This window comes from Dasypus novemcinctus, chromosome X (genome assembly GCF_030445035.2).
Source record: "Dasypus novemcinctus isolate mDasNov1 chromosome X, mDasNov1.1.hap2, whole genome shotgun sequence".
NCBI lineage: Eukaryota > Metazoa > Chordata > Mammalia > Cingulata > Dasypodidae > Dasypus > Dasypus novemcinctus.
Window position 1 is genome coordinate 149183614 of NC_080704.1, and position 72089 is coordinate 149255702.

Genomic DNA, 72089 nt, shown 5'->3' on the forward strand with positions numbered 1-72089 from the left:
ATAAAAAACGCCAATAGAAGGGTTGAAATAAAGTACTAGATTTAGAGGAAACAGGAAAAGCTTCCTAGAGGAGGTAGTATTTGAGATGGGCCTTGAAAGGTGCAAAGGACTACAGTAAGTGGAAGATGGGAAAGCACATTCAAAGTGAAAAGAATGGATTGAGCAAAGGGACAGAGAAGGCAGGTATAATTTGGATTAAATGATAGAAGCTTCTCCCCCCCTTGTTTACTAGGTATCAGGCATCATGCTAAACACTCTAGATTCATTACCTCATTTAATCCTTATAACAGCCTTATGAGGTGGGATTCCATTATTATCCCTATTTTACAGATGACTAACTGAGGCCACAGAGTCTATATAACTTGTCCAATGTCACTCACATATGAAGTGGCAGAGCTGAGTTTCTAATTCAGATTTCATATATGCAATGAATCCATAAAATATTTTATAATTCATGGGGAGGAGTAAAAACATAATGTTGCTGGAGCACAGACTATGTGGAAATGAAGAATGGGAGAGGAAGTTAGGAAGGTAGTTGTAGCCAAACTGGAGAATCTTTCCTGGCAGCCTATGGAATGGGTGTTAGATCCTGTAAACAATAGAAAGCCATTGGAAGAGTATGGGCCATGATGTGAACCAATGTATATGAGGTGCAGAGGTGCCCAAAGATGTACTTACCAAATCCAATGGATGTGTCATGATGATGGGAACGAGTGTTGTTGGGGGGGGGGAGAGGGGGGGTGGGGGGGTGGGGTTGAATGGGACCTCACATATATATTTTTAATGTAATATTATTACAAAGTCAATAAAAAATAAAAAAATTAATAAAAAAAAAAAAAAAAAAAAAGAAAGCCATTGGAAGTTTGAAAGTAGAGGAGTGGCCATCAAAGTTGTAATTTAAGAAGATTAATTTGTCAGTGTTTCATATGGTGGATGTGAGAGAGAAGTGACCGAGGGTAGTAAAGAAACTATTGTAATATAATAGTTTAAGAATAAGATAGTGTATTAAGCACTTGGCCTAAGAAAGCCAGAGCCAGAATGGACAGAGGAGAGACACTGTGAAGAGAAAAAAAAAATAGAAATCTGTGACTAAATGGATGTGGGGTGTATATGTGTGTGTGTGTGGGGGGGTAGTAAGTAAATAAGGGTCACTGAGTTTTAGAGTCTTTTGAACAGAAGATAGTGATGCTAGTGAAGGTCTTGTGGAACTGCTACCTTGGAGAGAAGTTTGCACTCAAGATAGAAGCTTAATTGATTCCTCCATTGAGTTGGCATGACAAGAAGGAATAGTAAATAATGGTGATAGGTAAGAAATATCAAAGAAAGAGGGGGAGAACCTGGAATTTGTGAGATATTTATTTCAAAAAGTTTGAATAATAAATATTGCAAATGTGCTAGAGGGGTCAGAGAAAAGTGAGGATGAGAAAATAATACTGATTTTGGTGACTGAAAGATCTTTAGTAATGTGCAAAATCTGACACAGAGCCAAATTTCAGGGGGTGAAGAAGGGAGACATTAGGGGTGACAAACTGGAGACATTGAATGCAGAGAAGATTTGTGGTAAAATTAAAGGGTCAATAGAGATTTAAAGTGTGTTAGGACTGTTGAAAGATCTTTGAATAGGGATGACCTTAGCACATTTTGTTAACTGAAGGAAAAACTAGAGATTCATATGTTAAATATGTTGGGTGAGGGCAGAGGTCAGAGTGGCTGGAAAAATGGCTTGATGAAGGAAGGAAGGGGTAGGATCAGAAGCTGGATGGAATGTTTGTTTTGGCAAATGTGGGGAGTGTCTTTCTTGGAAAATGAAAAGAAGGAAAAGAGGTGGACAGAAATTACAGAAACATTTGGAAGTGGAGAACAATGTATGAAACAAGAAACATTCTGAATTTTCAAGGAAGGAAGTTTGTGGGCCATGCACCAACTTCATTTTTTTTTGTTACCAGTAGATTTTCTGCAGAAGGGATGAAGAATGAATAGTCATGATACTGAGAGATTTATGTATAATACCTTGCACTGGGGAAGTGCTCAGTAAATATTTGTTGAATAAATAAGTGAATAAGTGGACATGATTTAGTACAGCCACTGTAAGACTTGAGTTTCTATAATGTCATAGAAAGTGAATACAAAGATGACAGAAAAACACCCACAAGAATAGCCAAGCTAAGAAAGATAATTAATATCAGAATTGGTGAGTATGTGGAGCACCTAAATTGCTGACTCATACACTGCTAGTTGGAGTGTAAATTGGTACAACCACTTTGGCAAACTGTTTGGCACGCAGTATCTACTGAAGCTATTCCTCATAACACAGCTATTCCACTCCTAGGTATAAATCCAATATATGTGATTGCACTAGGTCACCAAAAGACATAAGAATGCCCATAGCAGATTTATTTATAATAGTTTCAGACTGGAAGCAAATTTTATGCCAACAACTATAGAATAATTTTTTAAAAATTGTGTGGCATGTTTATATAATGAAATACTCTACAGCAATGCGAATGAGCAAAATAAAACTACATATAGCAATATCAGTGGAGCTCACAAACACAATGTTACATGAAAGAAGCCAGACTCAAAAGAGCACATAAACTTTAAAAAAAATATAAAGTACAAAAACAAGCAAAACTAATCTATGCTGTTAGAGGTTAATGCAGTGGTTGAATTTGGCAGTTAGTGGAGGTGGGGGATATGAAGAGTATTTCTGGGGTGCTGGTAATATTCTGTTTCTTCAAATGGCTTCTCGTTACAACTGTGAGTTCAGTTTTCAAAAGTTCATTAAGTGGTGTATTTTTAAATTGTACATTTTTTCTCTATGTAATGTTATACATCATTAATTTTTAAATGCAGGGCATTGGTGAAGCCCTGTTCAGGTGAGAGCCTATACACAGTCCATAGATAAGTGCTGTCTGCTAAGAAGAATGTTGTATTATTCAAACTGAGTTTGGCTACTTACTAGATATGTAATTCATATAAGTCATTAAACTGTGAATTTATCCCCTCATCTTCAAAATGGAAATAATAGCAACTACATCTTACACAGCACTGGCTATGTAAGTCTTATATATGTAACTATATGCCAAACACTCTTCTAAATACTTTACATGTATTAACGTGCTTTTTTATTATAACAACCTATGAATTAAGTACTATTCTAGTTATCCTCATTCTTTAGGTGAGGAGACTGAGGTACAAAGATGCTTCAAAATTGTTGTCTGACTGTAAAATCTGTGTATTTACCCACTATAGTTTTTATTTAATTATCTTTTTTTAAAAGATACATAGATCACACAAAATGCTACATTAAAAAATATGAGATGTTCCCATATACTCCATTCCCCACACCCCCTCCCCTCCACTCCTCCCACTATAGGATTTGTGAGGAAGAGTGACATAATGTATGGGGGAGGACTTTGCAAATTGCAAAATGCTATGCAAATATCTGATTATAAATCTGCAGTATACAGTCTGAATCATTTCATTTCTTACTTTGTTAGTGCCTAGCTATGTGAAAACCACAAAGGGAAATTAAGTGTTGGGCTGGGGGCTTGATAGGCTACATGGACACAATGGAGTTTCAAGGGAGAGCCATAGGGCTGGAGGTAAATAAATGGGGACTGTAAGCTGGCAGAATAGGAATGCTTGAAGGCCAGGTTCAGCATATGTGAGGGAGCAGAAGCAGCCTCTATTTCCTCACCTGTACAATGGAGATAATATTAATATTCTACGCCATAGGGTTAGTATGAAGGTTAAACAAAAAAAAATCTATGGAAATGTTTAGCACAGTTCCTATCATTGTTTAAGTGCTCAGTGAACGCTGTTACCATTTTCTTCATGATAGTTCTGGAAGATATTATCATTAATATCATCATCACTTTGTGTATGAGGAATCCAAATTTCAATGTGGTAGGCAAAATTCTAAAAATGCTCCTTCCCTAAGATTCCACTCTCTAATTCCATGAATCTCTTATTGTGATGAGCTATCACTCCTCTGATTGTTGTACAGTAAGAATTCATTTTACTCAACATGTGCAAATTCAGATGTATGCTATTGGCAGTCAAAAATATAAAGACAGACAGAAGAGAATTAAAAATTTAAAAATATTTCTGATTAAATTTGTTTACTTATTGTTACTAGAGTGTTCATCTTATTTGTTAAAAATGTGTGATTGTACATATAAGAAATACTTGTTAGAATATAGTGTTGCATGGGAAAAATACAATTAATGTAACTTATGAACTACAGTTAAGAGCAATATTGTAATATTCTTGCATCAGTGTCAAAGAAGATACTATACCAACACAAAAGGCCAATAATAGGGGAATATGGGAGTTTTTCTTTAAGACTTAGGAAAACATTTAAAAAATTCATGGAAACGATGACGGCTAAATTCTGATGAAAATGAGAGCCACTGTGTACACTTTGAATAGATTGTGCAAGGCATGGACTGTATAACACAGTGAATCATGTGGTGGAAGATGGACCATGTTTAGCAGTACAAATTTGAGGGGGTTCGCTCATGATGTATAACAAATGTACAATACTAATATATGTTGGTAATAATATGGAAAAAACAGACCAAGTATGCACTATGGATCCTCATTAGCGATAGTAGTCTGACTATGTTCTTTCATAATCTGTAACAAATATTCCACAATAATGTAAGGTTTTGGTGGAAGGGTGACATATTAGAATTCTGCACATTATGATTGCTTTGTAAGCTCACAACCTCCCTAATAAAAACATGTTTTAACAAAAGAAATACTTGTTAAATAATATGGTTCCCTATTATGTGCAATTTTCAACTTACACAAAGGGTCTTGGAATGTATTGGTCAGGTAAAATGAGGTATTACTGTTTTGCTCAGTTGTCCTTGAGATAGCGAGATTATCTCTGTAGACCTGATATAATCACATGAGCCTTTAAAAGTGAAGAACTTTCTCTGGCTCATAACACAAGATAAAATCAGAGAATTGTGAAGTGTGTTGGAGGGGGGCATGTAAGAAGGCATGTGGATGGTTTTTAAGAGCTAAAAGCAGTTACTGGCTGACAGTCACTGATGAAGTAGCAATGTTGGAACTAAAATTGCAAGGTATTGGATTCTGCTTCAGTGTAATTGTAGGTGGATTCTTCCCGGAGCATCCAGGCAAAAGGTCTTGCTGATAACTTGACTTCAACCTTGTGAGACCCTAAGCAGAGAATTCAGTCACACCCACTGGGATTTCTGACCTATGGAAATGTGAAATAATATATGGACATTGTTTGTGGGTAATTTGTCACACAGCAATAGAAAATCAATACACTCATAGAAGTTAAATGGCCTTCTTAAGGCCATTTGTGTCATAATTGGTAGAGCTTGGAGTGGAACTCAGGGCTTTCTCACTGAGTTCAAGTCTCATGCATTTGCCTCTAAACCACATTGCTTCACAAAGCCATTGAATACTATATATTATATCCAGCACATGGTATATATTTATATACTGTTTCTAATCTTCACAATTTTGAAATAGGGCATCATTAACTTCATTTTATCAATTAGCCAACTGAAGGCCAAAGAGTTGCATTCACAAATTTAAATGGTTAATAAATTATGGATATATTTGTCCTTAGAGCTAAGATGTGAACTTAATTTATTCTGGATCAACACACCATGATATTTCTCTTTCATTAAAGTGGGTGGTGTTTTTAGGTTTTGACAAATCTTTTTTTTAATAAGAGAGGTTGTGAGTTTATAAAATAATCATGCATAAAATACAGGATTTCTGGACACCACCCTCCCACCATCATTTTGCATTGGTGTGGAACATTTGTTGCAACTGATGATAAGGCATTTTTATAATTGTACTATTAACTAAAATCAGTGGTTTAAATTAGGGGTTACTGTTTTTGTAGGGTAGTTTCATGGATTAAAAAATGTATTGTGTTACCATATATAAAATATAACATTTCTCCTTTTAATCCCATTCAAATGTATCTTTCAGTGCCATTCATGGCACTCACAATGTTATTCAACCATCACACCATCTGTTACCAAAACATTTCCACTCTTCCAAATAAGAACCCTGTACATTTTAAACCTTATATTCCCATCCCCTATCCCCACTTCATCCTTGGTAACCTATATTTCAGATTTGGATTCTATGAGTTTGTTTATTCTAATGGCTCCAAATCAGAGAAATCATACATTTTTTTTGTCCTGTTATGTCTGCCTAATTCACTGAATATGATGTCTTCAAGATGCATCCACATTGTCACATAAATCACAACTTCATTCCATTTTATGGCTGAATAATATTCCATTATATGTGTGTGTGTGTATATATATATATCTTACATACCACATTATATTAATCCATTAATCAGTTGAACACTTGGGTTTCTTCCATCTTTTGGCACTATTGTTTGTGAATAATACCACTGTGGACATTGTTGTTTATATATCTGTTTAAGTCCCTGCTTTCAAAATTCTTTTGGGTATATACTGAATAGTGAGATTTCTGGGTCATATACTATTTCTATACTTAGCTTTCTGAGGAACCACCAAACAGTCGTCCACAGGGGCTGCACCATTTTACATTGCCAACAATGAATTAGTATTCCTATTTCACTGCATCCTCTCCAACATGGGTTTTGTTTGGTTTTGTTTTGTTTTGTTTTAACATTGTGGTTTTGGTTTGGACTTTCCTGGTGGTAATGATGTTGAGCATCTTTTCAAGTGATTTCTAGCTATTTGTATATATTCCTTGTAGAGATGTTTGCTCAAGACTTTTGCCCATTTTTAATGGCTTGTTTGTCTTTTTTGGTTAAGTTGAATAATTTCTTTATATATTCTGGATATTGAACTTTAATTGGAATGTGGTTTCCAAATATTTTCTCACATCTTCTAGTTTGTGATTTTACTTTCATGATAAATTCTTTTGATGCACAAAAGTTTTTAATTTTGACGAGGTACCGTTTATCTATTTTTTGTTTAATTGCATGAGTTTTGGGGGTAAAATCTAAGAAAATATTGCCTAACACAATGACCTGAAGATGCTTCCCTACATTTTTTGGGGGTGGGGGGGAGGAATTTGATAGTTATAGCTCTTAAAATAAGGTATTTTATATGTTTTAAATTGATTATTTTATATACCGTGAAGTACAGACCTCCTTTATTGCAAATGGAGATTCAGATTTCCCAGGGTCATTTGATGAAGACATTATCCTAACCCAATTGAGTGGTCTTTGCCCCCTTGTCAACTATCAGTAGACCATATGAAAATTTCCCTCTCTTATGAAAGACATAACTATACATGTCCAAAAAATGGAATGTACTCCAAATAGAATAAATCCTTATAGACCTGCTCTGAGACACTAATGAGAATGCCAAATGCCAAAGATAATAAAAAATTCTGACAGCAGCAAGGCAAAAATGATTCATAACATACAAGAGATTCTCAATAAGATTAAGTACTGATTCCTCATCAGAAACTAGGGCTGTGAGAGGCAGTGGTAGGATATATTTAAGGTATTGAAAGAAGAGAAAAACTGCCAACCAAAAATTGTCCATAAAATTATCTTTTAAAAATGAGGAAGAGTTTAAAATACTGAACAAACAGAAAGTGAGTGAGTTCATCAACAAGACACTTTACATAAATGAATTACAAAAGGGAATTCTGCAGGTTGAATGGAAAAGATGTGTGAGAATGGCTTAGAGTAGTTTCAAGAAATGAAGACCATCAGTAAGGGCAACTGAAAGGAAAAATGCAAAACCAAGTACTATATACAGCTATACTCTTAATTTCTGTAAGAGTCAGAATACAATTGAATAAGAAGAGGACATATTTCCTGATAATGAACATGCAAAATTTAGAGTGGTAACTTGGGAAAAAACAACATGAAGAGGGGAAACAGAAGGATATTGGAACAGAGAATATGTAGGCTACTAAAACTGAGTTGGTATCTTTTCAAATTACTAGGTTATACAGGTCAGGTGTATAATATAAATCTCAGGGTAACCGCAAACAATGTATCTGAAAAATATACAGAAAGAGAAATGAAGATACATCAGATACATCAGATACATCAAGAAAGGTGATTTATGCAGAATAGAAGGTTGCAAAAAAAAAGAAAACAGAGAAAAAAAGATATGACATGTCAAAACAAAAGGAAAAAATGACTACAGCCTTTATAGTAATAACAATGAATATTAATGGATTAAATTCCCCAATCAAAAGACACAAGTTCACAGAATGGACAAAAAATAGGCTGCAACTATATGTTGTTTACAAGAGACTCACCTTAGACCCAAAAACATAATTAGGAAGATATTCCATGCAAATAATAAACAAAATATAGCTGGGATAACTATGCTAACATCAGGCAAAATAGAACTTAAATCAAAAGCTGTTACAAGAGACAAACAAAGACAACACATATTAAAGTATTGCGAAATCCACCAAAAAGAAGTAACAATCATATTTATGCACCTAATAATGGTGCTCCAAAATGCATGAGGCAAACAATGGCAAATTTGAAGGAGAAATATATACCTTTACAGTAGTAGTTGGAGATGTCAGTGCACCAATCTCATGAATGAACAGAGCATATAGACAGAAGAACAATAAACAGAGAATTTGAATAATATCATAAATGAGCTATAACTAAAAATATATATATCATTGCACCCCCAAACATTAGAATATATATTCTTCTCAAGTACATATGGAACATTGTCAATAATAGAACACATGTTGTATAACAAAATAAGTTTCAATAAATTTAAAAAGATTGAAATTATACTAACATTTTCTCTGACCATGTTGGAATGAAACCAAAAATCAATAACAGGCAGAGAATTTAAAATTCTAAAAATATATAGAAATTAAATGTGACACTCTTTTTTAAAATATATTTTTACTTATTTTCAAAAGATACTTAGATTACATACAATGGTTCATAAAAAATTATAATGAATTCCCATATAACACATGCCCCACATCTCTCACTTTTCCCCACATTAACAACTTCTGTCATTAGTGTGGTACATTCATTGCAATTGATGAACACATTTTGGAACATTGTCACTCAGCATGGATTATAGTTTATATAGTAGTTTACACACACTCTCACTTAATTCTGTACGTTATGGCAGGATATATAATGGCCTTTGTCTATCATTTTAATGCCATTCAGGACAACTCCAAGTTCTGAAAATGTCCGCATATTACACCCTTTTTTCCCTTTCCCTGCCTTCAGCACCTCCAGGGGCCACAGTCTCCACATCAATTATATAATTTCTTCCATTGCTAGAATCACAATAAGTTTATAGTAAACTACCACTAAGTCCACTCCAGTCCATACTCCATTCCCCAATCCTAAGGACTCTGGGATGGCAATGTCTACCCCATCTTCAATTGAGAGGGGACCAAATCCCACATGGCTGATGGAAGGGACTCTCCTGCTTGCAGTTCTAGATTCTCCTGGCTCCCTGGCACAGTGGTTGTCCATCCTCACCTCCCTGTTAGTTGTCCTGGGTGAGTCCAATGAACTGGAGAACAGGTATTGCAATTCCACTGAGGCTCAGGGTCCAGCTGGCACATGGACAGCTCAGAGATTCACATCTCTTCAATCTTCACTTACCAACTCCAGCACCAAAAATAGGTTCAAATAAATGAGACAGAAGAGGCATGTGTAGGGAAGTCACATCTGAGTCCAATTTTGTCAAACTCTGGAGCACAAATTCCAAAGTAGGGCCCACTGATAAGCCACCAAACTCTGGAGCTACCTGCCATGACTGTAGGACCTGGGAGTCTCCAGAGCCATCAGGAACCCCGCTGTCTGGGGTAGTATCTGCTTTGGCAGTTTATGAGATCCTGCTGAGACGTGCATAAGTATAACTTCTGGGATGACCTCCTGGCTCACTATGAAGTCTCTGAGCACTATAAACTCATTTGTCTTTACCTTTCTTGAATAATCATAGACTCAAAAAGAAATTACTTCTCTAGGATAGACCATATGTTGGGTCACAAAACAGATCTCAATAAATTTAAAAAAATAGAAATTATACAAAGTACTTTTTCTGATCATAATGGGAGAAAGTTCAAAATAAACAACAGGCAGAAAAAGTAAAATTCACAAATACATGGAGATTATACAACATGCTATTAAATTATCAGTTGGTCAAAGAAAAAACTGCAGGAGAAATCAATACATATTTCAAGATATTTGAATGAAAACAAGAACACTACATATCAGAACCTATGGGATGCAGTGAAAGCAGTGCTGAGATGGAATTTAAAACCCTCAATGCTTACATTAAAAAAGAAGAAAGAGCTAAACAGAATGACATGACCTAAACACTTGTCTGTAGGAAGTAGAAAAAGAAGAGCAAACTATGCTCAAAATAAGCAGAAGGAAAGACATAACAAAGATCAGAGGAGAAAAAAATGAAATCAAGAACAAAGAAAAATAGAATTAACAAAACCAAAAGTTGGTTCTTTGAGATCAACAAAATGGACAAACTCTTAGCTAGATCAGCAAAGAAGAAAAGAGAATATGCAAATAAATAAAATCAGAAATGAAAATTGAAACATTACTTCAGACTCTAAGAAAATAAAAGGATACTATGAATAAGTGTACACCAATAAACTAGACATTGTAGGTGAAATGGAAAAGTTGCTAGGAACATACAAATTACCTACACTGATGCTAGAAGAAATAGAAGACCTCAATGAACCAATCAAAAACAAAGAGATTGAAGCAGTCATCAAACAGCTCCCAAAATGAAAAGCCCAGGACCAAATGGCTTCACAGGTGAATTCTACCATGCATTCAATGAAGATTTAATACCAATCTTACTTAAACTCTTCCAAAAAATTCAACAGGAAAGGAGTGCTACCAAGCTCATTCTAAGAAGCCAATATCTCCCTACAGCCAAAACCAAATAAAGACATTACTAAAAAGAAAATTACACACCTATTATCCTAATGAATATACATGCAAGAGCCCTCAACAAAATACTCAATAATCGAGTCCAACAGCATATTAAAAGAGTGATTTGGGAAACAGGCTTGGCCCAGTGGTTAGGGCATCCATCTACCACATGGGAGGTCCGCGGTTCAAACCTTGGGCCTCCTTGACCCGTGTGGAGTTGGCCCATGCACAGTGCTGATGCACACAAGGAGTGCCCTGCCACACAGGGGTGTCCCCTGCATAGGGGAATGCACAAGGTGTGTGCCCTGTAAGGAGAGCTGCCCAGCGTTAAAGAAAGTGCAGCCTGCCCAGGAATGGTGTCACACACACAGAGAGCTGACACAAGATGATGCAGCAAAAAGAAACACAGATTCCTGTGCCACTGACAACAACAGAAGCGGACAAAGAAAAAAGATGCTGCAAATAGACACAGAGAACAGACAACCAGGGTGGGGGGGAGGGAAGAGAAATAAATAAATAAATCTTAAAAAAAAAGAGTGATTCATCATGATCATATGTTCCCCCCCCCCCCAGGTATAAAATGGTGGTTCAACAACAAAAAAAACAATCAGTATAGCATACCATATTAATAAGTCAAAGATGGAAAATCACATGATCATCTTGATTGATGCAGAAAATGCATTTGACAAACACAGCATCATTTCATGATAAAAACACTCCAAAATATAAGAATAGAAGAAACCTTTTTCAACATGATAAAATGCATATATAAAAATCCTACAGCTAACATCAAACTCAATGGTCAGTTACTGAAAGCTTTCCCTTTGTTTTCAGAATGGGACAAGAATGCTCACTTTTCCAGTCTTGTTCAATATAGTTTAGAGGTTCTAGATAGAGCAATCAGGCAAGAAAAAGAAATAAAAGGAGTCTCAATTGGAAAGGAAGAAGTGAAACTTTTGCTACTTGCAGATGATATGTTCTTATGCCTAGAAAATACTGAAAAATCTACAACAAAGCTAGTAGAGCTAATAAACAAATTCAGTAGAGTAATTGCATATATTTTAATATGTAAAAATCAGTAGTGTTTCTATACACTAGTAATGAGCAATCTGAGGAGGAAATCAGGGGGAAAAATCTATTTACAGCAATGACAAAAAAGAACCAATATTTAGGAATAAACTTAACTAAAGACATAAAGCACTTGTATTCAGAAAACTGTGATTGCTAAAAGAAATCAAAGAAGACCTAATTAAATGGAAGATCATTCTTTGTTCATGGACAGAAAGAACAATTATCACTGTCAATTCTACCTAAATTGATATACAATTTCAATACAATCATGATAAAAATTCTTACAGTTCTTTTTTAAAATATGGAAAAACCCAATTAACAAATTTATTGGAATTGTAAAGGGCCCAGAATATCTGGAAACATCTTTATTTATTTGTTTGTTTGTTTGTTTTTAATTTTTATTTTAAAAAAGATCCATAGATCCATATATCACACACAATGGTACATTAAAAAATGTAAGAGGTTCACATATACCACACTCCCCACACCCTACTCCTCCCACATCAACAACTTCTTTCATTAGTGTGGTACATTCATTGCATTGGATGAATTCATTTTGGAGCCCTGCTACACGGCATGGATTATAGTTTTTTGTTTTCTTAGCAATTTTTTTTCTTTTCTTTTCTTTAAAGATATATAGATCACACAAAGTATTACCTTAAAAAATATAAGAGATTCCCATATTCCCCACTCTCCACCCCTCACTCCTTCCACATCAACAACCTCTTTCATCTGTGTGGCACATTCATTGCATTTGCAGAAACTAAGAGAGTATGCTAACAAGAAACGTGGTTTCAGGAGAGGATTATAGTTTACATTGTAGTTTACACTCTCTCCCAGTACATTCAGTGGGTTAGGGCAGGTTATATACTGTCCTGCATCTGTCCCTGTAATATCATTCAGGACAACTCCAAGTCCCGAAAATGCACCCATATCACACCTATTTTCAATCTCCCTGCCTTCAACAACTCCCGTGGGCACTGTCTACACATTAATGTTATAATTTCTTCCATGGCTTGAGTCACAATAATTCTATCGTAGAATACCAATAAGTCCACTTTAATCCATATATTTTTTAAAAATTTTCATTGTTTTTTGAAGACACAGAGATCACAAGAAATATTACATTAAAAAACATAAGAGGTTCCCATATACCCCACACCAGACACCCCCACTCCTCCCACATCATCTTCTTTCATCATTGTGGCATAAAGAAATAAAGATCTGTAGTAAAGGTAATGATTTGGATAATTACAAATGACAGTATTATTTTAGTATATTGTTTGGTATGTAACTCCACTTCTTATTTCTTACAGGTGCTAAAATGAAAATGCATAAAATGTAATGATAAATATATAGTTTTGAATATTTAATGTACAAAGAAATAAGTGGTTACAAGTACATAAAAAAGTTGGAGAGACAGAGGGACCCAGGAAAAGTATATATGCATGCTATTTAAATTAAGTTGGTAGCAAATGAAATATGATTGTCGTATATTTAGGATGTTAAAAAATTTTTGTCTTTATTTTTTTAAATATTACATTCAAAAAATATGAGGTCCCCATATACTCCCCCTCCCCACTCCACTCCTCCCCCCACAACAACAATCTCCTCCATCATCATGAGACACCCATCACATTTGGTGAATACATAGGATGTTAAATTTTAAACCCATAGTAACCACAAAGAAAATAAATGCTTTATGCTGCTTTGAACTACTGTCTACTCTTCTTACTTTTCAGTCTGAAGAATTCCATTTATTATTGCCTGTAAGGCAAGTGTAGTGGTTATGACCTCCCTCCGCTTTTGTTTATCTGAAAATACCTTAACTTCTTTCTCATTTTTGAAAGAAAGACTCACCAAATTTTTAAAAAATTATTGGCAGGCAATTTTTTTCTTTCAGCACTTTAACTATTTCAACCTGTTCCCTTCTTGACCCCAGTGTTTTCAGCTAAGGATTGATTCAGTACTCAATCTAAATGGGACTTCATTATATGTAACATGTGTTTTTTTCTTGCATCTTTCAGAATTTTCTCATTGTCCTTTGCATTCTGTAGTATATTCAGTAAATGACTGTGTGTATTTTTCTTCATATTTATCCTTTTTGCTGTCCTCTGAGCTTTTGGATGTGCATATTTGGGAAGTTCTCTGTCATTATTTCTTTGAATATTCTTTCTGAACCTTTCTCTCTTTTGTCTCCTTCTGTGACTCCCATATTGCATATATTCTGGCACTTGAATCTGTCCCAGTGGTGTTTCAGGCTATTTTCCCTCTTTATCATTCTTTTTCCTTTCTGATTCTCAGCCTGACTCATTTCAAATGTCTTGTCTTATAGTTTTTTGCTTCTTTCTTCTGTCAGCTCCAATCTGCTCTTGAAAGCCTCCTGGATTTTTTAAAAATTGGTTACTGTGGTCTTTAATTCCAGTAGTTACATTAGGTTCCATTTTTTAAATTTCTATGTCTCTATTAAGACTCTCATATTGCTCACTCATTGTTTTATGATCAATTTTTAAGAAGTTTTTCCAGTGTTTGCTGCATGTATTTGGAGGAACCCTGGTTAGGTGCATAAATATTTATGATTGATTGTTCTTTCTTCTTGAGAGATTACTCTTTTTACTAGTTTGTAGTGTCCATCTGAAAATATCTAATATTTTTCAGATATTAGTATAGCTACCCCTGCCCTTTTTGGTTATTGTTTGCTTGTAAGATTGTCTTCCAGCCATTTACTTTCAACCTCCTTGAATCCCTGGGCTTAAGGTGGGTTTCTTGTAGGCAGCATATAGATGGGTCATATTTCCTTATCCATTCTTCCAATCTGTGTCTCTTGGCAGGTGAGTTTAATCCATTATCATTCAGTGTTATTATTCTCAAGGAATTACTTACATTAGCCAAATTTTATTTGCATTTGTGTGGGCATATGTTGTTTTTATTTCTCTTTTTGTCTTTTTAATTGTTCTTACACTCTTCTCCAACTCTGTTTCTCTGTTTTTTTTTTCTGTCTTCCTACAGAACTCCCTTTAGTATTTCTTTATTTTTATTTTTATTTTTTTATTGATTTTGTAAAAATATTACATTAAAAAAATGTGAGGTCCCATTCGACCCCACCACCCCCACTGCACCCCTCCCCCCCCCCCAGCAACATTCACTCCCATCATCATGACACATCCATTGCATTTGGTAAGTACATCTCTGGGTATCTCTGCACCTCATGGTCATTGGTCCACATCATGGCCCACACTCTCCCCCATTCCATCCAGTGAGCCCTGGGAGGATTTACAATGTCCGGTTATTTCTTGAAGGGCAGGTTTATTGTTGGCGTACTCTCTTAGTTTCTGTTTATCTGTGACTATTTTGAATTCTCCATTATTTTTGAATGCCACCTTTGCTGGATAGAGTGTTCTTGGATGAAATTGTTTCTTCCTTTAGTACCTTGATGGTGTCATACCACTGCCTTCTTGCCTCCATGGTTTCAGATGAGAAATCCGCACTTAATCTTATTGAACTTCCCTTGTATGTGATGGTTCTCTTTTCTCTTTTTGCCTTCAGTATTTTATATTTGTCTTGAGCATTGGATAATTTGACAAGTATATCTCTTGGAGTAGGTCTGTTGGGATTTATGCTGTTTGGGGAGCGTTGTGCTTCCTGGACATGTACATCCATCTCCCTCAATAGGTTTGGGAAGTTTTCAGCCATTATTTACTCCAACACTCCTTCTGTCCCTTATTGAACTATTGTGACACTAGCAATGGAAGAAATTGTATCATTGATGTGAAGAGAGTGGCCAAGGGAGTTGCTGAGGGCAGGGAGAGGGAAGAATAGATGTGATATGGGGGCATTTTGGGGAGTTGGAATTGTCCTTAATGATATCACAGCAACAGATGCAGGACATTATATATTCTACCATAACCCACTGAATGTACTGGGGAGAGTATAAACTTCAATGCAAACTATAATCCATGCAACGTGGCGGTGCTCCAAAATGTATTCACCAAATGCAATAAGTGTGCCACAGTGATGAAAGAGGTTGTTGATGTGGGAGGAGTTGGGGGGGTGAGGAATGGGGTACATGGGAACCTCATATTTTTGATGTAACATTTTGTGTGATCTATGTATCTTTTTAAAAAAGACAATATTTTTTTTTCTAAAAACACACACAAAAAGAAAAAAGAATGCTCTTCCATTAACTATTACAAATGTACATCAGTATTACAGAGTGGGAAGAATATGGTGTTGCATGGAGAAAATATAATAAATGTAAGTTTTTGACCATAGTTAACAGCAATAGTGTAATGTTTTTACATCAGTGTCAAAGAAGGTATTATATCAACACTAAGTGTCCATAAAAGTGGGGTATGGAATCTTTTTCTTTTGGACTAAGGAAAACATTCAAAGATTTACTGGGCAATTACTGCACAACACTCTGATGAAATTGAGAGTCATTGAGTCTACACTTTGAATATATTGTATTAGGCATGGGACTTTATAGCAGTGAACCATGTAGTGGAAGGTGGACTGTAGTTAACAGCACAAATATGAGAGTGTTCTTCCATGAAGTATTAATATAACAAATGTACAATACTAAATACTGTTGCTAATAATAGGGAAAGTATTAGTCAGCCAAAAGGGTGCTGATGCAAAGTACCAGAAATCTGTTGGCTTTTTTAAAGGGTATTTATTTGGGGTAGAAACTTGTTTAAGTTACTTCCCTCACCAAATCTGTTACCACATCCTGGATGACTGCTAGTCTCTGCAAGGGTTTAGCGTTTTTCTTCTTCCTAAGGCTTCTTGGTCCCAGCTCCCTCTGATCTCAGCTGTAGGCTAGCATAAGTCTTGCCTCTCTCCCTAGGGCTCATTTCTTTCCAGGCTTTTTCAGCTGTTCAAGACTCTGGTCTCTTCAGCTGCAAACTATGAGGTGAACTGCTTGGCCTTCTCCCCAGGGGTCCAGTGTCCAAAACCAAACTCTCTGTGTGTTTACTTCTGTGTGAGAGTCTGTTTTATCCCCACCATGGGGGTGGGGAGTCAACCCTGCACACCCTAATAACATGGTCAAATAAAAGCCCTAATCTTGATTTAATAAAATAAAAATTAGACCTCTGAATCTAATACAATTTAATGCAACCAGAGGAACAGGCCAGTTTACAAACACAATCCAATATCTATTTTTGGAGTTCATAAATAATACCAAACTTCTACAGGGGGTGCATGAAAAAAATGAATCAAGTATTCACTATGGGCCATAGTTAGTGTTAATAGTCTGATCTTGCTCTTTCATAATCTGTAACAAATATTCCACAACTATGTAGGGTATTGGTGATGTACAGTAATTCTACACATTATGCATGATTGTTTTATAAGCTTACAAGTTCTCTACTAAAAATAAATAAACATTTAAAAAAGATTTTGCAAGGTAAATCAGCAAAATTCTTGAGACAAATGAAAATGAGAACATAGAGTATCAGAATTTATGGGATTCTGTGAAGCCACTGCCGAAAGGGAAATTTATAGCCCTAAAAACTTATATTAAAAAAGAAGAAAGTTAAAATCAGAAAATGTAGCTGTAAATCTGAAGGAAATAGAAGAACAGCAGCAATCTATTCCCAAAGCAAGCAGAAGGAAAGAAATAATGTAGATTAGAGAAGAAATAAGTGAAAACAATAAATAAATAAAGTAATAAAATAAAAACTCATACAGAGAAATAGCAAAAACAAATTTTGATTATTTGAAAAGTTCAATAGGATTGGCTAACCCTTAGCTAGATTGAAAAAGAAAAAAGGATTTCTTTTTCCAGTTGTTTTTTGCTTGTGTAAAAACTCACTACTTAATTTCAGGTGTTGATCTTGCACCCCACCAAATTTATGACTTCATTTAGTAGGTCTAGGAGTTGTGATTGTATTTTTCAGGATTTCTTATGGACAGGATCATATCATTTGCAAATAGGAAAAGTTTTACTTCTTTCTTTCCAGTATTGTCTTTTTTTTTATACTTCTCTTTATTTCATAGGTTCAGTAGTTATGTCCCCCTTTTCATTTCTTATTTTAGTTATTTTTATCCCCACTTTTTCTTTGTCAGTCAAGCTAAAGTTTTGTCAATTTTATAGATCTTTTTTTAAAGAACAGACTTTTATTTTTGTGGATTCTCTATATTCTTTTTTTTCCTATTTCATTTATCTCTAATTTTTGCTGTTTCCTTTGGGTTTAGTTTGCCTTTCTTTCTTTAGTTCTTCCAGTTTTGAGGTTAGGTCTCTGATGTGAAATCTTTCTTCTTTTTTAAAGTAACCATTTAAAATGTGGAAAATTTCCCTCAGCTCTGCCTTCACTGCATTCCATAAGTATGGCATGCTGTTTTCATTTTTACTTGCCTCAAGATATTTTGTAATTTTGCTTCTGATTTCCTCTGTATCCCATTGGTTGATTAAGAGTATGTTATTTCTTTTAACATTGAGTTACAGTTTTCGGAATACAAATGCTTTACATCATTGGTTTAGTTTATTTCTGACTATTGGAGTTTTATCTATCATATTTTATTTTCACCACTCTTTTGACAATTTTATTTACTTTTATTGGTATAATCTTCATTTCTAGACTCCTTTCCAGGCCCCTCTCTCCTGTCTTTTCTTTTCAGGCTTTAACACACCCTTTGGTATTTTCTGAAAATCTGGTCTCTTGCTTAGAAATTCTCTCAGTTTCTGTTTATCTGTGAGTATTCTAATTTTGCCCTCATTTTTGTAAGACAGTATTGCTGAATGTAAGTTTCGTGCCTGGAAGTTTTTCTTTTGTAGTATCTTAAATATATCAGACCACTGTCTTCTTGTCTCCATGGTTTCTGGTGAGGAATCAGCACTTAATCTCATTAGATATCCCTTATATGTTATGCATTGCTTTTCTCTTGCTGCTTTCAGAAATCTCTCTTTGTCTTTGGCCCTTGACATTCTAATGAATATGCATCTTGGAGCTGGTCTATCTGGATTTTTTCCAATGGGAGTACGTCGTGCTTCTTGAAGAGAGATATCTATGTCCTTCAATTGGGTTGGGATATTTTCTAGCATTATTTCTTTAAATATTCCTTCTGCCCCTTTTTCTTTCTATTCTCCTTCTGGGACACACAAGACACATATATTTGCATGCCTTTTGCTGTCATTTAGTTCCCTGAGACCTTGTTCAATGTTTTCCATTCTTTTCTTCATCTGTTCTTTTGTATGTTCACTTTCAGAGGCTGTTCTTCAAGCTCAACAATCCTTTCTTCAGCCTCCTCAGATCTGCTGTTATATGATTCCAATGTTTTTTATCAATGTTTTTTTAATTTCAATGATTGCACCTTTCATTCCCATAACATCTGCTATTTTTCTATGTATGCTTTCAAATTCTTCTTTGTGCTCACCCCATGTCTTAATATGCTTACTCTCTTCAGCCATCTCATTGTATATATTAAGGAGATTTATTTGAACATCTATAATTAGTTGCCTCAACTCCTTTATGCCATCTGGAGGCTCATCTTGTTCCTTTAACTGGGCCATAGTTTCCTATTTCTTAGTGTGGATTGTAATTTTTTTGTTGGTGTCTTCACATCTGGCTTACTAAAGTATGTTTTCTAAATGTTCCAAATCTCTAGCTATCAGGGAAATGCAAATCAAAACCACAATGAGATACCATCTTACACCCATAAGATTGGCAGCTATGAAAAAAACAGAAGAATACAAGTGCTGGAGAGGATGTGAAGGAAGGGGAACACTCATCCACTGCTAGTGGGAATGCAGAAGGATCCAACCATTCTGGAGGACAGTATGGCGGTTTCTCAAAAAACTAGCCATAGATTTTCCATATGACCCAGCAATACCACTGCTGGGTATATACCCAGCAGAACTGAAAACAAGGACGCAAACCGATATATGTACACCAATGTTCATAGCAGCATTGTTCACTATTGCCAAAAGTTGGAATCAACCCAAATGCCCATCAACAGATGAGTGGATCAATAAAATGTGGTATATACACACAATGGAATACTACTCAGCTGTAAGAACAAACACACTACAAACACATGTGATAACATGGATGAATCTTGAGAACCTTATGTTGAGTGAAGCAACCCAGACATTAAAGGACAAATACTACATGACCTCAATAATTTGAAATAACCAAGCTGCCCTAGATAGCAAGAGACTGAACGATAGGCTTACAGGAAATCGGAGGGTGGAGGAAGGATGTGAGCCAATGTCTACAGGGGTGGAACTTAAGACGAGATGGTGGTAAGTATGAACACAAAGAAGAGATAAAAGGGGGGCAGGGGTTGCCTTTGGTTGGGGCTTTGCGGGTTTGAGGGAGGCTGGGGATGGGCGGATGGGTAACATTGCCCAAAAGTGGGGGGAGGGAGGGGTAGCATACGAACACAGGAGAGGGTCAGGTGTTGGTGGAGAGTAAAATGCCGAGAAAATCATATCAAAATATAATAAAGAGGGTTACCTGTTTAGAATGCTCGGAGGGGAGGGTCTGATGCAGGACGGGCTCCTGGGGAATGTCTAAATGCTCATTCTGCCAGAGTAGGTGACACCATGGGGTAGAAACCCAAGTAGTGAGAGTGGGGGTGGACCCACATCCTGGGGAGGACTAATGCCATCAAATAGAGGGAACTGTATCCCTCGAGAGAAAGGGTGGCTCCCAGGGCATTGGGGCAGTTGAGCAAGTTAGGCCCTGAACACTATTCCATCTATATCTGGAAGTGGCTCCTCGGGAAACGGAGGCTGGCTGTCACCGTGGGCACCAAGGTGGAAGGGAAAATGGACGTTAAATGTGTGTAACCAAGGTAAATGGGGGGTAAGAGAGGAGTTTCGTGAGAGTACACAAGGATGGATATAAAACATGTAATATTACAGCATAACATATAGGAGATGACAGACTGATAATGTAAACCATAATGTAAAACATAGGATAACTAAGAATGTAAAAAACTGTGTATCCTAAAGTATGCACCACAATGTAAGCACAAATGTCACCTTGTTTGAAAGCTATTGTCTCAGACTCTGTACATTACGTTAAGTAAATATGATGTGAATAGGGTGTAAGAGTATCGCTGTGGAAGGGAAAGGTTTTGTGGTGGATGTATGGGAGTGCTGTATACTATATATATGCATTGATGTGGTCTAGGGCTCCTGTGAAGAGAAGCTCAATAATTGGGGGGGGGGAAAGATAAGATGTAGAATTTTTTCCAAGTCAACACGTATTCTTTATATAACCTTTAAACCCATAGCTATATGCCATTTCCTAGTAAGGGACCCTGACATTATATTGGGCTTCAAATTTCAGGGAGTTCTGGACCACAGAGTGGTTCAACAAAGGCAATGGAGGAATACTGGTATGGGATACTATTGACAGGGGATATATGGCTGACAGGGAGCTGTACAGAACATATGTCCAGGGTGCATGGCAATGTTTGGATATACTCATAGTGGCAACAATTAAAAATCACAGCAGGGGGGGTACTGGGTTCCTGGCCAGTGGTGCTCTGTCGTGGTCCCTAGGGGAGCAGCGACAGTCTCCCTGGTGCAGCGGCGGGGACCGGGAGAGAGTGAGGGTTCAACAGTGAGCCCATAACGCTAATGACTATACTTGGGAGCTGATAAGCCTAAAATAAGAACAAGGCCTACAGCAGCATTGTGCCTGGGAATTTCCTCCTGTCAGCCTTCATGTTACTCAAATGTGGCCAGTCTCGAAGCCAAACTCAGCATGTAAATGCAATGCCTTCCCCCCAGCGTGGGACATGACACCCGGGGATGAGTCTCCCTGGCACCGAGGGACCACTATCAACTACCAACTGATGATGCAACTGGAAAATGACCTCATACGGAAGGTTCAACACGGATCAGCGGAATATCCCTGTCTACATAAAATAACATGACTTTAAAATGCTGTTTGACCTAATGTAAGGGGGAAATGGAAAGGAGAAATGAGTTTATATGGCTATGAGTCTCTAAAAAAGAGTCTGGAGGCTGTCAGAAGGATTGCCCTTATGCACAACTGAGCAGAGTCAGAGAGACAGATAAAGCAGATACAACCCCCAGATATCGGTTCCTTCGAGGGCTAAAGAGACCCATGGGAGTTATGGTCATGGCCGATGGGGTTAACTACCAGGTCAGATGGCCCCTCTTTGGAACTGGTGTTTATGTGTGACGAATCTGGACTCAGATGGGAACTCTCTTCATAAGACTTTCATGCTAATGTGCTGGAGGTGCAGTTAGTGTTGGGGTTTAAGATATATTTAGGGGATTTGAATCTCTGGACTGACAATGTGATAGCCAGGTCCTGAGCCTCAACAGACTCCAGCACCTACAATCTGACTTATTGGGCTCACCACACTCAGCTAAGATGGAGTTGAAGAAGGACAACCACCACACCATGGAGCCTAGATGATTACAACTGAAAGTGGGAGGATTGTATCCAGCATCCAGGTGGAATCTGAGCCTCCTCTTGACATAGAGGTGCAATGGACACAACCAATCCAATGTCCACATAGAAAAGGTGGCATTGGATTGAGAAAAGTGGACATGATGGCTGATGGGTATGGGGAAAGGCAGGAAGAGATGAGAGGTGGAGGCATCTTTGGGACATGGAACTGCCCTGGATGGTGCTTCAGGGGCAATCACCGGACATTGTAAATCCTCACAGGGCCCACTGGATGGAATGGGGGAGAGTGTGGGCCATGGTGTGAACCGTTGACCATGGGGTGCGGGGGTGCCCAGAGATATACTTGCCAAATGCAATGGCTGTGTCATGATGATGGGAGGGAGTGTTGCTGAGGGGGGGGGAGAGGTGGGGTGGGGGAGGTAGGGTTCAATGGGACCTCATATATATATATTTTTAATGTAATATTATTACAAAGTAAATAAAATAAAATAAAATAAAAATAAAAAATAAAAATGGAAAATTACAAGTGATGGAGAGGATGCAGAGAAAAAGGAAAACTCATTTATTGATGGTGGAAATTTAAAATGTGCAGACACTGTGGAAAGCAGTTGGCAGTTTTTATTCTTATATTTGAAACATTCTAAAATAAATTGCAGGCATCAGTACACTTACCCTTAAATACTTCAGCAAGTGTAGCATTAACTAGAGTTTGATATCTGAGGGATTTTTTCTTCATGGAGCTGCCCTGGATGGTGCTTCAGGGGCAATCACCGGACATTGTAAATCCTCACAGGGCCCACTGGATGGAATGGGGGAAGAGTATGGGCCATGATATGGACCATTGACCATGAGGTGCAGAGGTGCCCAAAGATGTACTTACCAAATGCAATGGATGTGTCATGATGATGGGAATGAGTGTTGCTGGGGGGGGAGAGGTTGGGTGGGGTTGGTGGGGTTGAATGGGACCTCATATATATATATTTTTAATGTACTATTATTACAAAGTCAATTAAAAAAAATAAAAAAAGGACCCCAGGGGCAGGTGGTGATAAAATTGTATAAAACTATACACAGCACACAAAGGATTGTATGTAAATTTGTTGAAACTGAATAAGCTCTGTGTATTAAACCAGTGTCCAGTTAATAGTTAAAAAATAAAAATAAAAAAATAAAGTACGTTTTCTGGGTGCAGGTTTCTCTCTAATTTAGGGCTTCCTATCATTTCTCCCTTGCTGGTTATGCAGTAGGAGCCAAGCAGTTAGTTGGTGCTGTAAGCTGTGGAGGCTCAAGCTGCCCTCATTGCACCAGGGGCCAATGAAACTTCTTCTAACTTTCTCCCATTCCAGGGGTAGGGACAGAGTCCCAGCTGTGTGGAATAATCCATATGCAGGCCTAGACTGTAGTCGCCCAGAGAGACTGATAGAGCTTCACATCCCTTTCTCCCCTAGCTGGGGCAGGGATGGATCTGCAGGTGTGGGCAGCAATCTATGCAGTGCAGGTCCTAAGATGACTGCAGTTGCCCAATAGACTTATGATTTTCAGTCTATGTCAGCCGAAGTTCCCTGCAGTTACCTGTATAGGCTGGTGTAGGGCTCCTCAGCTTCCTCCATGCCAGAGGTGGGGCTGAAGCCTAGGAGGGCTGCAGACTGTTCTACATGAAAGAAACTGTCAGCTGGCCTCCCCTCAGGTTGGAAGTGGAGTCAGAATGGTGGCTACTGGCCTCTTTCTGACTTGGGCTGGTTCTCACCCCAGCTGTTCCCAGGGTTATCTCTTAGCTTGCCAATTATCTCAATGAGTAGCTGAAATTGGCAGCCAACCATCTTCTCCTCCCCTTTATCTTGGAAATGGAGCTTCCAATTGCCATCGCAAAGCAGCTCCTGGGGCAGCTCGTGCCGTCAGAGTAGGATGATCACCGGCCTCCGTGGCTTGGCCAGCATTTTCCCAGAGAGGCTGGCCCAGGTCTCCATAGCTTCCTCCCTGCTGGAGGTGGCACTGGGGCCTAGGCTAGACCTGCAATATGATCTGGATGGGAAGAAGCTGGTCCTCACCAGCACTGGGATTTTCAGTCCACCCTGCTTCTCCTCATGCCAGGTGCAGAGTTAAGATGGCAGCTCCCAGCCTCTTTCTTATCTGGACAGGCTCAAACCTCAGCTGTTCTCAGGATCATACCATAGCCCACTGAATTTCCTCATCATAACTGAAATTGGTACCCAACTGTCTCTTCCTCCCCTGTTTTGGGAAGTGGAGCTTTCAATTACAGCCATGGAACAGCTCCCAAGGTGGTTTGTGCCTCCAGCGGAGGATGGGCACTAGCCTCCGCAGCGTGGAGTGCTCTCCTTACAAGTCTTCTATGCAGACAGGCAGTCTCCTGCTTCCACTCCCCAAGGACGTCACAGGATACTTTTCTGGCCTCCTGGAGCCCCCAAATGGGTGCTTCAGCTAGTTCCAGGAGCTCTGCATGTTTGCTAACTGCCCCGTAGCAGGAGCTAACTCTAGGAGCTCCTTACTCTGCCTATGTTGTATCCTAACCTAAAATCTGCCCACTTCCCTAGTAACAGCTAACGACACAAGACCACAAGTCCGCTCACGAGTTTCTGCCAACCCCCAGCCGCCCCGTAACCATCACTCCTCCTGTTCTACCCCCGCCCTCCTCATTCTCTATATAAACCCCTGCACTTCCGTAATAAATTAGACTTGCTCTGCACTCCAGACTGTCTCCGTGGTCTCTCCTTACCACGCGTCCTCCCACGCCTTAGAAGCCCCGCTCTGGCCCACTCCTCGCCTGGGTCTTAGAGCATCATCGTCGGCCGTGCCAGCCCCTCCGTCTACCCCCGCTGACCCCCGACCCCTCAGGGAGCGAGCAGCCCGTCATGCCTACATCTTGCTGGTTCTCCTCTTAAAGTCTATTTTATCTGTTATTGATATAACTATCCCATCTTTATTATGGTCATTACTTACATCGTATATTTCTCCCATCTTTTCACTTTCAACCTACTAGTAACTTTGAATTTAAGGTGAGTTTCCATTCTGCCAAACTCTTTTTTTGATTGGAGAATTAATACGTTTACATTTTTTTTAAAGATTTATTTTTTATTTATTTCTCTCTCCTTCCTCCTGCCCCCAGTTGTCTGCTCTCTGTGCCCATTCGCTGTATTTTCTTCTGTGACTGCTTCTATCCTTATCAGCAGCACCGGGAATCTGTGTTTCATTTTGCTGCATCATCTTGTTGTGTCAGCTCTCCATGTGTGCAGTGCCATTCCTGGGCAGGCTGAACTTTCTTTTGCGCTGGGTGGCTCTCCTTACAGGGTGCACTCCTTCTACGTGGGGCTCCCCTACATGGGGGACACCCCTGCATGGCATGGCACTCCTTGTACACATCAGCACTGCACATGGGCCAGCTCCACACGGGTCAAGGAGGCCCAGAATTTGAACCATGGACCTCCCATGTGGTAGGCAGACCCCCTATCCATTGGACCAAGTCCGCTTCCCTTTATACGTTTACATTTAAAGTCACTACTGATAATACAAGACTTTCTTCTGCTAGTTTGGTGTTTATCTTTCTGAATCAAACCTTTTGGTCCCTTATTTCCATTAATGTCTATGTTTATATTTATCTGCTTTTTGTGTTGTGCCATATTGAGTGCCTTCTCATTTCTATCTGGATAAATTTTTCATATATTTTCTTTTAAAGTCTTTTTAAAAAGACTTGGTTTGTATGTCTGTATTCTCGTCTTCTTCATTGGTGTTTTCTAAATTTTTACCTTTGTCATTTGGATTGGCCATTTCCTGTTTCTTTGTTTGTCTTGTACTCTTTTACTTCACACTGTACAGTTTAATGTTTTGTTATATTATCTCTGGGTTTTATTACCTGAGATGTGCATTTATTGATTTTGTAACCACCTGGTTATAAACAGAGCTTTTCTGGAGCTTCAGCTCTCCTATCACAAATTTCTGTCCAAAGCAAATGCAATGTTCAGGGTTTTCCCTATCTTTCTGGGCCTGTGTCTTGACCTGGGTTTATGCTTGTTAGTTGTTTTTTAGTTGCCCTGTTTTTAGGAGTTAACTTGTCTCCTCTGTTTCCCAAAAGACAGACCTCCCTCTCCCAGCTGTTTTAACCTGGCAGGACTTTTTACCACACTGTCTGACTCTGTAGTTTCTTGCATTCTTATCATCATCTCAAGGTGCTTTTGCCTCGAGTGCAAATTCCGGGGGTAGGGGCCTACAAGTGAGGATTTCCACATCAAACTCTCTCAGCCACATTAGGGTAGTGACCCATGAAGGGGGAGTAGTGTCCGAGGAGGGGATGAGGAAGGGCACCCAGAACTCCACTGATGATTCCCCAAAGCTGAGATTTCCTGGCCTGCCCATTAAATATAGCCCTTCCACTAACAGCTGCCCATAGCTCTGAGGAACTACAGGGTCTTTACGTCTCCAGTGTTTCTGCCCCTGTCCCAGACAGGTTGCAATAATGGCTGTTGCTGCCTTTATGTGGAGTGGGCTGAAACAATAAAATATCCTCCCCTATCTTCCCATGTGTGACCCACTCAGAGCTTTTATATTCTTATAAAAGCTTGGAGCCAAGGATGGTTCTAGGCATACTGGTGAAATATACATTGTTTTTTGTTATCATATAATAAACTTTATTTATAGAGAACTTATAGATTTCATAAACGTTACATTAAAAATATAGAGAATTCCCATATACCCTATATTTTCCCCTGTTAACAACACCTTACGTTATTGTGGTACATATGCTACACTTTGTGGAAAAATATTGAAGCATTGGTACTAATCACGATGTATAGTTTATATTAAGTTTTACACTTTTATACATGCAGATTTATAGCATTTGACAAAATGTACAATGGTCTGTATCCATCATTGAAGTTTCATGAAAAACAATTCCAATGCCTTAAAAATGCCCTTTGTTCCACCTATGCTTTCCTTCCCCTCCCAAGGAAATTCTGGTAACCACTATAGTTATAGCAATGTTAAAAGTTCTTCCGTTATAACAACAATAATGCATATACTTTGGGTCATGGTTGTATTCATCCTTATGTTTGTTCATTCCTGAAACTTGAGAATTTTGGGGTAGTGATGCCTACTCTGCTACAGACTGAGAGGGGACTTATATCTTATAAGGAATGTGAAGGGAACTGTTTTGCTTGCAGTTGTAGATATTCTGTCTTTTGGAGTGGGGTTTGTCCATCATCATCATTTTGTTGGCTGTCCTGGGCAAATCCAATGAACTGGAAGGTGGGGGTTGGCTGCAACTCTGCTGAGATTCACAGCTCAATCAGGATGTGAACAGACAAAATATTTAAGTCCCTGGGATATACATTTAATGGATATAGTGCTAATCATAGGTCCAAATAAAAGGGGTAGAAGAAGCATGTGTGTTACATTTGGGAAATAGATTATCATATATTCCAAGGTAAGGCCCACCAATATGGTGTTTATTTCATGGAGATATATGCTTGCCTATAGTGTCCAGATCTCTCTAGAGCCCTCAGGAACACTCCTCTTTCAGTTTTGTTTACTGTGTTAGTTACTAATATCTGATTGAGATGTGCATAAGCACAACCTCTGAAACACCTTCCCAAGTCACTTTGAAATCTATTAGGCATAGAAACTCTTTTGTACTTAATGTTTCCCTGTTTTGGTCATGGTCTTTTTACAAATGCATCATCAGTTGGTTTTCTTATTAATCCCTTGTTACCAGGGAGACATCCCATGTTGGGGTGAAGGTAGTGAATATATTTGCTGAGTTTGGCTTAGAGAGAGGCCACATTTGAGCAACAAGAAAGCTTTCAGGAGGTAACTCTTAGGCAATAGTCATTATTAGGATAAGTTTCCATTTTACAAGAATAAGGTTCATAAGTACCAGCATTAATATTGTAAACTTGGCATATTTGTACGTTTTCTTTTATTAGGTCCTGCTTATGTACTCTATTTGAGAATGTAGCAAGACTCCCCAGGATGGGAGTTTAATATTTTATTGGTTATTGTGTGGGTTTCCACTCACTGATAAAACATCTTTTGGCAACTTGAACACATTTATATTCCACAGAGGCATGCAACAGGTATACATGTCCCCACACATTCCCTCATCCCTAACACCCTACAACTTTGGCTTTCCCATGCCACGGATATGAAAAGAACCTCCCATAATTTTATTCTTAATTACAGTCCACATCCTCCCCAGAGTTCACCTGTTCCTTCCTCCAGCCCTCGCCAGCTCGATGGATGGTTCTATATTAGAACTTTCAATTCTGTTCCATCTGTCAGTATGTCTATTCTTGTGCCACATCATGCAAGGTTTTTTTTTTGTTTTCTTCTTCTTATTTTTTTTAATGTTACATTAAAAAAATATGAGGTCCCCATATAGCCCCCCACCCCCCTCACCCCACTCCTCCCACATCAATAACCTCTTCATTATCGTGGCACATTCCCTGCACCTGGTGAATACATTTTGGAACACTGCTGCACCACCACTGTAACTTTAAAGTCAGGTAGTATGATTCTCCAATTTTGTTTTTTGTTTTTCACTATTTAGGGCCCTTGCCCTTCTACAAAAATTTCATAATGGGCTTTTCCAGTTCAGTAAAAAATGATGTTGTAATTTTGGGGGGGATTCCATTAAATCTATAAATACATTTGGTTATGGTAGATATCTTAATGATGTTTAGTCTTCCAAACCATGAACATGAAATATTCTTCCATTTATTTAGGTCTTTTTTTATTTCCTTTACAATGTTGCATAATTTTCTGTGCTCAAATCCTTTCAATCTTTAGTTATGATTATTCCTAGATATTTGATTATTTTAGTTGCTACTGTAAATGGAAATTTTTCTTGAATTCCTCCTCTGGTTACTCATTATTAGTGTAAAGAAACATTACTGGTTTTTGCATTTTGTTCTTATATCCTGCCACTTTACTGAACTTTTTATCAGCTTGAGATTCTTTGTTCTAGATTTTAAAAAATTAATAAATTTTTTATTAACCAGTCTTTTTAAAAAAGATAAATAAATCACAAAATAATGTTACATTAAAAATTGTAAGAGTTTCCCTCATACCCCAACCCCCACCCCCCACTCCTCCTACATCAACAACCTCCCTCATCATTGTGGCACATTCGTTGCATTTGGTGAATACATTTTGGAGCACTGTTGAACTGCATGGATTATAGTTTACATTGTAGTTTACACTCTCTCCCAGTACATTCAGTGGGTTATGGCAGGCTATATAATATCCAGCATCTGTCCCTGAAGTATCATTTAGGACAACTCCAAGTCCCAAAAATGCACCCACATCTCATCTCTACTTCCCTCTCCCTGTCCTCAGCAAGTACCTTGACTACCTTCTTCAGATCAATGCTACAGTTTCTTCCATTACTAGTCACAATAGTTCTATAGTAGAATACCAGTAAGTTCACCCATATTTTATTTCTCCATTCTGTGGATCCTGGGTTGGTGATGTCCACGCTGCCTCTATATCAAGAGGGGGCTTAGATCCATGGATGATGGATGCAATTCTCCTGCTTGGAGTTGTAGGCACTTTTGGTTCCCTGGTGTGGTGGCTGACCATCTTCACCTCCCTGTTAGCTGACCTGTGTAAGTCCAACAAACCAGAGAGTAGGAGTAAGAATTGCAACTCTGCAGAGGCTCATGGCCCAGCTGGCACATGGCCAGTCCAGAGATTGAAGTCTCCTGGGTATACACCAACCCTAGCACCAACCACATTTTCTGGGACTTTCTATGTACAAGATCTTGCCATCTTCAAATAGTGAAAGATTTACTTCTTCCTTCTCATTTTCTTTTATAATATTTTCTTGCCTAAGTGCTTGAGCAAGTACTTCTAATACAATATTAAATAAGAGTGCTGACAGTGGGCATCCTTATCTTGTCCCAGATCATATATGGGAAGCCTTTAGCATTTCACCATTGAGTATATTACCTGTGGGTTTTTTATATATGCCCTATGTCATTGTAATGAAGTTTCCTTCTATTCCTATCTTATGAAGTATTTTTTTAATCAAGAAAGGATGCTGTGTTTTGTCAAATGCCTTTTCTGCATCAATAGCAATGACCACATTATTTTTTTCCTTCAATATGATAGTGTGGTGTATTACATTGACTGATTTTTAGTTGAACCACTCACACACTTGAGATAAAACCAACTTAATCATGGTGTATAATTTGTTGTATGTGTTTGTGGATATGATTAGCAAGTATTTTGTTGAAGAGTTTTCCATATAAGTTCATTAGAAAGCTTGTATTGTAGTTTTCTGTCTTGTAGTGTCTTTATGTAGCTTTGCTAATAGAGTGAAGTTGACATCATTGAATGAGTTAGGTAATGTTCCCTCTTCTTAAAGTTTTTGGAAGATTTTGAGCAGGATTGGTATTAGTTCTTTCAAGAATGATTCGTAGAATTCACCTGTGAAGGCATCTGGTCATTGACTTTTCTTTGTTGAGCGGTTTTTAATGACTAATTCAATCTTACTGCTTGTGATTAGTCTGTTGAGTTCTTCTAATTCTACTTTCATTAATGTAAGCTGCTTGGGTGTTTCTAAAAATTTGTCTGTTTCATCTAAATTGTCCATCTTGTTGCATACAATTTTTCAAAATGTCCTTTTGTGATAGAATTCATTTCTGTGGGGTCATTAATGATATCCCCTCTCTCATTTCTGATTTTATTTATTTGCTTTTCCCTTCTTTTTTTTCTTTATTAGTCTAGCTAAAGTTTTGCAAATTCTATTATTCTTCTCAAAGAACCAGCTTTTGGTTTTGTTAATTATTTCTATGGTTTTTATTCTCAATTTATTTATTTTTTAAATTATAGATTTTTATTTTTTAAAGGTACTTAGATTACACAAATGCTACATAAAAATATAAGGGATTCAAAAATGCTCCATTACAAGCTCCTTCCACATTTTCCCATATTAATAACACCCTTCTTTTTTTTTTCTGTACTTTTATGGTACCTGGCACCATTTTTTATTAGCTTCTCAATCATCATCTGGAAAGAAAACATTCTAGAATAACATCATTAAAAACAGGTCTGATATAGCATGGTCACTACTACATATCATAAAGCAGGTACAAGATATTTTACATTCACAGAGGTATGATACAGTATTGTCCTACAACTGTAATACTAGAGGATACAATTTAAAAAGGCATTATTTGAGACTTGATTCTACTTTTCCAGCAGAGAGCCCAAAGGATGGTGTGACACAACTCTGGTAAAGAAATGCACCTTCTTAGATAAGATTTTCTATAATTAATGGCACAGTTCTAAGGACATTGCTATTCATGAACATCAGCTAAAAACTGTAAAAAACAAAAACAAAAAAACAAAACCACACACACAACAAAACAAAAAAACACTGGATTCATACAAAGATGACGGAGTGGTGGGCAAGCAGGATTCAATCTAACTAGTATTTTACCAAATCTGTCATGTTTGAATGGTGAAAGCTCCATGGAAGAAAGGATAGCCAAGTAGCAATTCAAAGCGTCAGGCCACAACCAAAACACAGCATCATTTCAAACAGAAGCAATAGCCAAGCACTGCCCATTTGAAGTTATTCAAGGATGCTGACCTCAATATTTAATCATCTGTTCACTCATCCAGGAAGAAGGGGAGATCAGTCATTGTACTACTTTGATTGTGTTCAACTAAATCACAATGTTACAAAAATAGCAAGCTGCCAGAATAAAAAATAAGGCTCCTCTATCCAGCACCAGTTATCTTCAGTTCTTCAACACCCTTCTTTAGTGTGGTACATTTGTTACAATTGGTAAACACTTTTTGGAGGATTGCCACAAAGCATAGATTATAGTTTACATTGTAAATTACACTCTCTCCCTCACAATTTTGTAAGTTATGACAAGATGTATAATGGCTTGTATCTGTTATTGCAAAGCCATTCAGGAAAACTCTAAAGTCCAAAAATGTCCACATTTTACACCTGTTTATCCCTCTTCCTCCCTTCAGAACTTCTAGTGACCACTGCCTCCACATCAATGATAAAAAGTTCTTTCATTGCTAGAATCACTATAAGTCTGTAGTAGAATAACAGTAAGTCTACTCTATCACATCATTCATCCCCCAATCCTGAGGATTCTGAGATAGTGATTTCCACTCCATATCTAATTGAGAGGGACCTTAGATCCCATAGATCAGATGGATGGTACTGTCCTGCTTGAGTTAGCAACTCTCTCTGTTACTTGGGATATTCATTGTCCCATCATCATCTCCTTGTTTGTTAGTCCTGGATGAGTCCAATGAACTGGAGAATAGGTGTTGCAACTCCATTGAGATTCAGAACCCAGCTGGCACATGGAGAGCTCAAAGGTTTAAGTTTTCTTGGACATACTCCTATCAACTCTAGCACCAACTATAGGTTCAAATAGAAGAGACAGAAGAGCCATGTGCAGGGAAACCACAACTGAGTCCAACTCTGTCACACTGGGGAGCATAAGTTCCCAAGTAGGGCCCACTGGCAGGACACCAAACTCCTGTGCTGTCTGCCATGCCTATAGGGTCTGGACATCTCTGCTATTTGGGACAATATTTACTTTGGGATTCCATGAGATCCTGCTGAGATGTGCATAAGCATAACCTCTGGAATGACCTCCTGACTCACTTTGAATTCTCTTAGCCATATAAACTCATTTGTCTTTACCCTTTCCCCCTTTTGGTCAAGGTCTTTTTCTGTTGCATTACTAGTTGGTGCTTGGTAATAATCCCTTGGTGCCAGGGAGGTTCAACCGCAGGAGTAATGCATTTATATGCTGAGTTTGGCTTAAAGAAAGACCACATTTGAGCAACAAGAGGCTCTCAGAAGGTAAGTCTTAGGCACCCTATACAACTAGGCTAAGTTTCAATTCAAAAGTAAAGGTTCATAAATACATTCATCAATACCAAGGGCCTGTCAATATTCCTTCCTCCTTCACTAGTCACTACTCTTTTCTCAGGGGTTTCTTGTTGTCCCCTTAGGGAACATAGCAGATTTCCCCAGGATGGGAATATATTCTTTCACTCGATTTCATTTAATTTTGCTCTAATCTTTGTTATTTCTGCTTGCTTTGAGATTACTTTGCTGTTCTTTTTCTATTTCCTCCAGGTGTGTGGTTAGATTCAGCTTTTTTCTTTTTTTAATGCAGGCATTTAGGGCTAAGAGTTTCATTCTCACCAATGCTTTAGCTGCATTCCACACATTTTGATATGTTGTGTTCTCATTTTCATTTGCTTCGAGAAGTTACTATTTGTTTGGCAATTTCTTTCTTGACCTACTGTTTAAGAGTGTGTTGTTTAACTTCTATATATGTGTGCCTATTATGTTTCTATGCCCATTATTATTTTCCAGCTTCATACCATTGTAGTCAGAGGAATTGCTTTGTATAATTTGAATATTTCTAAGTTCCTTGAGATTTGTTCTATGACATAGCATGGAGTCTATCTTGGAGAGTGGTCCATGAGCACTTGAGAAGAATATATATCCTAGTGCTTTTTGATGTAATGTTTTGTATAAATTTATTAGGTCTACTTCTTCTAACACATTAGTCAAGGTTTCTTTTTCTTACTGAGCCTCTGTCAAAATGTTCTCTCTAATGCTGACAATGGTGTATTGAAATCCTCTACTATGATTATAGAAACATCTATGTCTCTCCTTAGTTTTGTCAGTATTTGCCTCATGTATTTTTGGATACACTGATTAGGTGCATAAACATTTTGATTATTCTTTTTTTCTTGGTAGATTATCCCTTTTATTAAAACATAGTGTCCTTCTTTGTCTCTTACAACAGTTTTGCATTTAAAGTCTATTTTTTCCAATATTAATACATCTACTCCTGCCCTTTTTTGTTACTCTTTGCATGGAAAATAATTTTAGAACCTTTCACTTGCACTCTATTTGTGTTCCTGGGTCTAAAATGAGTTTCTTGTAGACAGCATATAGGTAGGTAATATTTCTTTATCTATTCTGCCAATCTGTGGCTTTTGATTGGAAAGTTTAATCCATTAACTTTCAATGTTGTGACTGTAGAAGTACTACTTTTTAAACAATTTTTCTTTAGGCTTATATATGTCATATTTCATTTTTATTTCTCCTTTTATCTTACTAATAATCTTCCTTTCTATACTTTACTTCAAACTTCTCACTCCCTTTTTATCTTTTCAACCTGTGGAACACACTAGTATTTATTGAAGGACAAAATCTTACAATTTCTGTTTATCTGTGAATATTTTGAACTCTCCCTCATTTTTGAATGACAATTTTCCTGGACACAGAATTTTTGGCAGGCAGTTTTCTTTTCTCTCAGCAGCTTAACTATGTCATGCCACTCCCTTCTCCCCTCCATGGTTTCAGATGAGAAATCAGCACTTAATCTTATTTTTTTTTTTTAAGATTTTATTTATTTATTTAATTTCCCCCCCTCCCCTGGTTGTCTGTTCTTGGTGTCTATTTGCTGCGTCTTGTTTCTTTGTCCGCTTCTGTTGTCGTCAGCGGCACGGGAAGTGTGGGCGGCGCCATTCCTGGGCAGGCTGCTCTTTCTTTTCACGCTGGGCGGCTTTTCCTCATGGGCGCACTCCTTGCGCGTGGGGCTCCCCCACGCGGGGGACACCCTTGCGTGGCACGGCACTCCTTGCGCGCATCAGCACTGCACATGGCCAGCTCCACACAGGTCAAGGAGGCCCGGGGTTTGAACCGCGGACCTCCCATGTGGTAGACGGACGCCCTAACCACTGGGCCAAAGTCCGTTTCCCAGCACTTAATCTTATTGAACTTCCCTTATATATGATGGATTTCTTTTGCTGTGCAGCTTTCAGGATTCTGTCTTTGTCTTGAGCATTTGACAATCTGATAAGTATGTGTGTTGAGGTAGGTTTGCTAGAATGTATTGTACTATTTGTATGCTGTGTCTCCCATACATGTACATCCATGAGCCTCTTGAGAATTTGAGAATTTTCAGTCATTATTTCCTCAAAACCTCCTTCTGCCCCTTTTCACTTCTCTTCTCCCTCTGGGATGCCCATAATGCATATAGTTGTGCATTTTGTGTTGTCTTTCAATTTTCTAAGTCTCTGCTGAAGTTTTATCTATTATTTTTGTCTATCTGTTCTACTATGTATGTGATTTTGGATGTGCTATCTTTAACATCACTAATTTTTCCCCTGCCTGTTCAAATCACCATTATGTGCTTCCAGTGTTTTTTTAATTTCTTGCATTGTGACTTTCAACACTGTGAAATCTATTATCTTTTTACGTATGTTTACAATTTCTTTTGTATATTTCCCCAGGGTCTTCTTGATATCCTTTATCTCTTCCTTAATTTCATTGAGTTAATTAATGATATATTTTTAGACATCTTTGATTACTTGTTTCATGTTGTGTGTCTCTCCTGATTTTTAGATTTTACGTTAGCCTGGGCCATGACTTCCTGTTTCATAGTATGGCTTGTAGATTTGCTGATGTCTCAGCCTCTGTTTATTCTTGATGGACTTGTTCAGTTGGTTAGTTTCTCTTTCTAGTCTAGGGTTTTATTTTTGTTTGTTTTTGTGTTAAGGGTTCCCTTAATACTTGGCTTCACGTATTCTATGTATTTGCAGTTGCCCATGTTCAACTTCCTATAGTCTATGGAAGAGGAGTGTAGCCTGCCGTTTTCTACTATGCCATCTTGGATCCGCATAATTATTGGTTTAACAATATCACTCACCTCATTTTTCAACCCTCTCACATATTGTAGGAAACCCTCTTACACATTTATTTAACATACACACACGCAGACACACACACATCTAAAACTACTTCCTTAACAATCTTCCTCCCCATTTCAGAAAACTAGTTAGACCCATAAACAAGTGTTCAAGTCCGAAATAACTTAGTGGTTTTAGCCATCCTATTCAGAGATACATGTCAAAAACTATCCCCACTCATCTGCTTTCTACTTACAACTCCTTCTTCATAAGGGATGTTCAGAGGTTTGTGGAAAGTATCTCAAATTCTAGCTCTTCCCCATGCTAATAACAGCAGAGTATCCTCATTATAATCAAAACTACCCACATCTTGATATTTTCCTCCCCCAAATGTCCTCTCCATGACCTTTAATTATTAGTCTAAAATAAAATAAATTTTTGAAGGAGAAATTCCATCTAATGTGGACTGATCCCTAGCTGGCAAAACATGTTCTCAGGATAATATTAGGATGCAGAGCTTCTGACCTTTGCCAAGTCTTTCCTTAGTCCCAAACCAGTACCTTATGGCACAGTCCTATTGCTCTTTCTGTCTATTCTCTTGCCCTCCCTTCCCTGGAGTCAGTTGTCTTAGTCTCAGAAGATGAGGATCAATTGCTGTGGTAAACTGTAACCGTGCCTTATGGCCTCTTCTCTCAGCCAATTCTAGGCCTTCAACATCTGTTCGCAGTCTACCTCTTCTAATGTTCAGAAACCCTAAGTCTAGGGTCACATACCAAGTTGCATAGTATCTGTGTACAGAGGTCCTCAACGGCATCTCAGGAAAGAGAAAAAAGAAAGGGCAAATGGAGCAACAGGAAAGCAAAATACTTTGAAAGGAGCTATTTGGGGACAAGGAAGCCAAGACCATTAATTAAATTTAATTAATGGGGAAGGAGATATGGCTTAAGTGATTGAGCTCCCACCTACCAAATGGGAGGGCCTAGGTTTAGTTCCCAGTGCCTGCTAAAGAGAAGACAAGCAGACACAGAAAGCACACAGTAAATAGACACAGAAAGCAGGCAGCAAGTCCAAACAAAAAGGGGGGAGGGATAAATAAATAAAATAAACCTTTAAGAAATTAATTAATGGCTTGCTACTTGCCATCCACGGTAATTTCCTATCCTTTATTTAAATAATTCTCTCAAATAACATTTTGAGATAAATATCATATCCACACTTCATGGATGAAGGTAATTGAAACTCCAAATAATGGCAAGATACTTTTGATACTTCAGTAACTAAAGTTCCTTTAACGGAGTCCGTGATGGACCTGCCTTGTTTCGTTCTATAGTGAAAAATGATATAAGGAAGTTGCAGTATATACTTTGTTGGTAATGATGGCTTAAGCTACTAAGGCTTTTCAGAAAGCAAGAAAAATAATGCTTACTAATAAAATTCACTGCCCTGTGTATAGCTCTAAGTTTCTTTCCTACAAAATGCTCCATAGCTCTCTTTGTTCTGTCTCCCTCCTTCATCTTTCTTATGTGCTCATAAGATGTGGGGCACAACTCTTTTAGAGCTAGGAATTGGAGTCTATCTGAATCACAAATAAGTCACAAATAAGAGCCAGCTTAATGCAAACTTTACCCCTTCTTATAATCCCCTTTCCTGGCCCTGTTTGCCTTTCCCTTTCTCCAGAGACCAACTTCCTGTTTCTGGCATCTCCCTGAAGACCTTGTCCCTTACTCAATTCCTACTCCCTAGCCACAGTGCAACCCTTCAATTTCCCCTTATTCTAATTTCCCTCTGAACTGAAAATACAAATGCGCCTGTTTTATTGTCTGTATGTATTAAGCTTCTACAAGAGGCTTTGTGCTAGGCTTAATGCTCTATATGGAGATGTACAGGAAGGTGGGAGTGTGAGGAGCAGAATGGCCTCTGAACTGCCAGGGGTCAGCTGTTGGAGTGCTTTACACTATTCAGTACTGTGATTGTGGTGAGGATAGCCATGGGGATGTATGGGGAAAGAAGGAAGGAAAAGCATTATTGTAGGCTATATCATGGAACCACGTTGAGTTGAATCAGAGTTGAGAGACATCTTGGAGAAAGAAATCTATGATTTCCATCTCATCCTCAATCTCTGGATGCAAAACTCTCTTCATAGTTCTATCATCATAAAAGACTTCATTTCCTAGTAATGAGAGAAAAACAGAAGGGGTAGCAAGAGAAATTCTGTAGGTTTCCCTTCTCTCTTCCAGACCAAATCCAAGACTTCAGGGAAATGTAAGTTTCCTCAGATCCAATGCCGGTTGATGTAACATACAGGGACCTGAGTCCAGCTCTGCATGTGTGGAACTGTCTGACAACTTGGGTGTACTAATAGTTTACCTGTAATACTAATTTAAGATATTAATTGTCCAGCTTCTCTCTTTAAAAGAGCTCAGAAATTTGACAATATAAAAGTTTTAACTTCGCGTGTGATGGATTAAACTCACTTTAGAAGGCTGAAATTTTATAATCACTATCTGGCTGGACTGGAGTGCGTTTAATGCATAATGATTTTCACAGGGGCAGGCAGGGGTGGTGACGGTATGCAATGCAATGATCAACAACTGGCTTCTTTTAACAAAACATAAAAGCTATTTCCAGCTGAAATTCTCAGAAACACTATAGGAAATTAGTATAACTGATTGACGTGATCTCATCTAATAGAAATGGGAGTTGAAGCTTTATCCCTCTAGAACAGGTGATTAGAGGCAAATGAGGGGCAGGTTCCCATGGCAACCATTTGGTTTCCTCAGACCTGAAGGAGGCCTCTCAGGGGGAAGCTTTGAGAAGGAATATAGATTTTTCAAAGGGAAGAGATATTAGACTTTTGTTTTAGGGACACGCTGGAATGCTTAGAGAATTCAGTAGGGAGACACAGACTAAAATCTTCTGTGAGTGTTCAAAAAAACTTTTATATACAGTTACAGTCCATTGAAAGCAAGGGCATTACCCCTCCAACCTCTTGTGTATAGAGACAGTAATGAAAGAAAGCAGAGTGTATCACATTACTCTGGGTGTGGTCATGGCCATGGTGAGTGTGGCGGTTTCAAGCGAATTCTTCATGCTCAGACTTTTCTTTTCTCTTCATAGATCTGCTGACTACTTGCATTCTTACCAAACAATCTTAGTAGCCCAGAAGGGGATTGGGAGAATCTTTGAGGTTGCAGTACTTGTGTGGAGGGAAGTATGGCAGGATATCAGAACTTTTATGAAGGGATATGGCAGAAAGCTTCCTCCTGAATGCTATAGTCTATGTAAGGTCTTAATTTATGATGGCCACCAAAGGGTAGTGGTCCAAACCAAAGTCAAAAGACACTGCTCTTACTCTGGGGACATTTCCAGCTTCCTATGATCATTCCACAGTCACAATCTCTGCCCTACCAACCTCTCTGCCCTCCATTCCACTTCTTTCCTCTCACTTGTTTTTTTTTTTTTTTTCTTCCTCCCGTTATTTTCAATCCTGCTTGGTTCTACTCTTTGCTCCTGTCCATCCTTCCCGACAATCACTTCCGAGGCCTTTGTTAGCATCTGAGATGTCAAATTTTATGAAATGTTTCTTTGTCTGCCCCTAGAATCTTAGGAATCCTAAAGAATTACAAATCTAGACCAACAGTGCCACTAAAGGACAGAGATAGAAGATAAGCTGTAACATTTTCTAAATCCCTAATAACTGCTTTCACGTATGTCTACTTAGAGTTTACAAAATAGGCCAGCAGAGTAGACTTCATCAGACATTCTTTTATGCAAATAATGAAACTGAGCCTCACAAGATTCAAGTGATTTGCCCAAAGGATTAGAACTTGTAAGTGGCAGAATTAGAATTTTAACTCTAGTTTCCTGGCTCCAAATCTCATTCTTTTCCCACCACATTAAGAAAATATGGGGACTTGAGGAGCACATGTTGCTGGAAACATATGTTGTGGGCTCCCAAGGACTACTGGACAGTTAGAGCAGGATCTTTGAAGAGTCTTTCTCTTAGACTGTTAAAACCCCAGAGGTTTTGCAGCAGTGCTTTGTTTTGGGTCTTCTGATCTGTTTTCACTCATAGTGATGGCAAGTAAATCATTCTCATCTCCCACTGAAGAACACCCTGTTCCCATCACAGACCTTGTTCGTTTGGGTAGGCTGATCCAGGAATGTTCCCTATTCTGGGTTCTTGATTTCTGTTCAGTCATTCATTCTTTTATTCATCAATTCAGTCATTCATTCCTTTTTTTTCAAATTCAGTGAGTACCTCTTAGGTGCCTGATATTATACAAAAGCTGAGAATCCATTGATGATGAAGCTGTAGTTCCTACTCTGCTGTACCTTGTATTTTCCTTGGGGATTCAGGGACTTCAGCAAATAACAGCAAAAATATGGTAATATCAGTGATGGAACTTTGATTTGCTATTTGCATCATGGAAATTTTGACTAGAGTGGGGGTTTAGGTCATTTTTATTGAGTATTTTTATAAGGATCAGATTTATCTTGTATACCAGGTGTCACCCTCCACATTCTTTCTCTTCTTTCCTTAGGTTCCTATGAATAGCAAATACTTTCATAATAGGGTTTTATTTGTATGGGAAGGTATGCTCATCATTTGAATCACCAACTGGAGTTTTCAAAGAAAAATATAATGCCCAAATGACCTTTCCCATTGAAATTCTAGGAAATATACAAGGATACATAAGACCATAACTAATAATATACTCTCTAACAGAAATAATCCCTACTAATATACTCAACAATTCTAGAGAGTTTAAATTGCTGTGATACATAAAGAAATAAGTTGGATGCATTTTTCATTAACGTGCTTTGTAAACAATTGTCCACGCATTAAAACATGAGCTTTGAGTGCTCTTCCTCTACACAACCCTCTTCCAATATCCTTCTCTCTAGAGGTAAGTGCCCATGTGCCCAGTGTGACCTTTTCTTTTCTCTAATCTCTCTATTTGAAAGCTTGTTTACTTTGGTTGTTCCCTTGGGGAAGAGTCTTAATACAGAAATTCACACCGTGGTGTGAATGGATATAAACAAGTCAATGCTGTACCCTTCATAATATATTAATATTTGCATTTTAATGAAGACCAGCTCCTCATTCTGGAGACATAAAGTCCTTCTTTTTTAAACTTCAGAAACTCAAACACCAAGCCCAAATTCCAGGTCTTTTAGACATAAAGTTCTAATGGGAAAATTTCAGTTACCAGTAAAGTTGACTCATGGAAAATTATTCTGGACTATAAGAAGCCTTTCTCTTTCTGATCAAAACCCGACTCTGGCACAGCTGCTTTGAGTGACATCTTTAATTTCTCCTACTCCTATGGGTACCTTTGGTCCAGCCCTTCTTTTATTCCTTTGCAGTCAACCACTGAATACTTCTGGTCCATGCAGATTCAAGTTGGAACTGAATGCAAGCCTCCATTGTGTTTGGGTTATAAAGATGAGGGTGATACTATGGTGCTATTGGATGAAAATTGACCTGATTCTGGTTGATTGTTATGACAAGAGTGGTTTGACTTCTCCCCATGCATGAGTCTTGCGAGCAGGCAAGCTTATATGTCAGCTCACATGTGCATGTGATCTTGCATTCATTTTAGGGTAGATAAAGTGCTGAGGGAGACATATATATCTTTACAACTTCCTTGTGAGGTAGGAATTACTATTATCATTTTAAAATGAATAAACTGAAGCTCATAAGTATTATGTAAATTATCTAAGATCATAAAGTAAATGTAAGAGACAGTATTTGAAAGTCAGTTTTAGTCCATAGCCTGTGCTTTTAACCACTACACTGTACTGCCTTTTGATGGGAGAGAGTAGATATATGAGGTATGATATCCCAAGGTGGAGGAAGACACAACCTTTAACAATGTGCTACAGATGAGAATGGACATAAGGTGCCCAAGGGACACTAATTAGACCAGTCCCATGTGACTAGAAGTAAGAAGTCCTACTTATAGGACAGTAGAATAAAATATCCCCTCAGTGGTTATTAAGGGCATATTATGAAGGGTCTAGAATATTGGTCAACATACTACATCTTCTATCTTTTAGTACTTTAATTATTGAAGACCAAGTTTCAGGAGCTATAGAAAGTCTCAAAAATTCGAAATCAAAATATTTTCATACTTGTACAGAGGACTTTGTAGATAAATTAAACACTAAAGCCCAAACGGAAACATATTTAATAAAAGAAATCTTTCTGCATCTTGAGATATTAGATGAGGGCTGCTGTGAATTGTTTTCCCTGAGCTTGTCTCAAAGAAAACATACAGTATACTGATTACCAAGGTCATTTCTCTTAAGGTTAGTAGGTGATTGGAGAAAATGATGTTTGTTGTATTTCAAACTACAGGGGCCAAAAGGTACAGTTTTACCTATACAAGATTTACAAAGAAGGTACTCATCTAATAATCCCAAAATGACAATCCTGTTACATCACAAAATGGACTTCTACTGTTGGATAGAACAAGTGGAATCATAGCTAATAATGGGGATGATAACTTATGTAGTTCTCACTGGTTTAGGAGACCAGGGGCTTGGATTACAATTCCAGTTCTGCCACTAATTAACTGTGTGACCTTGAGACAGTCACTAAGTTTCTCTTTTTTATTTTTTATTTTTTGTCTTTATTTTTTTAATGCTACATTAAAAAAATATGAGGTCCCATATACCCCCCACCTTTCTCACCCCACTCCCCCCCCCTTAACAACAATCTTCTCCATCATCATGAGACATTCACTGCATTTGGTGAATACATCTCTGAGCACCGCTGCAACTCATGGTCAATGGTCCATATCATAGTTGGTGCTGGGGTTTAATGTTTACCCAGGGGGCCTGAGTCTCTGGACTAACCATGTGATAGCCAGGCCCTAAGCCTCAAGAGACTTGCAACTCCTACACTCTGGTTTATTGGACTTATCCCACTCAGCTAACATGAGGTGAAGAAGGTCAACCACCACACCAGGGAGACAAGAGTGCCTACAGCTAAGTTTCTCTTTTATGAATGTGGGAGTTGGAGGAGATGCCCAGCCTGCCCTTCTTGCCATTTTTTCTTTTGTGTTTCTTTTTAAAATGTATTCTTAAAATCTCAAGACATGGGATTGTGTAACACAGTAAAACCTGTGGTAGATGATGGACTGTGGTTAACCAGACAAATATGACAGTGTTCTCTCATGAACTATAACAAATGCATAATACTAATATGACACATAAATAATAGGGTGGGGGAAAAATACACCAAATGTAAGATATGGGCTATAGTTAGTAGTAATATTTTGACAGTGCTCTTTGATAATTTGTAACAAATGCTTCACACCAATGCAAGGTGTTTGTGGTGGGGTGATGTATGGGAGCCCTGTATGTTATTCGTATTCATTTTGTAAGTTCACAACCTTTACTATACAACTATTGTTTATGTATGTTCATGTATGATGATATACTTCGATACTTTTTTAAATGAAAAAAATTCACAAGCGATTTATAGCACTTTTCTCATGTAAAAATATTAAAAAACACTGAAGCCCTCCTTTAAATCCCTATTTAATTTTACTCTCTATATAGAAATTATGTTTGTAGTGTAACCTTCCAGGCCCTTTTTATGTATGTAGAGTTTTCTGGGCCTTATTTTTTAATATAAATAGTATCAGACTATATGCACTGTTCCGCATGTCTTGGGGAATATTTCATGTCAGTACATATAAAACGCATTCATACTTTTCGATTGAAAAGTATAGATATACTTCATTTGTTTAGAAATTTTCCCCCTAATAAATATTTATGTTATTTACAAATGAGTGTGGTAACAGTTCTGCAATGGACCAGCTTGAACATCTTCTGGTATGCATATGCAAGTAATTCTTTGGGTTATTTTTTACATAGAGTTGCAGGGTTTGAATATTTCAGCTTTATTATATATGCTTAAATAGTTATCTAAACTGCTAGTACCAATTTATAGTCCTGCTAGCAATTTCCTCGCAACATTTTTCAACACTTGATGAGGTCAGATGAGGTCAGATGTGTTAATTTGCTAATCTAATGGATGAGAATGAAATCTATGGTGTTGGTTAAGTTCTTGCTAGCTTATAGTATCCAGTTGTTTGGTTAATCAAGCACTGCCTTGATTGTTACTGTGAGAATATTTCATGAATTTAAATCATCAGTAAGTTGATTGCAACTATAGCTGACTACATCTACAATCAACTAAGCAGATTGACTTCAACAGTGAGAGAAGACTCAGCCAATCAGTTGAAGAACTTAAATGGAGAATGAACTGATTATTTCAGCAGTCAGAGGGAAAATTTCCATCTCTAATTCAGCCAGCCAGATTCTCCTGGGAACTGATAAAAATCTTCACTGGAGTTCCCAGCTTTCAGCTTGCCCTACAGAATTCAGCCTTGCCGATCCCACAGTTGTCCCTCCCCACAAATCCTTAGATTTTGCTGAGCCTTCTTTGCTAGGTAAACCTGTCATGGTCTGCTTTAGCAATCAGCCACCCAACATTCAGACAGCCCGGAGGAATCAGCCATCCAGTTTCCACTTGAAGTTATTAGCCCTGCTGTATATGATAAACCTAAAATCTTCTCCCCTGAAGAAATAGCCCTCATATCTCTGCCTGAAGAGATTAATTCTGTTTCACCAGATGAAAGTACATTATAATTCCCTGTGGTAGTTGGTTTGTAAGATGCTACTAATTACTATCATGACTCACCCACATCACCCTTCTGTTTTTCCAGACCTATAATTAGAATGATGTTCCAAAAAGTCAAAAAAGGTAAGGGGCAAAGTGGACCCACAATGAGGTGCACTATTCTGTAAAAGAACTGCATGTTTTTTTTTCCAAATTAAATGTACAGATATCAGGGGAATGTTTATGAGAATGAATATTAATGATATGGGAGAATGGTGGAAGGAATATAAAGATGAAACAAACTGAATATGTTTATATGGGCCAAATCAGAAGAGATTCTAGATTCACCATTTTAGCTCTCGGGGTTAGAAGGGCTCTAACAGTTTGTTGATGTGCTTGGATGATACAGGACCAAGGGTGGCCTACACTGCCTGAAGTAAAAATGCTAGAGTTGCTCTGGTATAATGTAGATGAGTGGATCCAAAGGCTTAGAGAGATTGGAATGTTAGAGAGGATTTATTTATTTATTTCCATTTTAAAATTGTATTGAACATACAGAAAAAATAGGTTTATAGTAAAAATTGTGAATTTACAAAACAACCATGCATATCATACAGAGTTTCTATACATCACCCGACAACTAAAAACTTGCATTGTTACACGATATGTGTTACAAATTATGGAAGAGCACAGTCAAAATATTACTACTAACTATAGCCAATATCTTATATTTTGTGTATTTTCCACTCAACCCACCCAAATATTAGCACCTGTATTAGTATTACACATTTGTTTTAGTTTATGAGAGAATGGTCTCATAATTGTCCTATGAACTGTAGTCCATTTTCCACCACAAGATTCATTGTATTATACAGTTCCACGCTTTGTACAATCATTTCAAAGTGTACATGCAGTACCTCTCATTTTCATTATGGAGTTGTGCTCTCATCAATTTTAGAATGTTTGCATTACTCTAAAAAGAAAAATCCCTTACCCCCTTTTATTTTTTTTTTATTTTTTTTTATTTTTTTATTTTTTATTTTTAATTTTTTTATTTTTTATTGACTTTGTAATAATATTACATTAAAAATATATATGTGAGGTCCCATTCAACCCCATCCCCCCACCACCCCCTCTCCCCCCCCCAACAACACTCGTTCCCATCATCATGACACATCCATTGGATTTGGTAAGTACATCTTTGGGCACCTCTGCACCTCATATACATTGGTTCACATCATAGCCCATACTCTCCTCCATTCCATCCAGTGGGCCCTGTGAGGATTTACAATGTCCGGTGATTGCCTCTGAAGTACCATCTAGGGCAGCTCCATGTCCCAAAGACGCCTCCACCTCTCATCTCTTCCTGCCTTTCCCCATACCCTTCGTCCACTATGTCCACTTTTCCCATTCCAATGCCACCTCTTCTATGTGGACATTGGATTGGTTGTGTCCATTGCACCTCTATGTCAAGAGGAGGGTCAGATTCCACCTGGATGCTGGATGCAATCCTCCCATTTTCAGTTGTAATCACTCTAGGCTCCATGGTGTGGTGGTTGTCCTTCTTCAACTCCATCTTAGCTGAGTGTGGTAAGTCCAATAAATCAGATTGTAGGTGCTGGAGTCTGTTGAGGCTCAGGATCTGGCTATCACATTGTCAGTCCAGAGATTCAAATCCCCTAAATATATCTTAAACCCCAACATTAACTGCACCTCCAGCACATTGGCATGAAAGTCTTGTGAAGGGAGATCCCATCTGAGTCCAGATTCATCACACATAAACACCATTTCCAAAGAGGGGCCATCTGCCCTGGTAGTTAACCCCATCGGCCATGACCATAACTCCCGTGGGTCTCTTTAGCCCTCAAAGGAACCAATATCTGGGGGTTGTATCTGCTTTATCTGTCTCTCTGACTCTGCTCAGTTGTGCATGAGGGCAAACCTTCTGCCAGCCTCCAGACTCTTTTTTAGAAACTCGTAGCCATATAAACTCATTTCTCCTTTCCATTTCCCCCTTACTTTAGGTCAAACAGCATTTTAAAGTCATGGTATTTTATGTAGACATGGATATTCTGCTGATCCGCATTGAACCTTCCGTATAAGGTCATTTTCCAGTTGCATCATCAGTTGGTAGTTGATAGTGGTCCCTCGTTGCCAGGGAGGCTCATCCCCGGGTGTCATGTCCCACGTTGGGGGGAAGGCATTGCATTTACATGCTGAGTTTGGCTTCGAGACTGGCCACATTTGAGTAACATGAAGGCTGACAGGAGGAAATTCCCAGGCACAAAGTTGTTCTAGGCCTTGTTCTTATTTTAGGTTTATCAGCTCACAAGCATAGTCATTAGCATCAGGGGCTCACTGTTGAACCCTCACTCCCTCCCGGTCCCCGCCACTGTACCTGGGAGACTGTCGCTGCTCCCCTAGGGACCACGACAGAGCACCACTGGCCAGGAACCCAGTACCCCCCCTACTGTGGTTTTTAATTGTTGCCACTATGAGTATATCCAAACATTACCATGCACCCTGGACATATGTTCTGTACAGCTCCCTGTCAGCCATGTATCACCTGTCATTGGTACCCCATACCAGTATCCCTCCATTGCCATTGTTGAAACATTCTGTGATCCAGAACTCCCCGAAATTTGAAGCCCAATATAATTTCATGGTCCCTTACTAGGGAATGGCATATAGCGATGAGCTTAAAGGATAGATAAAGAACTTGGATAAAGTTAGATAAAGAACTTAGATAAAGAATGTTGACTTGAAAAAATTCCACATCCTATCTTTTTCTTTTTCTTTCCCCCCCCCCCCTAATTATTCAGCTTTTCTTCACAGGAGTCCTAGACCACAGCAATGTATATATATAATATACAGCACTCCCACACATCCACCAGAAAACCTTTTCCCTTCCACAGTGATACTCTTACGCCCTATTCATATCATATTTACTTAAAGTGATGTACAGAGTCTGAGACATTAGCTTTCTAACAAGGTGACATCTGTGCTTACATTGTGGTGCATACTTTAGGATACACAGTTCTTTACATTTTTAGTTATCCTATGTTTTACATTATGGTTTACATTATCAGTCTGTCATCTCCTATATGTTATAGTGTAATATTACATGTTTTATATCCATCCTTGTGTACTCTCAAGAAACTCCTCTCTTACCCCCCATTTACTTTGGTTCCACACATTTAACGTCCATTTTCCCTTCCACCTTGGTGTCCTCAGTGATAGCCAACCTCCTTTTCCTGAGGAGCCACTTCCAGAGATAGATGGAATAGTGTTCAGGTCCTAACTTACTCAACTGCCCCAATGCCCTGGGAGCCACCCTTTCTCTTGAGGGATACAGTTCCCTCTATTTGATGGCATTAGTCCTCCCCAGGATGTGCCTTACCCCCTTTTATCCCCTTCTTGTTGTCCCTTAGAATTTATATACCTTCTTTACCGTTGTGGCAAAAACATTACAATATTACTGGTTTTTTTTTAATTTTTTACTTCATTTTTTTAATGTTTTTATTTTTTATTTTTGTATTGATTTTGTAAAAATATTACATTAAAAAAATATGAGGTCCCATTCAACCCCACCACCCCACCCCACCACTCCTCCCACAGCAACACTCTCTCCCATCATCATGACACATCCATTGCATTTGGTAAGTATATCTCAGGGCGTCGCTGTACCTTATGGTCAATGGTACACATCATAGCCCATACTCTCCCACGTTCCATCCAGTGGGCCCTGGGAGGATCTACAATGTCCGGTAATTGTCCCTGAAGCACCACCCAGGGCAATTCCAAGTCCCGAAAACACCTCCACATCTCATCTCTTCCTCCCATTTCCGCACCCAGCAGCCACCATGGCCACTTTTCCCACACCAATGCCACATTTTCTCTGTGGACCTTGGATTGGTTGTGTCCATTGCACATCTATGTCAAGAGGAAGTTTAGATTCCACATGGATACTGGATGCAATCCTCCTGCTTTCAGTTGTAGGCACTCTAGGCTCCATAGTGTTGTGGTTGACATTCTTCAACTCCATGTTAGCTGAGTGGGGTAAGTCCAATAAATCAGAGTGTAGGAGTTGAAGTCTGTTGAGGCTCAGGGCGTGGCTATCATATTGTCAGTCCAGAGATTCAAATCCCCTAAATATATCTTAAACCCCAGCACCAACTACAGTTCCAGTAAAGTAGCATGAAAGGCTTGTGAAAAGAGATCCCATCTGTGTCCAGCTCCATCACGTAGAAACACCAGCTCCAAAGAAGGGTCAACTGACATGGCAGTGAACCCCATCTGCCATGACCATAGAACCTGTGGGTCTCTTTAGCCCTCAAAAGAACCAATATCTGGGGTTGTATCTACTTTATCTGTCTCTGAGACTCTGCTCAGGTGTGCATAAGGGCAATCCTTCTGACAACCTCCAGACTCTTTTTTAGAGATTCATAGCCATATAAACTCATTTCTCCTTTCCATTTCCCCCTTACATTAGGTCAAAAAGCATTTTAAACTCCTGTTATTATATGTAGACAGGGATATTCTGCTGGTCCGCGTTGTACAAAACATTCTGGAAAGAACTAACACCAAATATTACTGTTTTTAATTGCATTTATTGAAGATACATAGATCACAAAAAAATGTTACATTACAGAGGAATACTGGTATGGGATTTTATTGACAGGGGACATATGGTTGACAGGGAGTTATACAGGGCATATGCGTAGAAATGTTTGGATATACTCATAGTGGAAACAATTAAAAACAACAGCTGGAGGGGGTGCTGGGTTCCTGGCCGGGGGGGCTCTTTCATGGTCCCTAGGGTAGCAGTGGCAGTCCCCTGGGTGCAACGGCAACGACCAGGAAGAAATGAGGATCCAACAGTGAGCCCTTGATACTAATGACTATGCTTGTGAGCCTATACACACGAAGTAAGAACAAGGTCTAGAGCAGCACTGTCCCTCCTGGCAGCCTCCATGTTACTCAAATGTGGCCAGTCTCGAAGCCAAACTCAGCATGTAAATGCACTGCCTTTCCCCCAGTGTGGGACATGACGCCCAGGGATGAGCCTCCCTGGTGCCGAGGGATCACTACCAAGTACCACCTGATGACGTAACTAGAAAATGACCTTGAATTAAAGGTTCAATGTGGACCAGCAGAATATCCCTGTCTACATATAATAGCAGGAGTTAGAAATGTTTTTTGACCTAAATTAAGGGGGAAATGGAAAGGACAAATGAATTTATATGGCTATGAGTCTCTAAAAAAGAGTCTGGAGGTTGTCAGAAGGATTGCCCTTATGCACACCTGAGCAGAATCTCAGAGACAGATAAAGTAGATACAACCCCAGCCCAGATATTGGTTCTTTTTAGGGCTAAAGAGACCCACAGCTTTTATGGTCATGGCAGATGGAGTTCACTGCCATGTCAGTTGGCCCTTCTTTGGAGTTGGGGTTTCTGCGTAATGGAGCTGGACTCAGATGTGATCTGTTTTCACAAGTCTTTCCTGTTACTTTACTGGAATTGAAGTTAGTGCTGGGGTTTAAGATATATCTAGGGGATCTGAATCTCTGGACTGACAGTATGATAGCCAGGCCCTGACCTCAACAGACTTCAGCTCGTACACTCTGGTTTATTGGACTTACCCCACTCAGCTAACATGGAGTTGAAGAATGTCAACCACGACACTATGGAGCCTAGAGTGCCTACAACTGAAAGCAGGAGGATTGCATCCAATATCCATGTGGAATCTAAGCCTCCTCTTGACATAGATATGGAATGGACACAACCAAGCCAAGGTCCACAGGAAGGAGGAATACAGTAAGGATTAGAGTGGACTTACTGGTATAATATTCATGAACTATTCATGAACTATAATATTCCTGGTTAATAATTGAGAAAATGTGGCATTGGTGTGGAAAAAGTGGCCATGGTGGCTGCTGGTTGTGGAGAATGGGAGGAGGAGATGAGATGTGGAGGCATTTTCGGGACTTGGTGTTGTCCTGGGTAGTGCTGCAGGGGCAATTACCAGACATTGTAGATCCTCCCATGGCCCACTGGATGGAACATGGGAGAGTGTGGTCTATGATGTGGACTATTGACCATGGGGTGCAGCAATGCCCAGAGATGTACTCACCAAGAGCAGTGGATGTGTCATGATGATGGGGTGGAGTGTTGCTGTGGGGGGGAGTGGTAGGGTGGGGGCAGTGGGGGTGAATGGGGACCTCATACTTTTTGAATGTAATATTTTTAAAAAAAGAAAGAAAAAAAATAAACTGCCATAAATAATAAAGAAATGTTACATTAAAAAATACAAGAGGTTCACATATACCCCACCACCCCAACCTACCCTACTCCTTCCACATCAACAAACTCTTTCATCATTGTTGCACATTCATTGGATTTGGTGAATACATTTTGGAGCACTGCTGCACCACATCGATAATAGTTCACATTGTAGTTTACAGTCTCCTCCCAGTCCATTCAGTGGGTTATGGCAGGATATATATAATGTCCAGCATCTGCCCCTTCAATATCATTTAGGACAACTCCAAGTCCTGAAAATGCCCCCCACATCACATCTCTTCTTCCTTCTCCCTACCCTCAGCAACTACCATGTCCACTTTCTCCACATCAATGCTACAACTTCTTCCATTACTAGTCACAATAGTTCTATAGTAGAATACCAGTAAGTCCACTCTAATCCATAATTTATTCCTCCATCCTGTGGACCCTGGGATGATGATGTCCACTCCACCTCTATATTAAGAGGCAGCTTAGATCCCACATGGTTGATGGATATGATTTTCCTGCTTGCAGTTTTAGGCACTCTCAGTTCCCTGGTGTGGTGGCTGACCATCTTCACCTCCCTATTAGCTGACCAACTATCGTCCATAAGTTATATTAGTTGTAATTTTCCTGTGTATTCCCATATTATTAACACTTTGTAAAAGAAGAATAGTCTTATACTTTTACTATTAAAAATGACCATTAACACCTGAAATCACTGTTATATGGTCTCCAGATTTTTCTCTGGCTTCCTTTCAATTGAAGTTTATGTCCACAGACTACCCCTTTCAGCCACAATCACATTTATAAAACAGCAGTGTTCATTATAACCCTATAATGGGTGTACCATCAACTCTATTCATTTGACACTTTTACAATAAACCTTATTAAAAATTCTACATCCATTGAGCATCAGTTCCCATTCTCAACCCTATTCTATCACCTAGTATCTTATATATACTCAAGAGCTTACCTCCATGAGTTTACTCATAGTATTTAGTTCATATTAATGACAATATACAATATTTTTCTTTTTCTGTCTGACTTATTTCACTCAACATAGTATCCTCAAAGTTCATTCATGTTGTCATATGCATCTTGATTTCATTTATTCTTACAACTGAATAGTATTCCATTGAATGTATATAGCACATTTGTTTAGCCATTCATTAGATGATGGATACTTGGGCCGGTTCCATATTTTAGCAATTGTGAACATCGGTGTGCAAATGTCAGTTCAAGGTCTTGCTTTCAGTTCTTCTGAATATACTACTAGTAAGAGGATTGCTGGATCATACAAGAGATCTATATTCAGCTTCTTGAGATACCACCAAACTGCCTTCCGCAGAGTCTGCATCATTCTATGTTCTCACCAACAGTGAAGGAGTGTTCCTATTTCTCCACATCCTCTCCAGCACTTAGTTTTCTGTTTTTTTAATAATAAGGTGGGAAATGGTATGTCATTATAAAAAACTTTACACTGAAATTCTCCTTCTTTAAAAAAAAATAATGGGCATTCTATAAGATGTGAAATGGTATCTCATTGAAGTTTTGGTCTCCATTTCCCTGATAGCTAGTGATGGTGAACTTTTTTTTTTTTATGTGCTTTTTGGCTATTTGTATTTCCTCTTTGGAAAAAGGCTTATTCAGATATTTTGCTCATTTTTTAATTGGTTTGCTTGTCTTTTTATCATTGAGTTTTATAATCTTTTTATATAACATGTATTTTGTATTAGTCAGTCAAAGGGGTGCTGATGCAAAATACCAGAAATTGGTTGGTTTTTATAAAGGGTATTTATTTGGGGTAGGAGCTTACAGATACCAGGCCATAAAGCATAAGTTGCTTCCCTCACCAAAGTCTATTTGGAGCAAGGTGACTACTAATGCCCTCAAGGGTTCAGGATTCCTGGGTTCCTATGTTCCTGGGGCTTGCTTTCCTCTGGGTTCAAGGTTCCTTTCTTCCTGGGGCTGGCTTCTCTTTCCTCTATATGCTGACTTCCCAGGACTCAAGCTTAAGTCTTCAGCATCAAACTCTAACTTCAAAACTCCAACATCAGAAAGCCTCAACTCTGTTCTTTGCCATGCCTTTTATCTGTGAGTTTCCAGCCCTTGGTGGGTGGGGACTCAACACCCTAAACATAACTGAGTCATGCCCAGGTACAGAACAGATTACATACATAATCCAATGTTCTTTTTGGAATCCATCAATAATATCAAACTGTTACACATATCAAACCCATTTCAGATATGTGGTTTCCAAAATTTTCTCCAATTTAGTAGGCTGCATTTTTACTTTCTTGACAAAGTCTTTTGAACAACAAAAGGGTTTAAATTTGAGGAGGTCTCATTTATCTATTATTTTCTTTCAATGTTTGTGCTTCGGGAGTGTATTAGTAAGCCAAAGGGGTTTTGATGCAAAGTACCAGAAATTTGCTGGCTTTAATAAAGGGTATTTATTTGAGGTAAAGTCTTACAATTGCAAGGCCCTAAAGAATCCAATTCAATTCTCACCAAAGTCAGTTGCCATGTGTTGAAGCAAAATGCCAGGTGATCTCTGCCTTTTCTCTCCTTCCTTCTCTCTCTTAAGGCTCCATGGGCCTATCTTCTTCCAGTCTCAGTTTTAGGGTGTCATAGGGTTCATCTCTCACGGCTTCTCATATCAATCTGGCACAGGGCTCATTTCCTCCCAGGCTTTCTCAGCTGCTCAACTGCAAACTCTCAGGTGAATGGCTCAGTTCTCTCCACTGCCATGTCTTCTTCTGTGTGTCTTCTTGAGTGAGTATCCATTCATATCAGCCCACCAAGAGGCTGGGGACTCAATCTGGGACATGCTCTACTGATGGTGTCAAATCAAAGCCCTAATTTTAACAGGTAATTTAATCAAGGCATGTCAGCTGAATCTAATTCATTCAAAGGGTATCACTCCCAGAGAAATAGATAAATTTAAAAGCATAATCTTTCATTTTGGAGATTCATAGATAATCTCAAACTGCCACAAGGAATAAGGTTTAAGAAACTACCATCTACCACAAGATCTTGAAGACGTTTGCCTGTATTTTCTTCTAGGAATTTTATGGTTCTAGGTTTTATATTTAGGCCCTTGATCCATTTTGAGTTAATTTTTGTATAACATGCGAGATAGGGTGAAATAGGGGTCCTCTTTTTTTTCATTTGAATATGGAGATACAATTTTCACAGCACCATTTGTTGAATAGACTGTTCTGGCCCAACTGGGTGTGCTTGACAGCCTTTTCAAAAATCAATTGACTGTAGATGTGAGGGTCTATTTCTGAGTTTGTAATTAGGTTCCATTGGTCAATATGCCTACCTTAATGCCAGTGGTAGCTTTTATCACTAACAAGCTAAATAACATGATTTAAAGTCAAGAAATAAGAGTCCTCCAAATGCATTATTCTTTTTAAAGATATTTTTGGGTATTCAGGACTCCTTAACTTCCAAATAAATTTGCTAATTGATTTTTCCATTTCTGCAAAAAACAAAAAGCTTAACAGTCTGATGGGATTTTTATTGGGATTGCATTGAATCTTTAAATAAGTCTGGATAAAATTGACGTATTATTGATATTTAGTTTTCCAATCCATGGACATGTATGTCTTTCCATTTATTTAGGTCTTCTTTGTTTTTTTTAGTCGCTATTAAAATTGGAATATTTCTTCTGACATCTTCCTCAGATTGCTCATTAGTAATGTATAAAAACACTACTGATTAATATTATGTCCTTCCATTTTCCTGAACTGGTCTCTTATTTCTAGTCGCTTTGTTGTGGGTTTTTCAGTATTCTCTTGGCTATCACAAGCAAAATGAGAAAGTTTTACTTCTTCCTTCCTTTCCTATTTGGGTGCCTTTTATTTCTTTTTCATTTCTTTTTTTTTTTAAACTCTGTAGTATGCTTCATTTTTTATTTTTTTAAAGATTTATTTTATTTATTTTTCTCTCCTTCCCCTTCTTTGTCTGTTCTCTATGTCCATTTGCTGTGTGTTCTTCTGTGTCCACATGCATTATACAGTGGCACTGGGAAACTGCATCTCTCTATTGTTGCGTCATCTTGCTGCATCAGCTATCCGCATGTGCAGTGCCACTCCTTGGTGGACTGTGCTTTTTTCATGCAGGGCAGCTGTCCTTGTGGGGCACACACTTTGAAAGTGGGGTACCCTTATGTGGGGGCACCCCTGTGTGGCATGGCACTCCTTGCGTGCAGCAGCATTACACATGGACCAGCTTACAACATGGGTAAGGAGGTCCTGGGAATCCAACCCTGGACCCTCTATATGGTAGATGGATGCTCTATCAGTCGAGCCATATCCATTTCCCTTTTATTTCTTTTTCTTGCTTAATTGCTCTAGCTAGAACTTCTAGCAAAATATTGGATAACAGTGGTAAAAGTGGGTATCCTTTTCTTGTTCCACATCTCAGATGGAAAGCTTTCAGTCTTTCAACATTGAGTACAATATTAACTGTGGATTTTTTACATAAGCATTTTACCATATTGAAAAACTTCCTTGAATTCCTATCTTCTGGGGTGTTTCTTTCAATCAAGAAAAGATGCTGTATTTTGTCAAATTCCTTTATGCATCAGTCAAAAGAATCATTGGGTTTTTCCTCTTCAGTTTATTAATGTGATTTATTACAATAATTGATTTTCTTGTGTTGAAACCCACTTGCACTCCTGGGATAAAATACACTTGTTCATGATGTATGATTGTTTTAATGTATTTTTGGATTCTATTTGCATCTGCTTTGTTGAGGAAGTTGACTTGAATATTGATTAGAGAAATTGCTTTGTAATTTTTAAAAAATATTGAAATACATCACTCATACATAAACATACATAAACATTAACTGTATAGTAATAATTGTGAACTTATAAAACAAACATACATAACATCATAAAGGGCTCTCTTCCCTCACCCTACTACCAATACCTTGCGTTGTTGTGAAACATTTTTAATTAATGATGAAAGAGCATTCTCAAAATATTACTACTAACCAAAGTATCTTACATATTTTCCCCAAACCACTCATATTATTATTATTACTATTATATTATTTATACATGAACATATATGAACTATAAGTGTATAGTAAAAGTTGTGAACTTACAAAACAAACATGCATATTATCATACAGGGGTCCCCAACTTCAACCCACCACCAACACATTCCATTGTTGTGAATCATCTATAACAAATTATGAAAGAATGATGTCAAGCTCTTACTACTAATTATATTCCTTATCTTTACAATTTGCTGTTTTTTTTGGCCAACCCACCTTATTATTATTTTTGAAATGTACTTTTTTATTATAGAAGTTCTGAACTTACAAAACCATCATGCACATGTGAAGAATTCCCATAAAACACCCCTCTATCAACACACCAAACCGTAGCGGAATATTTGTTCCAGATTATGAGATAATATTTGCAGATTATTATCACTAAACATGGTCCATAGCATACTTTGGCACACTTTTTACACATTCCTGGGTGGTGCTGCAGGGACAGTTACAGGACATTGTATGTCCTCCCATAGCCCACTGGGTGGACTGTGGGAGAGTGTGGGATATGGTGTGGACAATTGACCATGGGGTGCAGTGGTGCTCAGAGATGTATTCACCAAATGCAATGAATGTCTCATGATGATTGAGGAGGTTGTTGTTATGGGGGGAGGAGTGGGGTGAGGGGGATGGGGGGTATATGGGGACCTCATATTTTTTTTACCGTAACATTAAAAAATAAATAAAGATGAAAAAAGTGTAAGGAATTCCCATATATCTCACCCCCTCCCCTCCCACATTTTCACCTATTAATAATAGCTTAGATCATTGTGATAAATTTTGTTACAGTTGCTGAACAAGTATCAAAGCATTGCTACTAACCAAAGTCTATAGGGTACATTATGGTTTACACTTTTCAATGTACAGTTTTATAAGATTTGAAAAATTGTATAATAGCCTGTATGAATCATTGCAGTATCATACATTAGAATGCCAAAGCCCTAAAAATGCCCTATATTCCACCTACTCTTTCCTCCCCCTCCTCATTCAACCTCTGTTAACCACTATGTTAAATCAATGTTTCAAGTTCTTCCATTAACACAATAACAAGTCTACTTTGGTCTATGCTTGTATTCCCCCTTATGTTTCTTCATTCCTCAATCTTGAGGATTTTAGAATGGTGATACCTATTCTGCTTCAGAGTGAGTGGGAGTTTAGATCTTATGAGGCAGATTGACCGTCATTGTTGAAGGACACTTTTGTCGGATAAAGAGTTCTTGGCTGGCAGTTCTCTTTCAGTACCTTAAATGAATCCTTTCACATTCTTCTTGCCCCCATGGTTTTTGGTGTAAGTTCAGCAGTTAGGTTTGTTGAACTTCCCTTGGACATGAAGGACTTTTTCTCTTGCTGCTTTCAGAATCCTCTTTTTTCCCTCACTTTATTTTTTTTAATGTTACATTAAAAATATGAGGTCACCATATACCCTCCACCACACTCACCCCACTCCTCCCACATCAACAACCTCTTTCATCATCATGGCACATTCATTGCATTTGGTGAATACATTTTTGTGCACTGTTGCACTACATGGATAGTGGTTTACATTGTAGTTTACACTCTTCCCCAGTCCACCCAGTGGGCCATGGCAGGACACACAATGTCCAGCATCTGTCTCTGCAGTATCACCCAGGACAACTCCAAATCCTGAAAATGCCCCAATATCATATCACTTCTTTCCTCTCCGTACCCTCAGCAGCTACCGTGGCCTCTTTCTCCACATCAATGCTACAATTTCTTCCATTACTAATCACAATAGTTCCATAGTAGAATATCAGTAAGTCCAATCTAATCCATACTCTAGTCCTCCATCCTGTGGACTCTGGGGTGGTTATGTCTACTCCACCTCTATATCAAGAGGGGGCCTAGATTCCACATGGATGATGGATGCAATTCTGCCTGCAGTTGTAGGCAATCTTGGCTCCCTGGTGTGGTGGTTGACCTTCACTTCCCTACTAGCTGGCCAGGGTAAGCCCAATGAACCAGAAGGTAGGAGCTGCAAGTCTGCTGAGGCTCATGGCCTGGCTGTCACATGGACTGTCCAGAGATTCAGGTCTCCTGAGTATACACCAACCTCAGTGCCAATTTCTGGTATTTGTCATTCTGAATAGTAGGTGTCTCAGAGTCAGTCTATTTGGATTTTTTCTGTATGGGGTACTTTGACTTCTTGGGTTATTGATATGTCTGTATTTCATAAAGTTTGGGAAGGTTTTGGTTATTATTTCCACAAATATTATTTCTTCCCTTTCTCCATTCTCTTCTCCTTCTGGGATACTAATAATGCTTATGTTTGCATGTTTCTCATTGCCATTCAATTCTCTGAGACCCTGTCCTGTTTTATCCCCATTCTGTTTCTATTTCTATTGTCTCTTTCTCTTTCTATTGTCTTTTCAAGTTCAGATGCTCAGTACTCCAATTCACTAATTCTGTCCTCCATCAATTCAAATCTGCTTTTATATGTGTTGAATGTATTTTTCATTTCATCTATTGTGTCTTTCATTCCCGTAGTCTGTTACTTTTCTTTGAACTTGACATTATTTACAGACACACACATAAAAAAAGAACAACAACATTGAATGAGGGGATAGCAGGGTCCTCTTGGGGAAATGCCCAGTTACATTGCCAAAAATTTATACTGTTAACCTTCTTCCCAACCTTCCCCAAAGGAACTTATGGATTTTACCAGTGAGACTGTACACTGTGGAAGAGGAAATGATCAGACATTTGAGGTATTATCAGACATTAGCTCAGAATTGACTTTAATTCTAGGAGACCCAAAATGTCACTGTGGTCCATCAGTTAGAATAGGAGGTTATGGAGGTCTGGTGATTGATGGAGATTTAGCTCAGGTCCATTGCACAGTGGGCCAAGTGGGTCCTTGAATATGTTCTGGTGTTATTTCCCCAGTTCCACAATGTGTAATTGGAATAGACGTACTCAAAAACTGGCAGAATTCCCATAATGGTACCCTGTCTTGTGGACTGAGGGCTATTATGGTAGTAAAGGTCAAATGGAAACTGCTAGAACTGCCTCTCCCTAGCAAAATAGTAAATCAAAAGCAATTCCTGGTTACTGGAGGGATTGCTGAGATTAGTGCAATCAAGGACTTGCAGTTGATTGTAATTGCAATTACAATTAATTGTAATCTTTGCAATTAATGCAAGGATGATGAGTAACACCACATCTCCATTCTATTCCCCTATTTGGCCTACAAAGAATATTGATGAATCTTGGAGGATGACAGTGTATTATCATAAACCTAACCAGAAGGTGACTCCAGCTGGAGGTGCTGTTTCAGATGTGATAGCATTGCTTGAGAAAATCAATACATCTCCTGGTATCTTGTATGCACCTATTGATTTGTTAATATTTTTTCTCAATTATTCTTGCTAAAGACCACCAAAAACACTTTGCTCTCAGCTAACAAGGTCAGTAATGCATCTTCACTTTCCTACAACATGGATATATAAAAAATCCAGCCTCATGTCATAATCTAGTCTTTAGGGACCTTGATCATTTCTCTCTTCCACAAGACATCACACTGCTCCATTATACTGATGGCTCTGAAACAGGTCCAAACTGTTGTGTAAGCTCATCTGCCACTTGGATTATTTGATACAATAAGGACTATTGTCATGGAAGTGTCAGTCAAAAATACAAATTGTATTAGTCTGCCAAAGGAGTCCAAATGCAGAGTACCAGAAATATTTTGGCTTTTATAAAGGGTATTTATTTGGGGTAAAAGTTTACAGTTATAAGACCCTAAAAATTCTAACTAAAGGTTGACTTTCTCACCAAAGTCAGATGCCACATGTTGAAGTAAGATAGTGGCAGATCACTCTCCTCTGGGTTCTCTCTCTCTCTGTTGCAGGCTGGCACAGGGTTTCTCTCTCCTGGCATATGGCTTGTTTCTTAATGGACTTTCTATAACAGTCTCAGCTCTCTTCCCAAGGTCAGCTGTAAGCTATCAGGCAAATGGAACATCTCTCCAGGGACTTTGTTGTTTGAGCCTTCACCTTTCTGTTACATGGCAGGAACAGAATGACAAGCCTCTCCTCTTCTTGTGTGTTGTTTTGAATGAGTGTCCATTTATATCAGCCCACCAAGGGGGTGTGCACACAACCTGTGTTATGCCTTACTGATGTAGCCCTATCAGAAGCCCTAAATTGATTTTATCAAGTAAACTTAAGGATGTCCCTCACTGAACGTAATACAATCAGAGGCATAGATTAGTTTATAAACATATCCTTTCTCTTTTGGGGATTCATAAAATAAGCTCAAACTGCTACACCGATGTTACAATTGGTAAACCTCTGTAAGATAATCACAGTGCAGAACCTTAGGATTTTGAAGCAAAGCCCTGCCACGCTGTGCAAATAACTACTCTCCTTTTGAGAAACAGCTTTTGGCCTACTACTGGGCCTTGGTAGAGATAAAATATTTAACCATAAGCCACCAAGTTACCATCACACCTGAGTTGCCCATTATGAACTGGATGCTGTCTGAGCCACTAGGCCATAAAGTTGGGTATACACAGCAGCACTCCAACATAAAATTCAAGTGGTAGATACAAGATCAGGCTTTAGCAGGCCCACAAAACACAAGTAAATTCCATGAAAAAGAGATCCAAATACCAACGGCCCCCACTGTTGCCACCCTGTCTTCTATTTCCCAGCACAAGAGTTATAGCCTCTTGTGGAGTTCCCTAAGATCTGTTGACAGTGGAAGAGGAATCTCAAACTTGGTTTACAGAGGGTTCTGAATGGCATATATGTACATCCAAAATGGACAGTTGCAACACTACTTCCCACCTCATTCTGGGACACCCTTGAAGGAAAGCAGTGAAAAGAAATCTGCTCAATGGGGTAGAGCATTGAGCAATGCACTTAGTTGTTCATTTTTCTTGGAAAGGGAAATTCCCAGAGGAAACCTTTGTGCATTGATTCACGGGTTGTTGCCAAAGGTTTGAATAGATGGTCAGATAGGCCTTTCTGAGTGGATAAAAAACATGAAGATATATTTGTCCCAAGTGAAATCTCAGCAGGGCGCGACTTCAGCAGAAGAGTATTTTAATAATCAAGGGGATAGGATAACCTGTTCTGTGGATACCAGTCTGATCCTTCACCAGTCACTCCTGCCATTGCTCAATGGGCTTATGAACAAAGTGGCTATGGTGGTAAGGATGGAGTTTATGCGTGGGCTCAAAAACATGAACTTTCACTAACCAAGGCTGACCTGGTGAGTGCCCAATCTGTCAGGAGCAGACACTGAGTTCCTGATATGACATTCCCTGAGGATCTCATCATGCTACATGGAAGAAGGTTGATTACATTGGACCACATCATGGAAGGTGCTGCATTTTGTTCTAACTAGAATAGACATATACTCCAGATACAATTTTGCCTTCTCTGCATACAATGCTTCTGCAAAAACTATCATCAGTGTATTTAGCAAATGTCTTGTCTGCCATGATGGGATTCCACACAGCATTGCTTCTGATTAAGAAACCCCCTTCAAAGCAAATGATGTGAGGGAATGGGCATATGCTCACAGAACTCACTGGTCTCATGTACCCCATCATCCTGAAGCAGCTGGGTTGATAGAACAGTGGAATGGCCCTTTTCCCCCCTTTATTTATTTATTTATTTTAAATGTAGCATTAATAAAATAAAAGAGGTTCCCATATACCCCACCCCACTCCTCCCACATCAACAACCCCTTTCATCAGTGTGGCACATTCATTGCATTTGGTGAATACTTTTTGGAACACTGCTGCACTACATGGATAATAGCTTACATTGTAGTTTACACTCTCCCCCAGTACATTCAGTGGGTTATGGCAGGATATATATAATGTCCAGCATCTGCCCCTGCAATATCATTTAGGACAACTCCAAGTCCTGAAAATGTCCCCACATCACATCTCTTTTTCCCTCTCCCTGCCCTCAGCAACTACTGTGGCAACTTTCTCATCATTGCTACAATTTCTTCCATTACTAGTCACAATAGTTCCATATTAGTATATCAGTAAGTCCATTCTAATCCATATTTTATTCCTCCATCCTGTGGACTCTGGGATGGTGATGTCCATGGAATGGCCATATGAAGATTCAATTATGGTGCCAACTAGGTGGCAATACCTTGCAGGACTGAGGCAATGTTCTCCAGGAGGCTGTGTATGATCTAAATCAGCATCCTGTCTATGTTGCTGTTTCTCCCATAGCCAGGATTCATGGATCCAGAAACCACGAAATGGAAATGGGAGTGGCACCACTCACTATTACCCCTAGTGATCCACTAGGAAAAAAATGGCTTCCTGTTCCTCAATCCTTAAGCTCTGATAATCTACAGGTCTTGGTTCCAAAAGGAGGGGTGCTTCCACCAGGGAACACAATGATTCCATTGAACTGGAAGTTAAGGTTTCCACTGGCTGCTTTGGGCTCCTCTTGACTCTGAATCAACAGGCAAAGAAGGGAATTACTATGCTGGCTGGGGTTATCCATCCTGCTTATCAAGGGGAAAAAGGACTACAACTATCCAGGGGAAGTAAAGAATAGTTTGCGTGGAAACAGGAAATGTTCTAGGGTGACCTTTAGCACTATTATGCTCTGTGATTAAAGTAAAGGATAACTGCAACAACCCAATACATTCAACACTACCAATGACCCTGAAATTTCAGAAATGAAGATTTGTCATGCAACCAAAGGAGTATGGGCACTGAGGTGCTTGCTGAGCGTAAAGGGAATATGGAATATGTAGTGAAAGATGGTAGCTATAAATATGAGCTACAACCACATGATCAGTTGCAGAAATGAGAACTGTAATGGTTATGAATATTTCATCCTTATTTGGTTATGAAGATGTTTTATTTGTATACATACATAAAGCAAATATTCTTTTTTCTTCCCTATTTTATTCCCCTGTGATACAGCATAAATTGATTAAGTTTATGTCATAGTATTTAAGTTATAAGATATCAAGTTTAAGAGTAACTATTATCCAAGTTCTTGCACCATTTTCTGGGAAAGGAATTATTGCGTTTCTGTTTGGATGCAGAACAGTTGAGCATTGTTAGGCAAACACGTGACTGTTATTGCTTTAATTTAGCGATTAAGCATGATTTAAGGATATGTGTATTGGTGCCAAGTTGGCAAGTGGTTGACTGTGATGTTCATGTGTCAATTGGCTAGGTTATGGTATCTAATTATTTGGCCAATGATGCAAATGGCCTGATTGTCACTGTTAGCATATTTCATTGATTTAAATCAGTAGGAGGTTTATTGTCTCTATAATTAATTACATCTACAATAAACTAAGGAGACTGTCTTTAACAATATAAGAAGTCTCATCCAATTACTTGAAGACATTAAAAAGAGAACTGATGGTTTCAGGAGTCAGAAAGAAGAATTTCCATCTCTATTTCAACCAGCCAACTTCTCTTAGGGAATTCATCAGAAACTTTCATTGGAAGTCCCAGCTTGTGACTTGCCCTACAGAATTCAGACTTGCTTATTCCCACAGTCATTTGTGTCAAACTCCATAATAAATCTCACAATATTTATGTTATCTGTTTCCCAGGAGAACCCTGACAAATACAGCATCTCTGGAGATAGTCAACCAAGATATAGTGGCTTAAGAACTCCATGATATGCTCCGAGAGAATCTACAAACAAATACCAATAACTGACAGAGACACCTTGCTCAAAACTTAGAGAAAAAGTTAAAGTTTTGTAGTAAGTGGATAAGTGTTAAATCAAAAAAACCTTTAAAACTAGAAAGAATAGGTTGTGGCCACTTTCTGACCCTCTCCACTCCTGTATGACACTGAGTAAAGCCAGCTTGCTCTCTTCTTTTGGGTCCTTGGTCTTATTCCAGAGAGGGCAAATTAATTCACTTGCAAATACTGAGTGCCTGTAGTCAATAACAAACTATTGGGTGACAACCTGAAAGAGTGAACCAAGAAATTCACCCTCACCTCCCAGAACTTTCTCTATAGGCAGAAGTAGTTTGTGGTTTGTTAAAGCAGTATAAGAGACAATTAAATCCAAGAAGACTGGGGTAGAAGTTTACCTGCATTTAGCTATATACTAGAGCACCTGGGAGAGGGAAAATTATACTTCACAGGGAAGAGCTGGGATATGAAATTCCTTTAAACAGGAGAATTTCTAAGACCATGAGCAAATGCAGGGTTCTCCTCATCCTTCAGTAAAGATGGAGAAGACACTACACTTCACATTCCCTTCAAGTTGATCCTGATAGGAAGGCTAAACTCTGAAAGGGAACATTAGACAATGTAAAGTCAATTTTCAAAGACTCTTGTAAGTGTATTTTGTGTTTGTTTTCTGTGCTAGCTCCTGTCACTCAAGGAAATCTCTATCATATAATAGTAGGATATAGACTTACAGAAGACAAAATTCAGTGACTAAATCCGAAATTTAACTCTTTAAAATATTAAATAGTATAGTGTGAGAGAAAAGATAACAAGACATACAAAAACGTGGAAACTGTGGCCCAGACACAGGAACAAGATAAACATTCAGAAACCACAAGTGAAGAAGAACAGACTTTGGATATACAATACAAATACTTGAAAAAATACAGTCCTCCATTTGATCAAGGAGATAAAGGAAAACATAGGGAAAGTATTAAAAGATATCAGGTAAACACTGAAGGAACAATATGATGATCCCAAGAAAGAGACAGAAATTTTTAAAAAGAAACAAATAGAGATATTGGAATTGAAAATATTGAAATTGACCTCCACAGCAACTGAAATAAAATTTCCTTAAAGGGTGTCATCAGCAGAATGGAGCTGGCAAAAGCAGAGGACTGGTCTCTCCTGTCATGGACACAGACTCATAGCAGAAAATTAAAACCCAGAGAATATCTAGGCAGAGGGACCCAGGACTTCAGAGACCTAAGATTGAACCTAAGCTGCTGAGTAGTACTGCATATAAAAGGGACCTTGTGGGGAGAGGATAAAAAGAAAGACCACAGCAGAACTATTGGGAAGAGGTGCACTCACTGAATACATTTTCTGTTGGCTCCACTACCTAAATGCAAGACAGACTTTTCTAGAGAAACCACCTTCCTGGATTGACCTTATGAGGTTCCCTGGGGCAGTACACATTTATGGGGAAGAAACTGGAGATAGAAAAACCTCACAGAAATACAAAAGGGGGAAGGGTGAAACTGAACTGCTATAAGATAGGATGCGCTCCAGAACTGAAAAGTGTAAGGAAAGGGGGAAACTGAGTGAGAGGATATTAAATAAATCATAGAAGTTGTTGAGAAAGTTGTGCACAAAAACAAACAACAGAACAAGATTAATGGAGATGTACAGGAGGAAAAGAAGTTTTCCCCTGGAGGTGAAACAATTGCACAAAAATTATAATCTTAAATATACTGCATATCCAGGGGAAGAATCAGATGAAGAGAACTTGAGAAAATCTGAGCAGTTAATCATAGGCTATTCTAAAAGTCTAGACTAAATTGGACAAAGTTTCAAAGAAAAGCCTTAACACAAAACCAACCAAAAATAAAACAATGGACAAGAGGGGGAAACTGACCTTTAGAGTTAACTCATCAAGATAATCAGATATAGACAGACAGTAGGAAAAATTACAAGTCATACTAAGAAACAGGAATATATGGCTAAATCAAGTGAAAAAATTAAAACTTCAGAGGAGATGCAGGATTTGAAACAACTAATCAAAGGTCAAACAAATCTAAACTCAAGGAGCTAAAGGAAAATTGGTATACAGATAAAGGATATTAAAAAGCAAACGAGCATAAAGAAGAATATGGATGTGTAAAAGGAGACATAAGAAAAATTATTGGGATGAAAGCTACAATATTAAAGATTAAAAATACACTAGAGGCATACAATAGAAGATTTGAAGAAGTAGAAGAAAGAATCAGCAAACTAGAAGACAAGACAATTGAAATCATACCACCAGAAGACCAAGTAGAAAAAAGATTATAAAAACTTGAGCAATGTCTCAGGGATTTGAGTAACAGCACACAGTGTACATCATGGTGTACATCATGGTGTTCTAGAAGAAGAGAAGGAAAAAGGGACAGAAAGAATATTCCAGGAAATAATGACTGAAAATATCTGAAATCTTATGAAATAAATAAATATACATGTCCAGGAGGTGCATAATTCACCAAACAGAAAAAATCATAATAGACTTATTCCAAGACATGTACTAATCAGAAAATCAAATTCCAAAGAAAAAGAAAGAATTCTGAAATCAGCAAGAGGAAAGCAATTCATCACTTACAAGGGATTCTCAATAAGACTAGGTGTGAATTTCTCATCAGAAATCATTTAAGCAAGAAAGCAATGGTATGATATGTTTAAGGTACTGAAAGGAAAATTTTTATTGCGAAATTGCCTCATCTAACAAAACTGTCCTTTGAAACTGAAGGAGATTTTAAAATATTCAGATAAATAAAAACTGAGAGTTCATCAGCATAAGGCCTGCCTTACAAGAATTACTAAAGAGATTTGCACAGGTTGAAAGAAAAGTCAGGAGAGAGTCACTGTGAGTAGTGTAAAGAAAAAGATCATCTGTAAGCATAACTAAAAGGGTAAATACAAACCAAAACAGTACTGTAGCCTCAATATACAACACTTCTCTTTAATTATATAAGAATCAGAATACAATTGAATAAGAAAAACATATTTCCTAATAATGTACATGAAAACATAAAGTGGTAAATTGAGGGGGGGATGCAACATGAAGAAGGGATACAGAAGTATATGGCAGGGTTGAGGGTGGGGCAAGATGGCATCCAAATAAGTACACCATTGTCATCTCTCCTGCAAAGGACTTGCTGTGTGGTGATGGAAGTCAACTGGAGCAGGCTGTTTTGTGAATCTACAGGGCGGGAGGTGTTTAGACATTGATCTGGAGAGAGTGCAGCAGAATTAGTGCTTGCTTAAGGGAATGTAGCCAACAACAAGGAAGTAGAATAAGAGAACAAACTGACAAAGAGAAAACTTAACATGCACACAAAACAAAAACTAATCAAACCCCTAGACAAAGAAGCTAATCAACTGAATAAAAACAAGATAAAATTATGACTAGACAGCAAGAAAAACCTACAGACCATATGAATATCAGGAAAATATGGTCCAATCAAATGAACAAACTAAAAACCAAGAAGAAAAGTGGAACACTAAACAAATAATTAAACCTCTCAAAACGTATATCATGGACCAAATCAATGAAGCGAAGGAAGAGATTAAGCACATTAAAAAAAAAAAAACACTTGGAGAGCATACATTGTAATCATGCACGAAAAGATAATGGATATGATGGGGATCAATAGCACAATCCAAGAAATCAAATATACACACTCAGCAAATACCAGAAGATTTGAAGAGGCAGAGGAAAGAATTAGTGATGTGGAAGACAGTACATCTGAAATCAAACAGGTAGTAGAAATGATCGATAAAAAGATATAAAAAATCCGGCAGGGAATTAGCGACCTGAATAAGAATGTAAAACGTGAAATATATGCATTATAGGCATCTGAGAAGGAGAAGAGAAGGGAAAGGGAACAGAAGGGGTGTTGGAGGAAATAGTGGCAGAAAACGTTCCAAACCTATTGAGGGAGATGCATGTACATTTCCGGGAAGCACAATGCATCCCAAACAGTATAAATCCCAACAGGCCTACACCAGGACATATATTTGTCAAAGTATCCAATGTGGAAGACAAAGAGAAAATACTAAAAGCAGCAAGAGAAAAGAGAACCATCACATACAAGGGAGGCTCCATAAGATTAAGTCCTGATTTCTCATCTGACACCATGGAGGCAAGAAGGCAGTGGTATGACATGGTCAATGTAGTAAAAGAAAAGAATTTCCAAACAGGAATACTCTATCTAGCAAAGCTTGCCCTCAAAGATGACAGAGAGTACAAAATATTCATAGATAAACAGAAACCAAGAGAGAATGGCAATGAGAAACCTGCCCTTCAGAAAATACTAAAGGGAGTTCTGCAAGAGGAAAGAAGAAAACAGGAGAGAGAGAGTTGGAATAGAGTATAAGAACCACTAAAATGACAAAGAAAAAAAAATTAAAAAACACATGACAAATCCAAATCCAAAGGAAATATGGTTAATAAAAGTAGAGCACTGAATGTCATTGGAATAAACTCACCTTTAAGAGAAACAGATTTGAAGATTGGATAAGGAAATATGGACCATCTATATGCTGTCTACGAGAAGCACATCTTAGACCCAGGGATTCAAGAAGATTGAAAGTGAATGACTGGAAAACAATCTTACAAGCAATCAATAACCAAAAAAGGGCAGGAGTAGCTATATTAATATTGGACAAAATAGACTTTAAAAGTAAAACTATTGTGAGAGACAAAGATGGACACTACATACAGAGAAAGGGATAATCTTTCAAGAAGAATGAACAATCATAAACATTTATTCTCCTAACAAGGGTGCCTCCAAATATGTGAGGCAAACACTGGAAAAAATAAGTGAAGGAATAGATACCTCTACAATTATAGTGGGGGATTTTAACACACCAGTATATCATTGGACAGAACATCTCAAAAGAGAATCAATAAAGAAACAAATTCTTTGAGCAATAAATTAGAAGATCTGAATCTGATAGATATATACAGACCATTACGCCCAAATACAGCATGATATAAATTATTCTCAAGTGTACATGGATCATTCTCCAAGATGGAAAACATGCTAGGCCACAAAGAAAATCTCAAACGCAGAAAGATTGATATACAACATAATTTCTCTGACCACAGTGGAATGAAGCTGGGAATTTGCAAGGGCCAGAGACCCAGATTAAGCAACAAAATATGGAAGCAAAACAACACAGTCTTAGTAAAACAGTGGGACAAAGAGGAAATCTCAACAGAATCAAAAACTACCTTGAAACTAATGAAAATGATAACGCTACATATCAAATCTTATGCAATGCAGCAAAAGCTCTACTGAGAGGGAAATTCATAGCCATAAATTCTTACATCGAAAAACAGAAAGGGAAATGGACTTTGGCCCAGTGGTTAGGGCATCCGTCTACCATATGGGAGGTCCGTGGTTCAAACCCCGGGCCTCCTTGACCCGTGTGGAGCTGGCCATGCGCAGTGCTGATGCGCGCAAGGAGTGCCGTGCCACGCAAGGGTGTCCCCCGCGTGGGGGAGCCCCACGCGCAAGGAGTGCGCCCGTGAGGAAAGCCGCCCAGCGTGAAAAGAAAGAGCAGCCTGCCCAGGAATGGCGCCGCCCACACTTCCCGTGCCGCTGACGACAACAGAAGCGGACAAAGAAACAAGACGCAGCAAATAGACACCAAGAACAGACAACCAGGGGAGGGGGGGAATTAAATAAATAAATAAAATCTTTAAAAAAAAAAAAAAGACCTATAAGTGAGAATCACAGATTTAAAAAAAAAAAAAAAAAAAGAAAAACAGAAAGAGGTAAAATTGAAGACCTAACTGCACAATTGGAACAATTAGGGAAAAAAATAACAAACTAACCCAAAAGAAAGAAGAAAGAAAGAAATAACAAAGATCAGAGTAGAACTAAATGAAATAGAAAATAAGAAATCACTCAAAAACATAAGCAAAACCAAGAGCTGGTTCTTTGAGAAGATCAATAAAATTGACAAACCCTTAGCTAGACTAACAAAGAAAAAAAGAGAGAAGATGCAAATACACTAAATAAGAAATGAGGAACGGGATATCACCACTGACCCCACTGAAATAAAGACTATCATAAGAGAACATTTTGAAAAACTATATCCCAACAAAAGACACAATTTAAAGGAAATGGGCAAATTCCTAGAAACACATAAGCAGCCTACACTGAAGAATGAAGAAATTGGTGACCTCAGCAAATGAATCACAAGTAATGAAATAGAATCAGTCATTAAAAACCTCCCAACTAAGAAGAGCCCTGGGCCCGATGGCTTCACAATTGAATTCTACCAAACTTTCCAGAAAGAACTAACACTAATCTTGCTTAAACACAAAAAAACAAAATAGAAGAATCATTACCTAATTCATTTTATGATGGCAACATTACCCTAATACCAAAGCCAAACAAAGATACCACAAGAAATAAAATTACAGAGCAATCTCTCTAATGAATCTAGATGTGAAAATCCTCAACAAAATACTTGCTAATCTTTTCAACAACACATTAACGAATTATACACCATGACCAAGTGGGATTTATTCCTGGTATGCAAGGATGGTTCAACATAAGAAAATCAACTAATGCAATATACCATATAAATAGATTGAAGGAAAAAAATCACATGATCATATCTATAGATGGAGAAAAAGCAATGGACTAAATACAGCACCCTTTCTTGATAAAAACACTGCAAAAGATCAGAATAGAAGGAAACTTTCGGAACACGATAAAGGGTATATATGAAAAACCCACAGCTAGCATCATTTAATATGGTGAAATCCTAAAATCTTTCCATCTAAGTTCAGGAACAAGACAAGGATGCCCACTATCACCCCTTCTATTTAACATTGTGTTAGAAGTACTTGCTTGAGCACTGATGCAAGATCCAGATATAAAAGGCATCCAAATTGGAAAGGAAGAAGTCACAATTTCACTATTTGCAGATGACATGATCCTATACATAGAAATCCCTGAGAAGTCTACAACAAAGCTTCTAGAACTTATAAATGAGTTCAGTAAAGTCGCAGGGTATGAGATCAATGCACAAAATTCATTAGCATTTCTGTACACTGATGATGCACAATCTGAGGAGGAAATTAAGAAACAAACACCATTTACAATAGTAAATTTAAAAATCCAATACCTTGGAATGAATTTAAATAAAGATGTAAAAGACTTATACACAGAAAACCAAACAACACTGTTCAGAGAAATCAAAGAATACCTAAATAAAATGGAAGAATATTCCCGGTTCATGGATAGGAACACTAAATATTATTGAGATGTCTATCTTACCGAAACTGATCTACAGATTCAATGGAATCCCAATAAAAACCAATATAGCATTTTTAATGAACTAGAAAAGCTATGAAATTTATTTGGAAAGGGAAGATACCTGAATAGCCAAAGACATATTGAAAAAGAAAAATGATACTAGAAGAATCACACTACCTGACTTCAAAATATACTACAAAGCTACAGTGGTGAAATTGACATGGTATTGGTAGAAGGAGAGACATACTGACCAATGGAACTGAATTGAAAGTTCTGATATAAATCCTCATATTCACAGTCATCAGATACTCAACAAGGCCAACAAGCCCATTCAACTCAGAGAGAATGGCCTCTTCAACAAATGGTGCCTAGGGACCTCATATTTTTTAATGTAACATTAAAAAAAGAAATAAAGGCAAAAAATATAACCAACATAAAACAAAAAACAAAAAACAAACGGTGCCTAGAGAATTGGATATCTATATACAAAAGAAGGAAAGAGGATTACCATCTCACACTTACTATAGAAATCAATTCAAGATGGATCAAAGATGTAAATGTAAGAACCAAGACCATAAAGACCTTGGAAAACAAAGTAGGGTAGCATCAACAGGGTCTTGTAATAGGAAATGGCTTCATGAACTTCACACCCAAAGCACAAGCAGCAAAAGAACAAATAAATAAAGGGGACTTCCTCAAAATTAAAGTTTTTTGCACTTCAAAGTAGTTTTTTAAGAAAGTGAGAAGAGAGCCTACCCAATGCGAGAAAATATTTGGTAACTACATATTTGATAAGAGACTAATATCCTGTATATATAAAGAACTCCTGTCTCGAAAATAAAAAGTCAAACAGCCTTTTTAAAAAATGGGAAAAAAAGTTTTGAACAGACAGTTCTCCAAAGAAGAAATACAAATGGCTAAAAAGCACATGAAAAAATGATTAAAATCACTAGCTATTAGGGAAATCAAAATCAAAATTACAATGAGATACCATTTTACTCCCATAAAACTGGCAGCTATTCAAAAAACAGAAGTTGACAAGT